Source organism: Anomaloglossus baeobatrachus, chromosome 6, assembly GCF_048569485.1.
Source record: "Anomaloglossus baeobatrachus isolate aAnoBae1 chromosome 6, aAnoBae1.hap1, whole genome shotgun sequence".
Taxonomy (NCBI): Eukaryota; Metazoa; Chordata; class Amphibia; order Anura; family Aromobatidae; genus Anomaloglossus; species Anomaloglossus baeobatrachus.
In genome coordinates, this window is record NC_134358.1 from 186,478,145 (window position 1) to 186,550,233 (window position 72,089).

At 44.0% G+C, this 72,089-nt stretch overlaps 1 protein-coding gene and 1 long non-coding RNA gene across 2 annotated transcripts; both read right to left on the reverse strand.

Moving 5' to 3' along the window:
* Positions 1-24,428: 24,428 nt before the first annotated feature.
* LOC142243857 (uncharacterized) lies at positions 24,429-29,372 on the reverse strand. Its single transcript, XM_075316062.1, has 6 exons — positions 29,123-29,372; positions 28,089-28,152; positions 27,105-27,362; positions 25,691-25,756; positions 24,762-24,800; positions 24,429-24,490 (listed from the first exon to the last, which is right to left on the reverse strand). Exons 1-6 carry the CDS (start codon positions 29,370-29,372, stop codon positions 24,442-24,444), a joined length of 726 nt encoding a protein of 241 aa, XP_075172177.1. The 3' UTR covers positions 24,429-24,441.
* An 11-nt stretch (positions 29,373-29,383) lies between these two features.
* LOC142244204 (uncharacterized) lies at positions 29,384-36,423 on the reverse strand. The gene is made up of 3 exons (XR_012724467.1): positions 36,385-36,423; positions 31,698-31,748; positions 29,384-29,459 (listed from the first exon to the last, which is right to left on the reverse strand). It is a non-coding gene; the product is annotated as an uncharacterized LOC142244204 (long non-coding RNA).
* Positions 36,424-72,089: the final 35,666 nt, after the last annotated feature.

Genomic DNA, 72,089 nt, shown 5'->3' on the forward strand with positions numbered 1-72,089 from the left:
AGAATCTGTCAAAAAGAAAACTGTTAGTCGTATGCTCCCAAAATCTGGCCTTTATGGAAGAGTGGCAAGAAGAAGACCATTTTTGAAAGCAAGCCATAAAAAATGTTATTTTCAGTTTGCTAAAAGCCATGTGGGGGACACAACTAGTATGTGGAAGATGGTGTTTTGGTCAGATAGGACCAAAGTAAAACCTTTTGAGCTAAATGCAAAACAATTATGTATGGCAGAAAACTAATACTGCACATCAACCTGAAAACACCATCCCCACCATCAAACATGGTTTAGCAGGGACACAAATGCTGGTTAGAGTTGATGGGAACAAGGGTGGAGCTAAATACTGTACAGGCCAGTTCTGGAGGAAAACCTGTCAAAGATTGCAAAAGACTTGAGATTGGGGTATAGGTTAACCTTCCAGCAGAACAACAACCCTAATTATACTATGGAATGGTTTAGATCAAAGCATATTCATGTGTTTGAATGGCCCAGTTGAGAATTTCTGGTAAGAATTGAAAATTTCTGTTCACAGATGCTCCTTATTCCATCTCACTGATGTAGGGCTGTTTTTTGCAAATAAGAACAATTTCAGTCTCTAGATGTGCAAAGCTGGTATAGATATACCTCAAAAAACTTGCAGTAATAATTTCAGCAAAAGGTGGTCTTTTAAAGTATGGACTTAAGGGGGCTGAATACAAATACACGTCCAATTTTTCAGATTTATATTTTAAAATATTTAGAAAACCATGTACCATTTCATTTACACTTCACAAATACTTGTAACTTAGTGTTGGCATCTCCCAGAAAATCCTAATAAAATACATTTAAGTTTGTGGTATAACATGAAAAAATGTTGAAAGGTTTAAGGTATATAAAGACTTTTAAAATACTACTGTATGTGTCAGTTGATCAAGAGTGTGACTAAAGTCCTGATTGTCTCTCCAGGAAGGAGACAAACTCTAGTGCCACCTATTGGAAGTAGCAATCCTAAAAGTCAAAAGTGGCCTTTAAAACAAGCCTTTTCATATGACTTAGGATTTAAACCAGATCAGAACCTCAATTTGCAGATACGGTATTTCGGGGTGATTGCCCCTCGTCAGTGCAAAGTATGGGAACTGATCTGGCTTATGAGAAGCTATAGTGGGGACCACAGGGAAGACTATTCTCCTTACGGAGACCTCACAAACCAGTCTGGCTGCCAGTGAGGGGTCTTATAGCTGCAAAACCCCTCTGGGAAATATTCAAATTGTCTCTCAAGGAAGGAGGCAAACTCTAGCGCTACTTATTGGAAGTAGCAATCCTAAATGTCAAAAGTGGCCTTTTAAACAAGCCTTTTCATATGACTTGGCATTTAAACCAGATCAGAACCTAATTTGCAGACACGGTGTTTCGGGGTGATTGCCCCTCGTCCTGAAACATTTTAGACTGCTGTTTGTTCACAACTCTGCCATATACAAGAGTGTTCGCTCTGCTTAGCGTTACCAAATATTCTCTATGAAGGAGTTTCTGCCAGTCATCTCTGGTGGAGACTCATCTGTTAGAAAGCAAAAGGATCTACAATCCAGACACATTAGACTGAAAGCCGAACCTGTCAATTTCAGCTGTTTAGGACAATTTTATCTAATGTGTCTTAAGTACTATGTAAAGGGTATGTGCACATGATTTCTTTAGACATCCGCAAAACAAATGAGTTAATTAGGCAGTAGACTCTTCAGGATACAATGGCGGCTTTTTATGCTTCTTTTAAGCCCCCGTCACATTTAACGACTTACCAGCGATCCCGAAAATGATGCGACCTGATAAAGATCGCTGGTAAGTCGCTGGGAGGTCGCTGGTGAGATGTCACACAATCAGATCTTACCAACGATGCAGTAACGATGAGCGACCTGTATAACGATGAGCGACCTGTATAGGAGGTCATTGTTAGGTGTCAAACACAGCGATGTGTCCTGCCCAGCAGGACATCACCTTTGAGGAAAATGGTTCGGACCCTTCAGCAACGACTAGCAATCTCACAGCAGGAGCGTGATCGCTGGTAGGGGTCACACATAACGAGATCGCTGCTACGTCAGAAACTGTGACGCAACAACAATCTCGTTAGCGATCTCGTTGTGTGTGACGGGGCCTTTAGATACAAGCCTAGAGCAGCAAATTGAAACTTTGCCTTTGATGAAAGAAAGTCATGGAACTGTTCTGCATTAATGTCTTGACAGATTTTATTTAAAGGGATTCTCCAAGAATAGAAAAAAATAAAGGAAATATCTGTACAAATATATTCCTTTAATTATAAAATCGCATTTATTTGGTCTAGGGAAGCAATCAGTCTAGAACTTTTAACCCCTTAATGACCGCGGGCCGTAAAATTACGTCCTAGCGGTCATAATGTTGCTGCCCGCGGTCTGCCGGCGGCAGCATGCCGCGATTGGCGCACATCTCAGCTGATTTTCACAGCTGAGATGTGTGCCTGCTAGGCACGAGCAGAATCGTTATCTGCTCATGCCATTTAACCCCTTAAATGGCGCTGTCAATATGTGACAGGGCCATTATAAACGCGATCGCGGTAAACTTTAACTTACCGCCCGATACCGGAAGTCACGTGACGCGATCACGTGACTTCCGATAGTTGTCATGGTAGCACAGGGTCATTTGATGACTCCTGTACTACACATGAACTTCTTTCACTTTCGCTGTGCCAGCGGCACAGCAAAAGAGAAAGAGAGCGTATCTGCTGTTTACAGCTGTATAGCTAAGATCAGCAGATAGTGCAGAGCGATCGGAATGCTGAACGCAATAGCCCCCTAGGGGGACTAGTAAAATAAAAAAAAAAAGTTAACATTTTTTTTTAAAAAATTAGAAAAAAAACAAAAAAAACTAAAAGTTCAAATCACCCCCCATTCGCCCCATTGAAAATTAAAGGGTTAAAAAAAAAACGCCCGATCTATCAAAATATAAGATCAATTAATCTGATCAGTATACGGCGTAGCGGCAAAAAAATTCCAAACGCCAAAACGACGTTTTTTTGTCGCCACAACTTTTGCGCAAAATGCTATAAGAGGCGATCAAAACGTAGCATCTGCGCAAAAATGGTACAGTTAAAAACGTCAGCTCAAGACACAAAAAATAAGCCATCACTGAGCCATAGATCCCGAAAAATGAGAACGCTATGGGTCACGGAATATGGCGTAAAACGTGCGCCACTTTTTTCGGTCAAACATCCGATTTTTTTTTAACCCCTTATATAAAAGTAAACCTATACATGTTTAGTGTCTATGAACTCGCACTGACCTGAGGCATCACAACCACAAATCTGTTTTACCATATAGTGAACACAGTGAATGAAATATCTCAAAAACAATAGTGCTATCGCACTTTTTTTGCAATTTTTCTGCATTTGGAATTTTTTTGCCGTTTTCCAGTACACTATATGGTAAAACTTATGGTTTCATTTAAAAGTACAGCTCATTCTGCAAAAAATGAGCCCTCACATGACCATATTGACTGAAAAATAAAAAAGTTACGTCTCTCAGAAAAAGAATGGCAAAAAAAACCTGGAAAGCGAAAAATCGGCCGGTCGTGAAGGGGTTAAACGATTGTCGTCTTTTTACTCTGACAGAATCTGGTCCTAGAATGTTAATTTGATTGTGATCAGCGGCAGTAGGAGACTAAGCTGCTGTCCACTGAAATAGATTGACAGGACGTGGTATACAGAAGTAGATCTTCCTACTGCACATGCTCACAAGCACTTGCCCTAGTATTAGCCTAGGTTTCTATCAGACTAAAAAGACAGCAACTATTTTGATGTAATATAGTAAATAGCTTCTTAGACAAATCAAGCTTTGCTATTTTAAGATATTTTGGAATTAATTATTTAGGCCATTTTTCTTTCCTTTTTGTTTCATATCACTGGAGAATTCCTTTATGTCATTCATTTCCTAATTTGTAAAGATTTGTGCTTAGTACCCGTGTATTTGCTGCACATAGTAAATATTTAGTCGATATAAGGCATTTGTAATCTAACAGACAGTAATAATAACTTTCATTTCGCATTAGCTAGTTGCTTGGAGAAAGGTAATATGAGAAGTTAATTATAGTGATGGTTAAATACAAAAATTAACATTTGTATATGGCATAGCAAGGCATTTCATAGGTTATGGCTTTAAAACGAATAACATAAGACAATATACAGTATAATTCTCTCTTTCAGTCCAATTCGTTTTGTAAAATTATACAAAGTAATACATTGTGATCTGATTTATATTCCTTAGACATTCACCAAGACAGAGGATATAGTTTCAAAATATGCTGCCAGTATACCAGGGACAATGAGAAAGCATTATTTATCTCTATCCGAATAGATGTCTCTTCTATGTTGACCATTAAGACATTCTCTAAATATTATTCCGTCTACTTTAAATCATGACATTTTGATGTGCTCACATTTATTAGCATTAAAAGATTTACAATGCCTGTTGTTGCTAGACAGACGTTGTCCAATGAAGATGAATGGACGCAATGCACAGAGCCAATTTCACCAAGAATCTTAAATGCATCTTTAAATCTAACCCAGACTAGGAATAATCACAGAATATCAAAACGCAAACAGCCCTGTAACCGCTTTGACCTAATAAATATTGCATGTATTGATGTTAAGTGCATATGTAGGAAACACAAGGTATCATTCATATCAATAATGCTATATTAGAAGCATTCAGACTGGTATTTATTTAAGGGGGTTGTATGGGAGTATAGTACAAGTTGATATTATTTTATGTTTATATAGCTGATTCTCCATCCAGAACAATTTGTTAAAATTTCAGACAGTTCACAGGACTGGGGAGCAATACAATGCTGTCCCAGTGTTGTCAGCACACTAACTTGAAAGATTTTGGCCAGGAGAGACCAAGCCAGTGGCTGGAAAATAGCACAGAACTGGAAGATCAGTATTTAATAATCATTAGAGCTGAGCAAACTTGTTTAATAAAGCTTTGCCAATTTAAAATTTGGTACGAACCTTGCTATGTTCGTTCGGGCTCGGTAATGAGAGCACTTTCCCCTACAGTCAGCAATGTTCGGTTTTGTTCAATAACTGATTGCGTTTTTCAAAAATGCTTTTCTAACAACATGTTATGCTTTTGGATATGATTGTGCTGCTGTATGATTAATGGGGAATTTGTTTAATCAGTGGAGGGGGTGGGGACTCAGGAGAAGCCAGAGGAGACAGTAGCATAAATTGCACCCCTCCCCATAGGGCTTTTAAAGAGCAGTGAGTCGGTCCATGCAACACACAGGCTGTGGACTGATATTTGAATTTGAAAAATGAAGACATGCTAGAGTGACCTGTGTCGGTCTTTTGATCCCAGAAGACTGGCACTAGAGACCAAAGCCAACTTGCAGACCCTACTTGGAGCCTCCACATTTCCAAAAATGAAGGTCAGGCAACAGAAAAAGTGGCAACAATTGGCACACAAATAACCCATCAAAGCAACATGGCAACATGGGACCGGCCCAGGTACAAAGCCTTAACCAGCATTTCTACTTTCACCAGAGACAGCAAGGTGAAACACAGGCATAGGCCTCTTGGTCCCAGAAGACTGAGACTACCCACAAGACAAAATTTGGAGACCCATCTTGGAGTCTCGACATTTAAATACCTTTCAGGCAGACAGTTGTACAATCAATTGCCCTCCTCCCCATAGGGTCTTAAAACAGCAGGGAGGTATGGTCCAAGCAACACACTAGATGTGACCTGGCATTTAGATTTTAAAATTTATGAGATACCTGAAAGACAGGCATAGGCCTCTTGCTCACAGAAGCCTGGAAGTACACCGTCATCTAATATGCACAGGCTGGGACTGGGGTGGCAAAGTCACTGGATATCCACGCATTGTTTACAATTATGAAAATTTGGTAGTCTACACTTTCAGGGAACAGCCGGATGCGCTTATCTGTCAATACTCTACCAGCAGCGCTGAAGACACGTTCTGAGAGAATGCTCGCTTCCAGGCAGGCCAAAACTTCCAAAACCCGACTGGTGAGCTCAGATCACTCTTTAATTTTTGAAGACCAAAATGGAAAAGGGTCCAATCCCCCATTATGGCACCGATGTTGAGCTCCAGATATTCATGCACCATCCTCTCCATTTGTTCACTATGTGTCAGACTTTTACTCTGTTCTGTGGGTGCATGTAATGGTGTAAAAAATGTGTGCTACAAATCACAGAAATATGTTCTGGTATTTGAACTTCTGCTGTTAACTTTTCTTCATTGATAGTGCGATGTTCCCATGGTTAAAATTCTAAAACTGCAATGCACACTGTGTGACTCACTGCTGTGTTATGGAAAACTACTGTTAAAATGGTCTACAAGCTTGTTTAAATACTCCAGCATCCACGCGTTCCTTTCCAGGGCTGGAAGCATCTTGCTAAATTGACTCTAGTACCATGGATCTAACAGAGTGGCAATCCAGTAATAAGCACTATTTCTAATACTAACGATACGGACATCATGCTGCAAATAGTGAAGCAAGAAGACGCTCATGTGTCGGATGCTACCATGTGGTATAAGTCCACGTTGCGTTGGTGGCTGGGTAATTCTGAAGATTGCCTCTTCCGTCCCCTCCCACCAACCATGAAAAAAAGGCACGGGAGCAATATCTTCTTTGTCTTCAGACTTTTAATGTGCCCATCACCGCTTCCTCCTCCATTTGTTTCTCAGCTTCTACACCTTCACTACCACTTTGTCTGTTACCATGAGCCCGAATCGATCAATGGACTCTACCCTCCCCTGACACCCGAGTGTGTGACAACTGTCCAGACCTTACAGGAAATGGTATCCCTTCCTCATCCTCCTTTGCTTCCTCCTCTTGCTCTGAGACCCCCACCTCCTCCCACAGACTATTCAAAGTGTGCTCCAACATGTAGATGAGCGGAACAGTGATGCTGATGATGGCATCGTAGCCATTTAAAAAATGTGCAGCGGTCTTTAATCTTTGGCTATTCTGCAATCATGATTTAACCAACACCTATACTGCTTTGTCCAAGGTTATGCGTCATGGCATAGTGCAACAGGGCTTGCTGCTGCTGCCACAATTGCTGCAACATGTGCATAGTGGAATTCCACCGTGTTGGCACATCGCATATCAATCGGTTAACCGGTAGGCCGAAAGTCTTTTGTAGCGTTGCAAGTTGATTAGTCGCGGATTGTAAACGGCGGAATGAGCAAACATTGATAGTGCTTTCTGCAGCAGCCCGGGATAGTAAGCTAGAAATTGCTGTACAATCAGGTTCAGGACATGAGTCATACAAGGCACATGTTGGATGTTGAACAGGCATAGGGCCGCTAACAGGTTTTCGCCATTGTAAGATATGGCCTTCCCTGGCTCCAGGTTCAATGGAGACAGCCATTGATAAAACTCGGCCCGGATAGCAGTCCACAACTCTGCTCATGGAAAATTACAGTTATTTTTTCTTCATTCCACTTGACATTTGTGAAGCCCCCGCTCACCTTCAGGTCGCCTCAGGGTCTTCACGTGCTGGGAATCTTCTGGCAACAGGTATGTCATGTTAACTTCAATAGGAATCGTGACTCCACTCTCGGTAATTGCGGACAGGGGGTGACTGCCACTGTAGGTTAGCGAGCATCTGGGGCTGATGGTAAATGCAGTCTGGTGTTATGGCCTCCCGAGAGTGAGGCTGGCCCCAGGGGCTCAGGTGTATGTGCATAGTACCACAGGTCGCAGAAGAACTCACACACAGTCCAGAAATGTCTTTCAGGGTTTTTTTTCACTTTTTGCTGGTAGAGTGAGACAACCCAGGCGATGCTATGATGAACCAAGTGGAACCGGGTATCCCGCAGGCTGATATAAGGGTGACTGCTGACTCGCCTTCCTAGCACCTTTGTTTCGGACCACCCCTGACTTGAAGTATATCGTGGGATGCGTCCAGGGAAGTCGCTACTGGCTTTCTCCCCTTTCTGACCCGTTTGCTGACAGCGTGGACCAAGGATAAGATAGCTCCAGGCTCGATCCTCCCTATAGGCCCCCTCGTTGCTGTTGATGCTGGGGGTTCTGTGTTGGTTGGCGTGAAACCTCTAGTCCCACCTCCTGCAGCATTTAGCAGACCAATAAATGGATATCTGTCTCTAGGGACCTGTACCCCGTGTGTGCATTCATTACCAGGAGTCCCCGTACTCGACTCCTTACTGCTCTCTTTGGGTGTCTTTCAGTCTGAGTTGGTGGTAATGTTCTCCCCCGCCAGCAGCCACTGCATGTGCAGGGTCTGACAGTGTTCTGCTCTTCAGCCCTACACTTCAGACACGTCTGCTCCACTCCTTCTCCTCTGACTGCCACTGCACAACTCTCTTTCCAGCTTCGCTACAGCACCACACTAACTGAGATGTGGAGGCTCCTTCCCCTCCTGGGTCTGCCCAGGGGTCTGCTCTAATGTGTGTGTGTGTCCTGGTCAAAGGGTGCCTGTATGTACACACCCTACTCAGGCCTTGGGATTACCTGTTTGTACTGATCCAGCATGGGTGCAGTATTCAGTGGTGCCTGACCAGGTCAGGGGTGCCACATTCCTCCTTAGTTATCAACAGCACGTCCTCGGGCTGTAAAGACAAGAACATTTTAAAGTGCAAACTTTTCACATAAAAAACATTTAAAACATCATAAAACATTCCAGGTACCGTTTTTTCACCACCCTCCAACCACAAGTCCATTACCCACCCAAAACCCTCTCATCTTCTTCTCCTGAGGTTGGTGGTAAAAAGGTAGGCCCCATAAACAGGCGTACCCGCTTCCGAATAGTGGAGAGCCAGGCCCCATAAACAGGCATGCTCCCTTGTCGTAGGCGAGCTAGGTCCCATAAACAGGCGTGCTCTTGGCTTTTTGGACAGCAAGCGCCATCACAGGCGTGCTTCCTGTTGATGCAGAGCCAGGCCCCATCAACAAGCATGCTCTGAGTTGGTACCGCTGGGGTAACTACATACACTGCGAGAGTTTGTGGCTATAGCCAATTCATACTTATGGTCCGTATTTTTCATAGTGCACAAAACCAGGTGATTAAAACAGTTTTTCAAAGGTTCTCACAACTGTACTTGTGGGCACATTATCTTGAACTTTTCAACATTGCTTCAACTGGTAACACTGTAACTTTTCTTTACTTTTCCTTACTCTGACTCTTCAGCTACATGGACCTCTTCTTCTGGTGCACCTGGATACAATGCTGCATCTGATGTGGTACCTTCTTTGGCACTTTGTACTGTGTCTTGGGCTGTATCTTGTTCTTTGTCTTGTAGGTCTTTAGCTTGTGCTGCTTTAGCTTGTGCTTCCTTAGCTTGTGCTTCCTCTGGTGGCTGTGTCTTTAGTGACCTGGTAACAGCAGTAGAGGTGGAGCTTGGTCTTGCTACGGCGCTCTTTGTGCACTGCATTACATCCAATGCATACCAGCCTCTCTCACCCTGGTGCCTGGTGTATTCCACGAGGTCTCCCATATACAGATCGCGACCAGGATGTCCTCTCTGCAGGTGGGCCTGGACATCTCTTCTGGACACAAATATGCCCTCTTTGACCCCAGGCTCCACTATAAAGCCATAGCCGGTACGTAGGTTGAACTCCTCGACTACTCCACGGTGGAGAGGACCTCTAACCTGGTGCTTGGCTCATCGTAGGGACTGCTTCTCCTCTAGATCTCGGGTCATCACCAGCTCCTTGTCAGGAGGGGTTTGTACTGGAGGTTGTCTTGCCCTTAGGCGGCGCCGTCCTTTGCTGGCTGGCCACCGCATCACCATCACTTCAATGTCTGCGGGCTCCCAGGTCACACTCATGCTGGGCATGAAGACTTTTAATTCTTCGTCTTCCTCTGGCTGCGCTGGCAGCGGCTCCAGGGATGAGGCCTAATCTGCTGGCCAGGGTGGTGGGCTCTTGTCTGCCACAGAGGTTGCTGGGACTGCTCCGGGTCTGGACGGCAGCCTGGTTACCAAGTACGTGTCCACCAGGTGCATGGAGAAGCGTGTGCGCAACTCCTCCTTGAGCCGCAGGAATACTGGGTCTTCTCCCGGTGGGAACGCAGGACCCGGTTTTTCAGTTGGCGGCTGGGGCGCTGTGGCTGCTTCTGCTCTGCAGGCAAGAGTAGAAGGCGTTGTGGCCTGGTCTGGTCTGGCCGGGCGTGGCGTTGCGGCCTGGTCTGGTCTGGCCAGACGGGGCGTGGTGGCCTGGTCTGGTCTGGCCGGACGCGGCGTGGCTGCGGCCTGGGACGTCACCGCATGGGTCGCCTCTGGGATTGCAGCGGGGATCGCCTCCGGTATCAGCACCAGCGGGGTCAGCACACCCAATTGGACAGGGGCAGCGTGGGACTCACCCAAAGGCATCAGCAAGGGGGTCTGGGTGGTCACTTCCCGGCATGGCACTTGTCGCGCGGTCCACCTCTCGTTGGCCCGAACCGCCACAGCCATCTCCCGTCGCTCCAAGCGACACTCCATCACTTGCTGGAGGATCCGTGCTTGCATCTGGTCACAGAACTGGGCGAGCTCCCAGTCCCACCAGGTGGCAGTGCCTGGTTCTGGCTCACGGCTTGCAGACGCCATCCTCTCTCTGTTGCTGCTCACCAGGTTCTCTTTCTGTATGCACACTCCAGCTCCGTTTATTGCAGACTGGTAACTTCCCGCTGTCCTGGGACAGATCCGCCTCCCATCGCTTGCGAGGTCAGAATGCTCCAGGGGTTCTCCGATAGCCACACCTCTTTGTGGGCGGTTACTTCTTTTTGTGCGGACTGCTGTTGTTTCTTGGTGCACTTTCTGCGGTGGCAATATGGCGGCGTTTCAAATTTTTCAAGCGGACCACCAAGTCGCATGGTCACCTGTCTTAACAGGTCTAGTCCTTATCCTGTTCGTGACGCCAGATGTGAAGCCCCCGCTCACCTTCAAGTCGCTTCAGGGTCTTCACGTGCTGGGAATCTTCCGGCAACAGGTATGTCAGGTTAAATTCAATAGGAATTGTGATGCCACTCTCGGTAATTGTGGTCAGGGGGTGACCGCCACTGCAGTTTAGCGAGCGTCTCGGGCTGATGGTAAATGCAGTCTGGTGTTATGGCCTCCCGAGAGTGAGGCTGGCCCCAGGGGCTCGGGTGTATGTGCGTAGTGCCACAGGTCGCAGAACTCACACACAGTCCAGAAATGTCTTTCAGGGTTTTTACTCACTTTTTGCTGGTAGAGTGAGACAACCCGGGCGATGCTATGATGAACCAGGTGGAACCGGGTATCCCGCAGGCTGATATAAGGGTGACTGCTGACTCGCCTTCCTAGCACCTTTGTTTCGGACCACCCCTGACTTGAAGTATATCGTGGGATGCGTCCAGGGAAGTCGCTACTGGCTTTCTCCCCTTTCTGACCCGTTTGCTGACAGCGTGGACCAAGGATAAGATAGCTCCAGGCTCGATCCTCCTTATGGGCCCCCTCGTTGCTGTTGATGCTGGGGGTTCTGTGTTGGTTGGCGTGGAACATCTAGTCCCACCGACTGCAGGATTTAGCAGACCAATAAATAGATATCTGGCTCTAGGGACCAGTACCCTGTGTGTGCTTTCATTACCAGGAGTCCCCGTACTCGACTCCTTACTGCTCTCCTTCTTCGGGTGTCTTTCACTTTGACTTGGTATTAATGGTCTCCCCCGCCAGCAGCCACTGCAGTGCAGGGTCTTACAGTGTTCTGCTCTTCAGCCCTACACTTCAGACACGGCTGCTCCACTCCTTCAACACTGAATGCCACTGCACAACTCTCTTTCCAGCTTCACTACAGCACCACACTATCTGAGATGTGGAGGCTCCTCCCCCTCCTGGGTCTGCCCAGGGGTCCGCTCTAATGTGTGTGTGTGTCCTGGTCAAAGGGTGCCTGTATGTACACACCCTACTCAGCCTTTGGGATTACCTGTTTGTACTGACTCAGCATGGGTGCAGTACTCAGTGGTGCCTGACCAGGTCAGGGGCGCCACACATTCATTTTTGTGTAGCACCTGAATGGTTAAAAAAATCTCCCTACAGTAGTTTTGAAGTATTTCAGTGGTGAGGTTTTTAAAAAAGGGTCACTTTTTGGGAGTTTCCACTCTATAGGCTCCACATCTAAATCTGAATTGGTCTTTAAAGAAACTAATTTTGTAAATTTATTGTGAACATGACACGTTGCTGATAAACTTTTAACCCTTTTATCAGCCTAACAAAATAAAATTACATTTGAAAAATGATGCAGATTTAAAGTAGACATGGGAAATGTTATTTAAGAATTATTTTGCTTAGTATGACTAACTGGTTAAGATTATAAAAACTAAAGTTTCACCAAAATTCCAATATTTTTACAAATAAATGCAAAAAATATCAATCCAAATTTACCACTAGTATAAAGTGCAATGTGTAATGAAGCAAGTATCTTAATATCACTTGGAATCATTGAAGTATTCCAGCGTTATTACCACATAAAGTGACACTGGTCAGATTTCCAAAATTTGGCCTTCATGAGGGTCATAATTGGCTCGGTCACTGAAGTTAAATGATTGTAGTTTGATACAGAAAATACAGAGATTTTGGTCCATTAAAAGCATGCACTGCTTAGGTGAAAATATGCTCAAATACAATAGGTCATGAAAAAAGAGTCTTTACTTTAAAAAGTAAAAGAATTTCAAAGTTAGTCAAATAAATTGATGCATGCCAGTTCTGAATTATGGGACTGCAACCTAATGACCTGAGTAGGCTGCATCATTTAAGGGTTCATTTATATAATAATGATATGATGGCCATGTACAACATTGTAGATCCTCATTTCCTTTACTAATTATACTCACTGCAATTATTCAGAAATAAATTTCTCTGGCCTAGATTCCACATATTATTTTTTGCAGTAGTCATTTACAATATGCTCTAGTTAAATTAATTCAACAAGTGCCTGTCTATACAAAGTTAGAGAAATTATATACAAATTACTGTTATTACTGTTCTTTGGTCCTTAGTAGCCATGTCATTATGTGCCACTGATGAGAAAAAGGCCATGAGGTATAACATGTTTAATATATAGCAAGGATAGAAACTTGTAATAAAAGATACAAGCCAGCAGTGTAATATATGACGCCAGGACCGAAACCAGCGGCCAGCTAATTAACCGATTGAGGGCAGGATTATAGGTCCTGTCCCAACCAAAGTCCCGAAAGAAGACAACCACCCTCAGATAGGGATAGGGCAACCGCCAGGGCCCATAGATCCCACGGGTCAGCGTCTGCAGGCACGACTCCCTAGGCACACAACAAGCCGTGAGCGGACTCCTGAGTTCCAAATCAGGCAGCCCACAATACACAAAAATAGTGCAGAGGAAAGGACAGTGACCACCAGCCCGGATGGGGGACCAGAGTACAAGCGGCTGCCGGCCACCAGCAGCTTGGTTTACCAAAAGACTCGTGTGATTCATTAAATAGTGAGTAACCAACTATCCCCTGGTCCATCTGGGCGTGCAATCCCCTGCCATCGCCATACCCTGCACAGAGACACTGGGCCCCGGGGCAACCATCCCTACCCATGGAGGGGGTTAACATCCGGCTGCCATTACATCTCCCCCGGGTCTCCCACAACAGCAGCGGTGGTGTCCCACTTCACCACACACCGTGGGTGGCGTCACAGACATTCTACAATCAATCCCGTACAAATATGTCCCCTTTTATTCAGAGTGACCGCGAGACCCCCGGGTCCGGGGAACCCCTCAAGCCATACTGTAGGCCCCGGATCCGAGCCGTACCGTAGGCCCCGGATCCGAGCAGCGTCGGCTGCTGGCACGGGGGCGGCACAGTTAAATGTATAATTTAATTTTACTGACTCAGATGATAAAAAAAAATCCAGCTCAGCGGTGCAGTCAGCGGTGCAGTCAGTGGTGCTCTAGACGTCTCTACAGGGCAAAGCATTGTGATTAAGAAATCATCTGTCAGTCAAAGCCCACCATCAAGATAGTTTTCACAAGTGACTAAGAAATGTGTTACCTGCTACTCCAGTTCTGCTGTGTGCAGGCGGTATTCTTGTAGGTGGGATGTACAGAGCGGAGTCACTTCTGGTTCTTGGTTGGTGGAACTTAGCATCACTTCCTGTGACCGGCCTGAAGACTTCAGCAACAGGGTAAAGTGCAAGAGGAAGCAGTGGGTGCACTGATGGTGAAAGCTGACATGCACTGTGCATTGATTTTTGTTGTCCATCCTCCAAGTCAGATTTGGTTGTAGAATTTATGGTGGCATCTGCTGCTATTGTGTTTAAAGTTGAATATTTGGTTAGAGGCGAAGCATATACCTCAATGGTCTAAATCCATTGCTTATTCTCTTTCCTGTTTTCAGTTCTGGAGATTTCAGGAGCTTGTGCCAGAGGACAACAGGTATGAGAAGGGAGCTGAGGGCAGCTCTGAGGCATGAACTAATCTTAAGGCCACTTTACACGCAGTGACATTGCTAGCAATTGCTAGCGATGTCGAGCACGATAGCACCCACCCCCGTCCAAGGGGCGGAGATGAGCGGGACAAACATGCCGCCCACCTCTTCCTTCCTCATTGCTGGCGGGACGCAGGTAAGGTGAGGTTCCTCGTTCCTGCGGTGTCACACATAGCAATGTGTGCTGCCGCAGAAACGAGGAACAACATCGTTACTGCAGTAGCAACGATAATTGGGAAGAGGGGGGCATGTCACCGATTAGCGATTTTGAACGTTTTTGCATGTGTGCCTACCAGGCACGAGTGGATTCACGATCCACCCACTTCTGTTAACCCCTTAGATTGCGCTGTGAAAATGTCACAGTGCGGTGTAATTGCCGGCCGCGGTAAGCGTTTGTTTACCATCGGAAGTCACATGACGTGGTCACGTGGAGCCAATGGTTGCCATGGTAGCACAGGGTCATGAGGTGACTCTTGTAGCTCTCATGAGTCACTTCCTCTTACACCCGGCAGAGCGCCATGTGTGAGAGGAGAGCTGCATTTTAGCAGATCTCAGCTGTGCAGCAGTAATCTACAGAAGTGAATAAGCTGGGGGGACTAGTAAAATGAAAAAAAAAATTCAAAAATGAAAATAAAAAAACCTAAAAGTTTAACTCATCCTCTCATTCACCCCATTGAAAAATGAAAGGATTAAAAAAATAAAAAAATATACATATATTTGGCATTGCCTCTTTCAGAAATGCCCGATCTACAGTCAAATGAAAACGTTTGTGCACCCCTATTAATGTTAACCTTTTTTCTTTCTAACAAATTGGGTTTTTGCAACAGCTGTTTCAGTTTCATATATCTAATAACTGATGGACTGAGTAATATTTATGGATTGAAATGAGGTTTATTGTACTAACAGAAAATGTACAATCCGCATTTAAACAAAATTTGACCAGAGCAAAAGTATGGGCACCCTTATTAATTTCTTGATTTGAACACTCCTTACTACTTTTTACTGACTTACTAAAGCACTAAATTGGTTTTGTAACCTCATTGAGCTTTGAACTTCATGGGCAGGTGTATCCAATCATGAGAAAAGGTTTTTAAGGTGGCCACTTGCAAGTTGTTCTCCTATTTGAATCTCCTATGAAGAGTGGCATCATGGGCTCCTCAAAACAACTCTCAAATGATCTGAAAACAAAGATTATTCAACATAGTTGTTCAGGGGAAGGATACAAAAAGTTGTCTCAGAGATTTAAACTGTCAGTTTCCACTGTGAGGAACATAGTAAGGAAATGGAAGAGCACAGGTACAGTTCTTGTTAAGCCCAGAAGTGGCAGGCCAAGAAAAATATCAGAAAGGCAGAGAAGAAGAATGGTGAGAACAGTCAAGGACAATCCACAAGAGAGATATTTAGTTTATGTATTGGCCAATGCATGTAAGCCCGGAGACCAACGGCAAGGTATGATAAGGATGTTTTTAACCTAGATAGTGGCATTTAAGTTAGGTTCCCGGATTACAGAGATATACCTTGCCGTTGGTCTCCGGGCTTACATGCATTGGCCAATACATAAACTAAATATCTCTCTTTTGCAGTAATACAGTTCCATATTTTCCCTGGTAAATGTTTGGCTTTTTTCAGTGTGCAACTGTTTGCATTTATAGTTACTATGTTTTTTCAGTTAGCACCTGTTCACATTTGTTGGATGTGCGGGTCAGTTTTTTGATATTTCTAGTGAGTCTTTTTCTGACTGAGAACTCCGCCCTTAGACCTGGCTGTGTTGATAACCATTGTAGCAGGAGCCTAGCTGCCCATACATGGAGGTTTGTAGTCCAAATAGAGGCATTTTGCCCAGCTAAGGATGTTTTTAACCTAGATAGTGGCATTTAAGTTAGGTTCCCGGATTACAGAGATATACCTTGCCGTTGGTCTCCGGGCTTACATGCATTGGCCAATACATAAACTAAATATCTCTCTTTTGCAGTAATACAGTTCCATATTTTCCCTGGTAAATGTTTGGCTTTTTTCAGTGTGCAACTGTTTGCATTTATAGTTACTATGTTTTTTCAGTTAGCACCTGTTCACATTTGTTGGATGTGCGGGTCAGTTTTTTGATATTTCTAGTGAGTCTTTTTCTGACTGAGCACTCCGCCCTTAGACCTGGCTGTGTTCATAACCATTGTAGCAGGAGCCTAGCTGCCCATACATGGAGGTTTGTAGTCCAAATAGAGGCATTTTGCCCAGCTAAGGATGTTTTTAACCTAGATAGTGGCATTTAAGTTAGGTTCCCGGATTACAGAGATATACCTTACCGTTGGTCTCCGGGCTTACATGCATTGGCCAATACATAAACTAAATATCTCTCTTTTGCAGTAATGCAGTGCCATATTTTCCCTGGTAAATGTTTGGCTTTTTTCAGTGTGCAACTGTTTGCATTTAAAGTTACTATGTTTTTTCAGTTAGCACCTGTTCACATTTGTTGGATGTGCGGGTCAGTTTTTTGATATTTCTAGTGAGTCTTTTTCTGACTGAGCACTCCGCCCTTAGACCGGGCTGTGTTCATAACCATTGTAGCAGGAGCCTAGCTGCCCATACATGGAGGTTTGTAGTCCAAATAGTGGCATTTTGCCCAGATAAGGATGTTTTTAACCTAGATAGTGGCATTTAAGTTAGGTTCCCGGATTACAGAGATATACCTTGCCGTTGGTCTCCGGGCTTACATGCATTGGCCAATACATAAACTAAATATCTCTCTTTTGCAGTAATGCAGTGCCATATTTTCCCTGGTAAATGTTTGGCTTTTTTCAGTGTGCAACTGTTTGCATTTATAGTTACTATGTTTTTTCAGTTAGCACCTGTTCACATTTGTTCGATGTGCGGGTCAGTTTTTTGATATTTTCAAGGACAATCCACAGACCACCTCCAAAGACCTGCAGCTTCATCTGGCTTCAGATGGTGTCAATGTGCATCGGTCAACAATACAGCGCACGTTGCACAAGGAGAAGCTGTATGGGAGAGTGATGCAAAAGAAGCCGTTTCTGCAAGCACGCCAGAAACAGAGTCACCCGACGTATGCAAAAGCACATTTGGACAAGCCACTTACATTTTGGAGGAAGGTCCTGTGGACTGATGAAACAAAGATTGAGTTGTTTGGTCATACAAAAAGGCGTTATGCATGGAGGCAAAAAAACACGGCATTCCAAGAAAAGCACTTGCTACCCACAGTAACATTTGGTGGAGGTTCCATCATGCTTTGGGACTTTGTATTCAATGCCGGCACCGGAAATCTTGTTAAAGTTCAGGGTCTCATGGATTCAACTCAGTATCAGCAGATTCTTGACAATAATGTGCAAGAATCAGTGACGAAGTTGGAGTTACGCAGGGGATGGATATTTCAGCAAGACAATGATCCAAAACACCGCTCCAAATCTACTCAGGCATTCATGCAGAGGAACAATTACAATGTTCTGGAATGGCCATCCCAATCCTCAGACCTGAATATCATTGAACATCTGTGGGATGATTTGAAGCGTGCTGTCCATGCTCGGCGACTATCAAACTTAACTGAACTGGAATTGTTTTGTAAACAGGAATGGTCAAATATACCTTCATCCAGGATCCAGGAACTCATTAAAAGCTACAGGAAGCGACTAGAGGCTGTTATTTTTGCAAAAGGAGGATCTACAAAATGTTAATGTCACTTTTATGTGGAGGTGCCCATCTTTTGCATCGGTCAAATTTTGTTTAAATGCAGATTGCCCATTTTCTGTTAGTACATTAAACCTCATTTCAATCCAGAAATATTACTCAGTCCATCAGTTATTTGGTACAGAGAAAAAAGGTTAACATTAATACGGGTGCCCAAACTTTTTCATATGACTGTATCAAAATATAAAATCAATTAATCTGATCGGTAAACGGCGTAGCTGCAAAAAATTCCAATCGCTAAAATAAAATTTCTTGGTCACCGCTAATTTTGTGCAAAATGCAATAACAGGTGATTAAACGCAGCATCTACGCAAAAATGGTACCGTTAAAAACGTCACCTCGACATGCAAAAAAAATGGGAACTCTATACGGGTTTCGAAAAATGGCGCAAACAGTGTCGCCACTTTTTTTTTTAGAAACTTGTGAACTTTTTTTAACACCTTAGATAAAAGTAAACCTATATATATATCTGGTGTCTTCAAACTCGAACCAACCTGAGGTATCACACCGACACATCAGTTTTACCATATAGTGAACACGGTGAATAAAATATCCCAAAAACAGATGTGCGATCACACTTTTTTTTGCAATTTATCCTCACTTACAATTTTTTTGCTTTTTTCCAGTACACTATATGGTAAAACTCATGGTTTCATTTAAACTCTTATATAAAATAAGCTCTTATATGGCAAAATTGACTGAAAAATAAAAACGTTACGGCTCTCGGAAGAAGGGGTGCAAAAAAAAAGCAAAACGGAAAATCGCCTCTGGGTGAAGGGCTTAAAGAGCATCTGGCATATTATTCTGTAATGAAAATTTATGCAGGTATTTAATTTTAATTTTTTTGTCATTAAACTAATAATAAAATGCTATATGAAAAGAAATAATTGTCCTGGCAGGAGAGGTCCAATCTTGCCTTATTAGTTGTTAAGTTTATATGAACATAATTGGTGAAAGTAAAGGGGTAAGGGGCACTTTACACACTACGATATCGCAGGTGCGATGTCGGTGGGGTCAAATCGAAAGTGATGCACATCCGACGTCGCTCTCGACATCGTAGTGTGTAAATCCTTTATGATACGATTAACGAGCGCAAAAGCGTCGTAATCGTATCATTGGTGTAGCGTCGGTCATTTCCATTAATTGGGAAATACCGATGTTACGATGTTGGTCCTCGTTCCTGCGGCAGCACACATCGCTGTGTGTGAAGCCGCAGGAACGAGGAACAACATCGTAACATCGGTATTTCCTACCTGCATCCTGCGGCTCACGCCGGCTATGCGGAAGGAAGGAGGTGGGTGGGATGTTTACGTCCCGCTCATCTCCGCCCCTCCGCTTCTATTGGCCGCCTGCTGTATGACGTCGCTATGATGCCACACGACCTGTGCCCTTAATAAGGAGGGGGTTCGCCGGCCAGAGCGACGTCGCAGGGCAGGTGAGTGCATGTGAAACTGCCGTAGCGATAATGTTCGCTACGGCAGCTTCGGCAGATTCGTTTGTGCACATGATAGCGCAGCTGCGAGGGGGGCGTGGACTATCGCGCACGGCATCGCAGCATCAGCTTGCGATGTCGTAGTGTGCAAAGGGCCACTAAGTCCAGTTCACCACATGTTACCTTCATTGGGTCTGGAGCACGTAAAGCGTCTCTGCCAAAGACGCCAATAAATGAGAGATAACAGGAAAAGATTCAGATGCACAGTTATAAAAATAACTTCATTTATTGATACAGAATAAATATTTTGATATTTTCTACAATAGGCTTATATTGTAAATCACCGAGGCGTTTCTGGAGGGTCAAATATAATTGTTGATCTTTTGCCTTGGAGTACATTTTCCTGTTTAAAGAAAAGAAAAAAGGAAATAGTTTTCCTGGTGGGAGAAGTCCAATCTTGACTTTTTGGTTGATGCATTCATGTTAAGTTAATTGGTGAGCTTTTGCCTGAGTGAATTCTTCTATTCAGTGAAGGATGTTCTTGATGTGTGATCAAGACGGTAGGACCATGTAGATGGGTGGTTGACAGTAACGCATCCTTGGTAAGTTGCTTTCTAGTTTCCTGGGTACCGGGCTGTCGGGTGGGTATCACTTATTGAGTTATAGTGATTTGTGCCCCTTGATAATGTTTCAATCAGAATGGTTCTTTCACAATATATAAAGAGTCTCGGGTTGATTGGTGAGAGATTCTCTTCACATTCTTTCCTTGTTGAAGCTGCAACAGTCGCCGGTGGGGATTGTTGGATTTCTTATCTTGTAAGGGCAGAATGGTAGATTGTCTTCCAAGCAGAATAACCTTTCCATCAGACAGGAGTTTTATGTTTGTCAATTATTTCCTTTTCTTATTTTTTTTCAGGTGTCATGGATTTTTGGCCATTCGTTTGTGCACTGGGCACTGAACAGAGCCTGCAAAAGATTGTACAGTGATAACCTTTCCTGGTCTCTGCATCCTTTAAGCATCTACTGGAAGGGCTTTAGAAGACTTTGGGGAAAGAGTGCTCTTCACTCCCTTCTTGAAATATGTAGTCTCTTTCCTGATCCAGATGCTATTATTTTTCATAGGGTTTGAAACGATGAGGGTAAGGCACCATTGTATGAGTCTTCTGAATTAAGAGACATCTTTTCTTGGTTCAGTTGGGAAAGCCAAGATCGTTTTGTGACTTTATAGTCATTGCTAACTGTATAACATTAAAAGGAACCCCAATTACAGATATTCTTTATTAGTTATAATTAAAATCAACAAAAAGTGATGTCCCAATATACATAAATCACCTAGTGGGTCATAGTGGACATTAATCTAAAGCGTAAACAAATGTATGGGGCTGATAGAATAAAGGGGTAAGGGGAAGATTCTTTCCCTAGTGTACCCTAAGGGTCCCTTGGCTCCAAGATTGACCCAATCACATTAATTTACACCTAAAAGACGGACATTCCCATGCCTTAATTGTCTACAGTGCAACAATGTCCTTAAAGGAAACAAGGTTTACCATCCCCAAACAGGGCAGAGCTATCCACTCAATGGGTTCTTTACTTGTGACTCCTCTTTTGTAGTGTATGTAATCAAATGTCCCTGCAGATTGTTGTATATAGGCGAGACCACGCAACAAGTAAGGGACAGGATCTCACAGCACAAGTCCACTGTTCATTGTGAGAAAATGTCTCTCCCACTATCATTCCACTTCCATCAGAAGGGACACAGACTTTCACAGCTTAAATTCCAAGTGCTAGAACAAATATCTCAACAGAGATGGGGTGGTAACAGGGTTACCCTTCTCAAGAAAAGGGAATCCTTTTTGGATCTTCACCCTACAAACTTTGGAACCTAAAGGCCAAAACAGAGATTTTGACATTTCTAGTTTTACTTAATATTTAATTCCATGTTCTCTGTCTGGTTTATTTTTACTTTACTTATAATTTTCTCTCTTATTTTTAGTACTGCACGTAACCTGTCATAAGCTGTGGGATCACGTCAATCAATTATTGGTAGAAGACATTCCTTTTTCCTTCCTTTTTCTCCTGTTATTTTTGTCTATATTGTATTTTTATTGTTATTTTTCTTTTCTTGTTTTCTTCTTGGTTTTCACTTTATTTATTTTTTTTATCTTTATTTTATTTTATTTCTTTTTATCTTTTTTATTTTATTTTTCTTCTTTTTTTATTTTATTTACATTTTATTTTTGTTTTGTTTTTATATTTTCTTTATTTTTTAAAATTTTTTTCTTATTCTATTCTTCTTTTGATTCATGTTTTCTTCTCCCTTTATCTACATGCAGTACATAGTGATACTTTCTTGTATTTTCTCTAACATTTCCTATACCCTTCATCCTTTCCTCCTACTTCCACTTCTTGGCATTTACATCTAATTATTTCTGCCTCTCTCCTAGACATGTGCAGTGATGCCACTCATGCAGTCTTCCATTTGTCATCCACTGCCATCCGATTACCTCACACCCACGTCATCACCAGATGTGATGTTGGAACACTATGTCCCCTGCCCTGCAAGACTCACTGACTTCCTCATTGAATGGCAGAAACGGGACAGTAATGTTCTAAGTGCAACAGACTGGACGAGCTCTGATCCCGAGGCACCACAACACAGTCACTCACAACCCAAACACTCAATTTTTTGTGGCGTGCCCAGACATGGAGAATGAAGCCTTCTCCCATGACTATCACCTTGGGCCATGTTACAGGAACCTTAACCTCTTCTGTAGGAAATTAAAATGGAACAAATTTTATAAGAGCCATGAGAGAGAACAGTATCAGCAATTGTGTGTCTCCTTGGAGGACATTAAGGTCCATCCATGCTCTCATCAACCTAATTACAGAGGGTGAAATGACATGAGGCCTTGACCATTTCACTAATCTCAAGGCTAAGTATACTAAAATGCCACCACATGGGGATTTAAACTCTGTGGCTACCTTTCTCAAAATCAAAGAGGGTAAAAATTAAAGATTAACAAAAATGGAGATCCTTCACTGTGTAATCCTCGCAGGGAAGAGGTCTGTATTTTGGATGATCTTGAGAATAACCAGGAGATTATCATTAAACTCTCTGATAAGGATGGTAATATGGTATTACTGGAGCCTCAAACTTCCATATATGTGTTACTAAATCCTGAGGGATGGGGAAACATACAAGATTTTATGTAATGACCCTACCCATGCCTACCCTGACTCATTGACATCTCTGCTCATCGATGTTACAGATAGTCACCTCATCTCTAAAGAAGAATTTCTTTTAATGGTACCCAACACCCCAATATTACCATCATTCTACGCACTTCCCAAAATCCACAAAGGAATATAGCCTCTAAAGGGATTCCCAATTGTCTAGGGGATCAATTATTTTATTGGGGTTCCTTTTAATGTTATACAGTTATCCCGGCTTTCCCAACTGAACCATTTTCTTCCTTTTATCATTAAACAATTATTAATCCTCTGGTATACTTGTTGTAGTTAGACTCCATGATAACTACAGCTGAAAGATCTGTGAAGAACACACATCAAAACCAATTAATAGTCAAAGTGCATATAGTAATGACTCATTAAACCAACAATACAAAAACTAAAAGTTATGTAGTACAGTAGTGTTTGTAATCGATTGTGTCAGTAATCCTAAGCATGAGAGATAATTATGGCTTAGCGAAACAAATAACTACAAAAGGCACAAAAAGGCAAAGTGCAAAATGTAATACAGTAAAAAAAAATTAAATGTAGTAGATCATAAAAGTTACACACCGCAGGATGCAACCACAATTCATAAATTATTGCACAGGGGTCCAATCTATAAGGGAACTCTAAAAAGTGCACATAAATATTACTGAAACATGAGGAAAGTGCAAATCAAAAGAGCTGAGTCTGTATAGTCAAGAAACTGGAAATAGAGTAAGATGGAAATACCAGGGAGTGATAGTCAGTTAAAGACCTGTAAACAATATATGTGTGTATGTGTGTGTGTGTGTGTGTGTGTAGGTGTGTATACACATAGGCAGAATTTTTTGAGGGCAATCTGGCTTCTGTGGGAAGCCCATGTCCAGAACGCCTTCATTATAATGCTTTCTCTGCTGCATTTGGGTGGTGCACATCTGCAGAAGGGGAGATTTCCTGGAACTCTGTTGACACCAATACAGAATGGCAGCGCAGTTTCAGGGGAACCCATCTCCTTTTCTGTGACATCATCGCATTGACACAAACATGTATGCACCAGCCACAAGAAGAAGAGGAACCCCGGGGACCAGAGCAGAGCGAGGTGATTAAGTGTTGTGTTTTCTTTTTATCAATTTGTGTATGGGATGTGTGATTATATATAGGGAGCTAAGCAGGGGCTTATACTGTATATAGGGGCATCTGTACGAGCTATGTGAGGGCATACACTATGTATAGGAGGCTATGTGGGGACTCAAGCTGTATATAGGGGGATATGTGAGAGCTCATACTGTGTAAAGTTAGCTATGTGTGGCTTATGATATATAGGGGACTATGTGAGGGCTCATACTGTGTATAGGAGGCTATGTGGGGACTTACGCTGTATATAGTGGGATATGTGAGGGTTCATACTGTGTATAGGGGGCTATGTGGGGTTTATGCTATATATAGGGGACTATGAAAGGGCTCATACTGTGTAAAGGAGCAATGGGCAGACTCATACTGATATCAGGGCTATGTGAGGGCTCATACTGTGTATAGGAGCTATGTGGGGACTCATGCTGTATACAGGAGGGGCTTATACTACATATTTATAAGATAATACTGAAAAGAACTCGTAAATCTTAAAATCTTTCAATAAAAAAATTAAAAAATACTTACTTTTTTTCTTTTTTCATTCTGTCACGCTTTTGCTGATGCAGCATGAAAATAATCTGAAGAGCCTAAAAGGAAGACAAACAATTGGTAAAAAGTGTTTAAAATGGAAAAGGAAGGACGGTAGAGATAGTGAGTTTAGAAGTCGGGAACTGAAAAGGGAAATACTTTTCTCTCACTATGGGGAGAATAGATAGACAGTGAAATATTGGTTTCTTCCGTTAAATATATACAATATAGAATAGAGAAATAATGGGAAGACACAAATATATCTAATTATATTATGAGCCTCAGTCTAACAAAATGTTATTTACAACAACAGGGGAAACTTTTCCTTACTTTTGTGGACGGCTCTCTGTCTCTTTGCTGTCCTTTTTGCTGCTGGAGAAATAAAAGAAATTATAACAAGTAAATAGCAAGCAAATTAATAATGAGGAACAAATCCTAGTCCTATAGCGACACAGACAATGAGCAGAATGTCTGACGTGTTTCATATACATCTCCACATGATATAGATCAGACCTGGGCAAAGTGCGGCCTGCACCATTCCCTCCACCGCCAACGTCCCAGTGTCACCGCTCTCTTCATCCCCAGGATGCAGATAGTGCTGAATACATTGGAGGACAAAGCCAATGGCTCCTCCTTCCACCAATCACCAAGTGCAATTGAGACAGCAGAGGCGATGACATCACATCATTGTGCCTGCTGTGCAGAGAGTCAGTGCACTGGAGACAAAAAGACAAAAGCAGAGCGCAGCAGCGGGGAAATGGGAGCAGGGTGAGTATGTGTTTTCTTTATATAGACTGTATATATATATATATATATATATATATATATATGACATGTGTAATTGTAGATTGAAGAGCTATGTGGGTGCTCATACTGTATATAGGAGGGCTATGTTGGGGCTATATTGGGGCTCCTACTCTATCTAGTAGAGGTATTTGGGGGCTCATACTGTATATAGCAGTCTATGTGGGGGGTTCATAATGTACACAGGACACTATGTGGGGGCTCATACTCTATAGATGAGCTATGTAGGGGCTCACATATTGTATTTAGGAGAACTACGGGAGGGCTCATACAGTATATAGTATGAAAATTATGGTAATAACTCATTGTATCAATAGCGCTTTCACATTCGCTGCATGAGGACAGATCTTCGGCCTTGTAACTACTGGGAAAAACCATTGTATAATTTTACATCTGGAAGAGAGCAGTTAGGACATAAGGACACATCCTTTGGGAGAACGGGTTAAAATACTTACATGTTTCTGACACTGCTCCTGCTTCTTCTCCTCAAGCATTTAGGTATCCACCATTTACATTTGTTTCTTAAAAAAATCCAGACAAATTGACATTTAGACACTTCACATTATCATTCTGATAAGTATATGACAATATATACAGTGATTTGAAACACAGATACTTAAAATATCAGAAAATATCATCTATATGGTGTGTCTCCTAAAAGGATGCAATGAGTTAAAGGAAAATTATCAGTTGAATCAACCCTCCTAAGTCAGCTACATGGGCATGTACATTATAGGAAGTTGAATAAAATGATACCTTGATATCTGCGATCCAATGTCTTATTTCAGAAAAGTCCACATTTTCTTAATATGTCAATAAGCTGGTAATAGTTATGGGCTGGACACAGATCTCTATCCAGAGCTTATTTTCAATAAAAGGAGGCGCTACCAGTGTGAGTCATGTATCTTAGGAGAGCAGACTGTCAGTCATTAGATGTTTCACACCAGTAACACCCATGTTATTTAAATTAAGCTCTCCAGGTAGATTCTCAGGGAGATCTGTGTCTGGCCAGATCTTAAGAGCTTATTTACATATTAAGCAAACGTGGCTTTCTCTGGAATAAGATTGAAATGTAAAGTGCTGTGGACTATGATGGCGCTATAGAAATAAAAATGATTATTATTGTTATAATAAGACATCAGACCGCAGATATTACGGTATAATTTTATTCAGTTTCCTATGACCTACTTGCTCGTATAGGTTTAGGCGAACATTCAGGCGCGGAATTCATGAAATCACATCCACTTTGCTTGGACATTTAGGCCGTGATCACATGTAGCATAAATGCTGCGTTTTTTCCCGCTTGTTTTTTTGCACAAAAATTCTGCTTTGTTTAACCATCCAAGAATAAGTGGATGTGATTCAATGAAAACCTCACACAGTGTCCGTCTAAAGACGCCACTGAACTGTGCGGTTTTGGTGCTTTTTTTCTCTAGAGGCTTCAATATGGAACCTAAAAGGCATGGAAAAAACTGCAGTTACTTTTTTACTGCAGAATCAAAGCTTTTTGTACTATAAAAACAGTTAAAAACGCGGCTTCACATCTGCAAAAAAAACGCATCAAATAAGGGGGGAAAGCATAAAAAATGCATCAATAAATGCAATGACCGTTCTAGTGACTTACCTGATGGACTCCGTGCTCAACCAGGCTTCCTTTACTTCTCTCGTTGGCCTACATGGAAATGTAGCTTTTGTTAGAGCCAGTGACCCTTACAGAAAGAGCCATGTATGTAGAGCGTTTCGTTAATAAATGCTATGACAATTAGTGTAACTAAAGGGGGCTCTTCACGCATAAAAAATGCAGTACATTACACATCCACAGCTGTATACACCCTATATATCTGTATATCTCACTATCTCTTTACTTACGGTCTGATGTTATCCTCCTTGATGTTATCCTCCCTGATGTTATCCTCCCTGATGTTATCCTCCTTGATGTTATCCTCCTTGATGTTATCCTCCTTGATATTTTCCTCCTTGATGTTATCCTCCTTGATGGTATCCTCCTTGATGTTTTCCTCCTTGATGTTAACCTCCCTTATGTTTTCCTCCTTGATGTTTTCCTCGCTAATATCTATGATGGTGGTCTTCTCTTGTGTTTCTTCTATCTCTTCTGTCTCCTCAGCACTAAAAAACATAATCCATTATAAGAGAGGGTTAGAACGTGTACACACATTGCAATGATAGTGCGTTTATTGTAATGGTCTTTGCTGTGATTTTGGAAAAACATAACGAGAAATATGCCTCAATTGAGTACCACCCCAGTGGAGATAAATCCACCATTCATGAGTAGGTGATATTTTTCTGATGAATTTAGAATTCTATAGGATAGCGCACAGTTCTGCACAGCTAAAGCAGGTGACGCTGCTGAGCCCAAGAACGCTGCCTCTTGTATAGTAAATAGTGGACAGATCAGCGCCGCTCTGCGTTTTTTTATTTTACCTGCTTTTTTTCAGGCTCCATCTAGAAGCTTATAGAGAAAATAAGCACCAAAACCGCACAGGCCATGTTCACATGTAGCATAAATGCAGCGTTTTTTTCAGCTTGTTTTTTTACAAAAAAATTATTTTCTACAAATAAATTGGATGTGATTTAGTGAAAACCTCACCCAGTGTCCGTCTAAAGTCACCGCTGAACTGTGCGGTTTTGGTGCTTTTTTCTCTAGAGGCTTCAATATGGAGGCTAAAACACATGCACATAACTACAGTTACTTTTTTAGTGCAGAATCAAAGCTTTTCTGTACTATAAAACACTTAAAAAAGCGGCTTCACCTCTGCACCAAAAAAAATCAAACAATGGGGAAAAATCATAAACAATGCATCAATAAATGCAGTGACAGTCCTAGTGACTTACCTGATGCACTCCGTGCTAGACCAGGCTTCCTTTACTTCTCTCGTTGGCCTATATGAAAATGTAGCTTTTGTTAGAGCCAGTGACACTTACAGAAAGCCCCATGTATATAGGGTGTCTCGTTAATAAATGCTATGACAATTAGTGTAACTCAGGGGCGCAGCTATAGGGAGTAATTAGGAAGAAACAACCGGCACCAGACTCCATAGTGTGTGGATGGAATAAGATGTAAATGTTATGGTGTCTGTGCTGTCATTTGTTTGGGTTTTGTAAATCAGGGATTGTACCAGTGCGCGGAGGCCGGGGAGAGACGACCATTTACACATAGCTATAGGGAGTGCAGGGGTCGCAGTCACATCGGGATCAGTATAACAGGTAGTGTGGGACCTCAGATGTTGAAGTTACTCCACTGTTTGTAGCTATGTCTTAAGGCCGCTTTACATGCTACGACATCGCTAAAGCGATGTCTTTGGGGTCACGGAATTTGTGACGCACATTCGGCTGCGTTAGCGATGTCGTTGCGTGTGACACCTATGAGCGATTTTGAATCGTTGCAAAAACATGCAAAATCGCTAATTGGTGACATGCCCCCCTATTCCCAATTATCGTTGCTGCTGCAGGTACGATGTTGTTCGTCGTTCCTGCGGCAGCACACATCGCTACATGTGACACCGCAGAAACAAGGAATCTCACCTTACCTGCGGCCGCGGCAATGAGAAAGGAAGGAGGTGGGCGAGATGTTACATCCCGCTCATCCCCGCCCCTCCGCTTCTATTGGGTGGTCGCTTAGTGACGTCGTGGTGACGGCGCGGTGACGCCGAACGCACCTCCCCCTTGAGGGAGAGATTGTTCGGCAGTCACAGTGACGTCGCTGAACAAGTATGTGCGTGTGACGCTGCCATAGCGATAATGTTTGCTACGGCAGCAATCACCACATATCGGCCGTACGACGGGGGCGAGTGCTATCGCGCTTGACATTGCTAGCAATTGCTAGCGATATCGCAGCGTGTAAAGTACCCCTTATAGTGAAAAATTACTGAGGACTTCAACCATTGAAGGTCGGGGATTACTTACGGCAGTCTCTCTCTTCTTTCCCACGCGATTTTCACAGCTCTTCCAAAGCGCCTGAAATAAGCAAATGCCGCTCTGGTTAGAAGAATTGATGCTTAGGAAGTCTCCGGAGAAAGTTACCTGACTGAACACAACTGCTATAGATGTGTCTCTAGGTAACTTTTTCCTGGAGTCTCCAGATGTTGAATGTTGGCGAGTACGTGATATTCTCACCATCTCTCTACTTACATTCTGGTCTTCTCCTTCCTGGCTGGTCTCAGGTGGATTGTTTCCACACCGTCATTTTCTCCTTCCACTTCCTCACTAATATACACATAACATAGACTCTATATAACGACTCTCAGAAACTACCATTCTTATAATTACTCATTTTATATGATACATTTTTCTGAAAAGTTCTGCATTTCTATCCGTCATCCCTGTTATCCTGCAGATACCAATAGCATAATAGAGGCTGCCATTCAGGGCCGGACTGGCCATCAGGTAATTCTGTCAAATACCAGATGGGCCAGTCCTGGCGTGTGCAGCATCAATTGCAACTCTATTAGCAGTACCATCATCTTCAGGATGACCCAAAGTATGACGGTCCTCCCACATTGTCCTCAACAGAGGAGTGTGGGAACATCATTCTGTATGGGGGGCATCATACTCTATGGGAACCATGGAAAATTGGCAAAATAACTGTGCAGGTGCTGCAATACTATAAGGAGGCACAGTAGGGGGGTTATAAGAAGACGCACTGGGGAAATATCATTATAGGAAGAACACAGGAGGAATTATTATTATTATTAATAAAACAATGCACAGGAGTCTTTGTATTTTTAGAAGTAGGTCTGTAATCATTATTATAAGGGGTCATGGGGAGAATTATTAAAGGCTGCACAAAGCAATTAGTATTATAAGGAGGCACAGGGTTCCACCCTACCCCCGTCTTATAGTCACCTTCCAACGTTTTAATACTTTACCGACGCCACACCAGTCCATGGTGCCATCTTGTGCCCGTAGCTTCTCACTAGCTGGAAGTCAGAAGCTACATTACAGGCATCTATGAGAGCCAGAACGAGGCCAGAAAGAGGCTCCCATAGAGATGCATTGAAGAGTGCCCTCCAGGTCACCGGCAAGTCACTTTTAAGAGTAGAACGACTGAAGCACCAGTGGAAAAGGATTAAGGCGACGGAAGGTGAGGATAAAACAGGGCCCAGGGGACTTAGATTGAAAGCACGCTCCACAAGATGGAGGAGGCACCGTACCGAGACCAGCGACACCCATTGAACAAGACTGCCCCCTAGGTGAGTATTATAAAGCTGTTTTTTACATTATACAGAGAGGCCTGGGCTCTTATATACAGTATTTTTGAGTGCTGTATAAAAGGGATCACTGATGGGGGTCATAACCCATAAGAGAAAAACCTGGTGACAGGTTCCCTTTAATAATGAATAGTTACTTATCTTAAAAAATGGGGTTCAGAAATTAGATACCCTGATTGGTGTATCTAGGGACTACCATTCAAGGTATCTAATTTCTGAACCCCGTTTTCCAGATAAGTAACTATTTATTATTAAGGGCATAAATTGTTTTGGTTATACTTGTCTGGGTGTAATTTTTGGTCCTGTATTATTGTTATTTCTAATAATTGTTGGCACACTTTACATTGGGGTGCAGGGTGAATTAGGGAATTCCTGACAGTGAATGGGGGCGCCACAAACCTAGGGCATCATACCCTCCATTGCTAGGTAGGAATACGTATAGGTCCTACTAGGGCCAGTGTATTCCCTTTCTATTGTATATTTAATTATTGCTGTGATTTTCAGCAGTCTTCGTCACCTGTCCTCACTACTAGGGTTTGTTGGTCATCTGACTTTCACAGACAATTATTAAAAGTTAATTTTTATTGGGGTTCTTTCTACTTTTGGTTTTCTTTTATAATTGTGCCCCTTTATTATCAGCTCTGGCTTTGTTTTTTCTTGTCTGTTATATTGCAATATTAAAATTATTAAATCTTATATAGCGGTATTATTGGAATAATAGGTAGTAGTAATCCTTGATTTCCCGCAGGCAGAGTAATTGAAGCATTAAAGACCCCAATCTGTGGAAGAGGACAGAGTCGGCATGGGCCTGTGTGCTTTTAAATGCCAGGGCTGAATTTTAACTCCAGTCTCTGCCATGTTTGGTGGACTGTGTGTGGAAGATATATATGATTTCATAAAACTCCCAGGCATGCTCCATAAAAAGTGCTCTAAGAAAAAGCGTCCATATTACTCACAGCAACCAATCAGATTAACTAATTTTAAAGGAATCTGGAATGCTGCAATCTGTATTCTGATTGGCTGTGATGGACCATAATGAGACTGTCTCCAGAGTAGAGTGTTTATACATGAGTGGCCCTGTGTTTGCTGATGGTGGCTCAGTGACATTGTGGTATGTGAAATCCTCATGAATTTCCTACTTATTACATCATTTTCCCTTATAGATACATTGATTTAGGAAATAGGTTATATTGGGGATCCTCTTACAATATTTCTGTTTATTACACCAACTTACGGTATTGTCTTCAGAGAAGGACGGCGGGACGATTTCCGAAATTTATAACGCCTATAATAGAACATACAGCTGTTGTTAGAATCACTAACACCTTGGCTCATATGAAGACTCTAGAAATATTCTCTATATAATCTGTCTGTCAGATAACAGCATCGACATAACCTCCAGAATCTATACAGCTCTACACTCACATAGATTGTACTGCACAGGATGATTGTCCTTTATTCTAGAACTCCAAGACAACAGTTGGTCGGGCAGAAATCCGGGTAAATTTACAGCATTACTGTATTTCACTCATGACCTCATTGTTATCTTATCACGTAAAGGGATGAGCAACAGTATGACGAATTCAACGTAGTCTCAATTCTCTATTACTTAAATTTCATCCTTCATATGGAAACCTTGTAAATGCTGATAAGTGATGGAGGCAATGTCATGATGCCATCACTATGTATTCTACCCCATATTGTTACAGAGAGCTGGGATTCAGCCGGTACTTACTGGTTGTTAAAATGACTGTCAGTTGCCTGAACCAGCAAAAAGCAGTGCACCAATCCAGTGCTGAAGACCGGGGACCCACCAGTTTCAACTGAATGTGCATTCTTGGACACATATTCAGTTGAAATGGATTTCAGTGCAAAAGAAGCACAAGCTTCATGCAATGCAATAGTTAAAATGGCCACTGGCTTATCAGAGGCTGGCAGCTGACGTTGGCGTGCACATCGCCAACACATGGCCTTGTCCACATTGCACATAGAGCAAAAAGGGGCACTGTGAATGAGGAGAAACGTAAGAAGAACCTTTATTTTTAATGTTGCCAAATAGGGGCCCAGGACTGAAGACAAAAAAAACAGGACTGAGGATATACAGGAGGAAAATGAGAGACATACGGGCCCCTAAAGCAGCATATATGGGGACCAGGATGGGACACATAAGAGTCCAGGATAAGGAACATATGGCGTAGGAATGGGGGACATTTGGATCCAGGATGGAAGACTTAAGGGCTAAAGATGGGTCACATAAAGGCCCAAGGTAAGGGACATATGGGTGTAAGATTGTGAAATACAGGCCCAGGATGGAGGATATAAGGGGCAAGAAGATGGGACCAGAATGGAGGACATGGGGGCCAAAATTGGGGACATAGGAGACAAGGATGGAGGACATTGGAGACCATGATAGGGGATATAAAGGGACAGGATAAGGGACATAGGGGATAAGGATGGAGAATATATGGGCCCAGGATGGGAGACATGGGGGCATAAGATGGGGAAATACGGGCCCAAAATGGGTGACATAAGGGCCTAGGATGGGGGACATATGGACTCAGGATGATGGACATACAGTTCCAGACTGGAGGACATAGGGGACTAGAAAGGGGGAAATAAGAGTCTAGGATGGGAAACATAAGGGCCCAGGATGAGAGACATAGGGGGCCACGATGGAAAACATAGGGGACCAGGAAAGAGGAAATAGGTTCCTAGAATGGGGGTCATAAGGACCCAGCATGAGGGACACAGGGGCAAAGGATGGAGGACATAGGGGACCAGGAAAGGGGACATAAGGGCCCAGAATGAGGGACATATTAGACCAGGGTAGAGAACATAGGGGTCCAGGAAGGGGGACATACAGACCCAGAATAAGTGACATACAGGGTCAGGATTGGGGACATAACAGACCAAAATGGAGCATATAAGGGACCAGGACGTGGGACATAAGGGACCAGGATGGAAGACATGGGGTACCAGAAGGGGGGACATGGAGGCCCAGGATAGGGGACATAATGTCCCATGATGAGGAACACCATAGTCCAGGATGGGGGGCATGTGGGACTAGGATGGAGTACATAGGGGACCAAGATAGATGACATAGGGGCTCAGGAAGGGGGAAATAAGGGCTTAGGATGGGGAACATAAGTGCCCAAAATGAGGGATATAAGGTACCAGGATGGAGGATATAGGAAATCAGGAAGGGGGGGCATAAGGGACTCGGATGGGGGTCATAAGGGCCCAGGATGAGGGACATAGGGGACCAGGATGGAGAACATATGGGCACAGGATGGGAGTCATACAGGCCTAGGATGGAGGTCATAAGGGCCCATGATGAGGAACATAGGGGTCAGGATGGAGGACATATGTGCCCAGGATGTGGATTTAGAGGACAAGGATGAAGGACATAATGGACCAGGAAAGGGACATAATGGCCAGGATGGAGAATATAAAGATCCTGGATGAGGACATTCGGGCCTAGGATGGGGAACATAATGGCCCAGGATGGAGGACATGGGAGCCTAGAATGAGGGGATATACAAGCCCAAGATGAGGGACATAAGGGTCCAAGATTGGGGACATGTATGCCCAGGATGGGGGACATAGTGGCCTAGGATGGGGGACACAAGGGTCCAGGATAGGCCACATGTGGGACTAGGATGGAGTAAATCGGGAACCAGGAAGGGGAACATAAGGACCCAGAATGGACAACATGGAAACTGAGAAGAGTGACATAACGGTACAGAAGGAGGGACATACAGGCCCAGGATGGGGGACATCTATTAGATACGTCAATTCTGGTGCTTTGCCCAGCTCTCCAGATTGCACTGGTGGAGTGGCAATACGGGCTAGCGTATGACCGCACGTTGCACTTTTGTTGTAACCATAAGAATGCACCCTGCGGGAAAAAACCTGCATCTTGTGGCAAAAAAAACGCATGCGGTTTTGGTATGCTTATGATGCATTTTTTATGTATTTTTCAATGGCTGAAAACGCAGGGAAAAACACAAAAAGAATTGACAAAAAGAATTGACATGCTGCATTTTTGTGGTCACCACAAAAATGCAATTAAGAAATAATGTCTGGAACACCATTCTAAAGGGGGCTTTATACGGTAACGATATCGCTAGCAATTTCTAGCGACAGCGACCGTGTAAGTACCCGCCCCCGTCGCGCATGCGATTGTTTGTGATCGCTGCCGTAGCAAACATTATCGCTACACAGCGTCACACATACTTACCTGGTCAGCGGCGTCGCTGTGACTGCCGAACAATCCCTCCTTCAAGGGGGAGGGACGTTCGGCATCACAGCGACGTCACCGCAACGTCACTAAGCGGCCGGCCAATCAAAGCAGAGGGGCAGAGATGAGCAGAACGTAACATTCCGCCCACCTCCTTCCTTCCTCATTGGGGCCGGCGGCAGGTAAGGAGACGTTCCTCGGTCATGCGGTGTCACACATAGTGTGTGGTGCCGCATGAGCGATGAACCACAGCGCTAAACAACCCTTACCGATTTTTTTACTTTGGGACGACCTCTCCATGGTGAATGATTTTCACCATTTTTGAGGTCGCCTAAGGTCGCTGGTAAGCATTACACGCTGCGATATCGTTAATGACGCCGGATGTGCGTCACTAACAACTTGACCCCGGCGACCAAACATTAACGATATTGTAGCGTGTAAAGCGCCCTTAAGTCTGAACTGGGTGCAAAAACCCTAAAAAACTTCCCTATATAGAGAGAAGACCTGCACACCAGTGACAGTGCAAGGGGAATAAATGTAAAGCAGAAACTGCTGTATGAATACTGGCATGAACAATAGCTAGATGTGAAAATGTAAGAGAATACTGTGACGAGGTGTTGGAGCTCTGTTGTATTGATCACTTCAATAGCTAAATTTCTCTTTATTGTTAAGTTCATGGCAGTTATGCAGATATCATTGTCATATTTTTATTTTCACATATAGCTATTGTATTTTTCATGCCAGTATTCATACAGCAGTTTTGGCTTTACATTTATTCCCCTTGCACTGTCACTGGTGTGCAGCCATTCTCTCTATACCACAAAAATGCAGGCAAAAAAAAAGCAATGTGCGCACAGCAAATCTGAAATCTCATAGACTTTGCTGGGGAAGGAAAAGCACGCAGTTTGTGAGGACTAAAAGATCACTACAAGCTGCACCAAAAACGTATCAAAAACTGCAGAGTGCGCATGGGGCTTAATACGTTTGGGGTGTGAATTTTGAGCTGTGATCGACTCCTAGTGTTAGTAGAGGAGAGGCGTCTATCAGACATCCCCATTACCAACCCGGCAGTAGTAGAGTTAAAAATAAACACAGAATAGACACAGGGAAAAAAAGATTATTTTAATAAACACTCCCCCACACTCCCTCGTTCACCAATTTATTAAAAAAATAAATCCTGGAAGTTCCGACGTAATCCAAAGAGTAATGTCCCACGACGCCCATCGATTCCTATGGAGCTTCGTTCTGAGAACTTTCTCAGAGGCCCCATAGATTACTGATGGTCAGAGGCAACCCGGAATTTCTTTAGTACTAATGTTGAAAATTTATAGAAAAACGTATTTAATACCATTCACCATAGTAAGAAGTGACTGATAGTTTGATGGGAACATCTTGTACTTGGCAGGAGGCAATGAGACTATACATGAGGATATCAGTGGGGTAAGAAGGGGAAAGCGCTGATACTTTTAGCTGCTATTACTTGAATTTTGTTGGTTGAGGAAAGTGTGTGAAAATGGGTGTGGCTAACAAGATGGGTGTGGCATCCAAATGGGCGTGTTTCTTATATGGGCGTGGCTTCATAACAAAAACAGGGAACCTGTTGTTAATAATATTAATCCCCCCCCCGGGTGCACATACTATCCAATATTAATGAGGTAAGAAGAACAAGAAAGATCAATACCGGTATCTCGGCTTCCTGTTTCTCACTCTCTCTATCCAGCTATTAAAGAAAAGGCAAAGAAAAAAACAATTAACAATATTACACATAAAAATGGAAGATACATTTTACTATTGAGCCTTAATGTAACCCATGCAGACATCTCCTGGGAGAATATAGGACACTCAATCCCAATTATATGATACATACATGTCATCAGGATAGTCCTCCTCTTCCTCCTCTGATATATTATTCATCCTAATAAGAAGTAAAGAAGACAATGAGAACTGATTGTATCTGCTCCATAGCTGATAAGAGAAGATCATCAATGGTGACTGGATGGTTCTATGATCAGTAGGGAGCAGTTATAGAATAGAGACCCCAATTGTAATGTGTATTAGGAGCTTTGCGTTACATAAAACTGCACATCTTTTATTTCCCAGGTTCTGGTGTATTGTAAGATGAAATCTCCCTTATGGCTGAATATTCCAAAATTTAAATGAGGCTCCAGCCACACATCTGTATCTGGGAGAGGAACAGCATCTAAGCGCTGTCTGCACTCATATCCCAGCATCCAACAACATGGATCCAGGACGTCCTCAGAGGTGACGGCAATGTAACAAACAGTAAGTAACTGCAGCGCTGCCCCCTCGTAACCTATTGTTCCAGGAGGGGGGTGACCGCAGCCCCAGCCTCCTGAGACGTCACGTTTCAGACTCTTCTTAAACGAAAAGTCACAGGAAGTGCCATAAAAACATTTTTAGGGCTTAGATAGAGAATAGTGTAGAGAATTGTGTAATAACGATAATTACAAAACTGGTTAGGGGGTAAGGATTGATAGTAAGAAAATACATTTGAGGTGCTGGACCACCCCTTAAAATGTTTCCCCTATGGGAAGGAACATTGCAGGAGATTATGGGTGATATAGAAGGTGACTCTCTACCAGAAAGTGGCCCCGGTCTATCAGAAAAATTGTACATTTGGGATACACATGCACTTACCTTTTTTCACTAATAACCATCTCTCTCGCTCACAATAAAAACCTAAAATTATCAAAAAAAGAATGAAAGAAGAAATTGTATTTATAGTTCAGGAAATCAAATTCCTATTTTGATATTTCTGAAGCGTGAAAGGGAAAAAAAGAGTCAGTTATAGAGAAGAAAGGAACAGAACATAAAGGATTTAAGAAGAGGCGAATATAAGGTTCAGTTATACTGAAATTGATGATACAGATTTATGGCGATTATTTCCATATTCCTAATTATACCTAATTTATACATAACATTGTTCTCATCAATGGATGGACACATTGCAAAAGAGTTGGGGGGATTGAAAGATAGATAGATAGATAGATAGATAGATAAATAGATATACAGATAGATAATAGATAGATAGATAATACATAGATAGACAATAGATAGATAGATAGATAGATAATAGATAGATAATAGATAGATAATAGATAGATAGATAATAGATATACCTAGATAATAGATAGATAATAGATAGATAGATAGTTAATAGATAGATAGATAATAGATATATAATATATAGATAGATAATAGATAGATTGTTAATAGATAGATAGATAGCTAGATAGATAATAGATAATAGATAGATAGATAATAGAAATATAGATAGATAATAGATATAGATAGATGATAAATAGATAGTTAATAGATAGAAAATAGATAGATAATAGATAGATAATAGATAGATAATAGATAGATATAGATAGATAGATAATAGATAGATAGATGATAGATAGTTGATAGATAGATAATAGATAGATAATAGATAGATAGATAGTTGATAGATAGATAGTTAATAGATAGATAGATAGATAATAGATAGATAATATATAGATAGATAATAGATAGATAGATTGTTAATAGCTAGATATCTAGATAGATAATAGATAGATAATTAGATAGATAGATAGATAGATAATAGATAGATGGGATAGATAGATAGATAAATAATAGATAGATAGATCGTGTCCCTCTAGAGTGAAAATTAAATTTGCTGCATTAGCCCAGTAGAGGCTTGTTGGTGCCCCCATAGGACATATCCCACCAGCCCTGTCTAACTGCCCTTTAGAATAGATGGATAGAAAGATAATAGATAAAAAATCACAGACACATATAGGGAAATGAGAAGCAACAGACACAAGAGATATAATAGGACATAAATCAGGAGCTAATATAAGTCATACTCGCTCTCCACTAACTTCAAACCCTCAAAGGAGTTCCGTGCGGCGGTTGCTGATATAATGTCATCGTGATGTCACAACATTCCGTCACCTCATAACCAGCAGTGGTCGCAGCAACTGACAACCAATCCAGTATACATAACATGGTCTATCAAACCATCATGGAAACAATTATTTGTGACCTTAAATATAGAGCATTTTTTTACCATTTCAGTCATAGTTACATAGAATAAAAAAAGAGATAGCTCCATCAAGATCAACCTTCCTCCACCAGTTATACATTTTCTTTCTCTAGATTACTTACAATGCCTTTTGTTGTCATAAAAACATCCGGCCCTTTTTAAATACTGATATAATATCTGACATTACTATGACTTGTGTTTGGGCTTTCCATAGTCTGACTGCTCTAACTGTAAAAAACCCATTCCTATTTAGCTTCTGAAATCACCTTTCCTCCACACATAAGGAATGCAAGGTCCTTGAAAAGAGTAAAGGCCGCTTTACACACTGCGATATCCGTCCCGATATCGCTAGCGTGGGTACCCGCCCCCATCTGTTGCGCGACACGGGCAAATCGCTGCCCGTGCCGCACAACATCGCCCAGACCTGTCACACATACTTACCTACCCGGCGACGTCGCTGTGACCGGCGAACCGCCTTCTTTCTAAGGGGGCGGTCCGTGCGGCATCACAGCGACGTCACGGAGCGGCCGCCCAATAGCAGCGGAGGGGCGGAGATGAGCGGGACGTAACATCCCGCCCACCTCCTTCCTTCCGCATAGCGGCCGGGAGGCAGGTAAGGAGAGCTTCCTCGTTCCTGCGGCGTCACACATGGCGATGTGTGCTACCGCAGGAGCGACGAACTACATCGTTACTGCTGCAGTAACGATAATCAAGAATGGACACCGATGAGCGATTTTGCATGTTTTTGCAACGATGCAAAATCGCTCATCGGTGTCACACGCAGCAACATCGCTAATGCGGCCGGATGTGCGTCACAAATTCCGTGACCCCAACGACTCCGCATTAGCGATGTCGCAGCGTGTAAAGCCCCCTTAAGTCATGTGTCAGTCCTATGTATTGACCATACATATAAATCACCTCTCCTCTGATACGTTTTTTCTAAGCTAAACAAGCCCAACTTTTCCAATATCTCACCTCATCCCGTGTCATAATCTAGTTGATGTCTTTGAATGGACCCTAGTTTCCCAATATCCTTTTTAAAATGTGGCTTCCAAAACTGTATCCCATATTCTAGATGTGGCCTTACATGGGATTTTTTTAGAGGTGTGATAATGCATTGTATACACTTTTTATGCACTCTAAAATCTTGTTTGCTTTTGCAGCTGCTGCCTGACATTGAGAGCTGCTGATCAGCTTACGAGTAACCAGCATAGCCTAGTCCTTCTCCTGCTCTGTAATCCCTATTATTTTTCCATTGAATGTATATGCCGCAGTAGGATTACTCCCATCTAGGTGCATGACTCTACATTTAGCAACATTGAACCTCGTCTGCCAGGTGTTTGCCCATGTAGATATAATATCCAGACACTTTTGTAATACACTGTTTTAATATTTTACATAGTTTTGTGTCATCAGCAAAGACTGACACTTTACTCTTAATCCCATCCACAAGGTCATTAATAAAAAGATTAACAATAATTGATTGTCCTAAACACAGATTCTTGTAATTCCCACTACTCCCGGTATAGGTCCTTGTAGTCCCCACTGCTCCCGATATAGATCCTTGTGGTCCCCACTGCTCCCGGTATAGATCCTTGTGGTCCCCACTGCTCCTGGTATAGATCCTTGTGGTCCCCACTGCTCCCGGTATAGATCCTTGTGGTCCCCACTGCTCCTGGTATAGATCCTTGTGGACCCCACTGCTCCCAGTATAGATCCTTGTGGTCCCCACTGGTCTCGGTATAGATCCTTGTGGTCCCCACTGCTCCCGGTATAGATCCTAGTGGTCCCCACTGCTCCCGGTATAGATCTTGGTGGTCCCCACTGCTCCCGGTATAGATCCTTGTGGTCCCCACTGCTCCCGGTATAGATCCTTGTGGTCCCCACTGCTCCCGGTATAGGTCCTTGTAGTCCCCACTGCTCCTGGTATAGATCCTTGTGGTCCCCACTGCTCCCGGTATAGATCCTTGTGGTCCCCACTGGTCTCGGTATAGATCCTTGTGGTCCCTACAGCTGACTATCCCATTTAGATAATGTACGTGTTCTGTCCATGCCTTTCACATATACAATACATTTCCATTTCAGTCTATGGGGCTGTCTGTATTTCTCCAGTGGCAATATAAGACAAGGGGTCAGAAAAAAACTCATACAGCACACAGATGGCGTCCATGTGCTATCTACGTACTGTCTGTATTTAACATTGAAAAGTATAGGAGAATCTTTATCATTTATTTTTTTTTATTTATTTTTTATTTATCCATCTGTGAAAAACAATGATGAAAACTGATGGTAAAAACAGACACCTGGACCGCACACTTGTAAGAGGGTGAGCTGAGCTCGTATGTTCCTGCCCCTGAACACACGAACCACACTGTAATAATATGATGTTGCAATTTAATGTAAAGTCAAGTTTTCATACATAGAGTAATGTAAGAATGTAAATGATAAAGTTTGTGGGAAATGCTGCCATCTAGTGGCTGGTTTAGCTAGTGCTTGTAGAGTCAGAGGAATAGGAAGGAGTTAAGCTGTGGAAATAGCCCACAAGCGGAGGAGCCAGTCTCTAGGAAAAGAGGATAGACTCTTTCAGGGCAGTGTAGTGTAGGACGAGTGACAGGTCTATATGTGCAGCTCCACAAAATACCTAGGCTGCAACTGGTGGGTAGTTTGTGGCAATTTCAGCCATTATCGCCTGACTGTGACTGGTGAGATTAGGGAATCCGGGAAGGACTCGAGGAGTGCAGACAAATAGAGAACCCCCTCTGTCACACTATACACTACTCCAGGCCCTGGGCCCTAAAGATACTTTACTGTTATCGGACGGACACACGGCAGGTCAGCGGGAGTGTCTTCCCTGGCCAATAGTGTACTGACTCCATTGCTACGAGTCCTCTAGGAGGATGTTTAGCATAGACCTGTGCAAAGAGGTCGGTACAATAACAGACATGAGACGAGGTGTCACGTCTGTGCACTCTGGTTGATGGTTGAATCGTTAGTGGACAACTCTCTATGCGTGGGAGAGCCACGAGCCAACGGGGACCTAATGACTCTAACATGCAGGATTGTGATGCTAGGCCAGATGGAGGAGCAAGGACCAGTATCATAAGAGAACCTAATGGATATGGAAGAGGTTAAGGTAGAAGTGTGCCTTAAAGTGAATTGTATTTAAGAATACGTGCTTAAGTGTTGTGCCCACCATATCATTTCTGCTGAAAGAACTTTTCCTAACGTTCAGTAAAAGACCATTGATGAAATGATTTGAGTCTTTGTCTCTATCTCCCCTGCAGACGGGTCCTGGTTTGACAGGCAGCCTAACCAAAGGCATGACTTGCACCTTAAAAGATCTCCAAAAAATGTCAGTGATGCTCGGTATTCATGAAATATTATTATTTCTATATACCAATGTATAATGACATAAGTCTTGCCCAAAACAACAATTTATATAAACATTTAGAAAAAATGCGCATGAAGACGAGCTGTGAGTTAAAATTAACTTTATTGAAATATGTTAAAACATGAAAGGGCATTTAAAAAGCAGTGGACAGCGGTGATATACAGCAGACTAACCAATAGATGGCACCTAAGCACAAACAGGCCAACGATAAATATATGAGCATGTATAAGAAGCTAAGGATGAACAGAGCAAACTTAAAGTATAGATAAAGCATAGAGTATTAAGTTACAGTATATAGGGTATTGCAATAGTTCAGGTACAAGAAGTAGTATTGGTGACTATATCATGATCAATCAGCAAATACACAAGCACAAAGTGAACTGTTCATAAAAAGTTTAAAAAACACTCAGGGTAAAATACCTGGGCTTGTGCAGCAGTGCAACCTCCGCAACGCGCGTTTCAATGTGCGTGCTTTCTTAAAACATGATTAGTATAGAAGCCTGGAAAAACGCATGCACACCAAAATGCCCATCAGGGAGGTGGCACCGTGATGTCGATGGAAGCAGGGAATGGTGCGCTGCCAGCTAGTGCGTGTTACATTACGCTGCCATAATTTAACAGCAGAGATCCATCCATGTCTGATAGTTGTACATGTCAACTGATCAGATGTACCGACATGAGTGGGGAAACATGTGGGCTCAGCACGTGAGCACGCATCAAAGTCAGGTAAATCTTCGGTTGCGAAGGGGTTAAATAACTTGAAACAAGGCAAATATTAACAATATGGGATGCAATAAAATGAATGGAAACAAGTAGAGATGAAATAAATGTTTGACATTCAAATTTGCCAAATTTTTTTCTAAAAAATTAGATTCCCTTTGAATTGATTTGACACAAATCGTAATACTGAAAAGACTTCAATTGTTTTAAAATGAGGTGTGTAACAGTCTGAGGTCTCCTCGGTCCTAGGACCTCCTCACCCCCTTAAACCTCTTTAACACAAGCACAGCCTTAGACGTCGTTCAGACTTCTGTCAGTCACATAAGTTTTCTATCTGGAATTTTCACTTGTAAATAATATACCTATTATAGTCTGTGGGCTGCTCACATGTCCACATGAAGCATATGCAGAAGTTAATGTTTCTCATACTATGTGTCATATGTACATCTAGTATAAGGCTATATAATGCTATACAGCATACTACTAATAATAATAATAATAATCTTTATTTCTATAGCGCCAACATATTCCGCAGCGCTTTACAATTCCGGAGGATCATATACAAACAAGTAACAGTTATAGAAATACAATATTTAGAGGAAAAAAAAAAGAAAAAACACAACCCTGCTCGTGAGAGCTTACAATCTACAATGAGATGGGGGGGAGCATACAGTGCCTACAAGTAGGATACATGAGGTCCAACAATACATTAGAGACACACAGCAGCCGCCCCTCACTTGGGATGCTGCATTGTGTGTCGGAGCTACTCACAGATAGAATTGAAAACAGGAGAAAAACGAGTAGAACTGCTTCACAATATATGTATTTTATTTTTGTTATTATCTTACTTTATAAAAATCGATAAGAAAAAATACACATATATAAATGTAAATTCAATAATAAAGAGAATGAGGCCAAGAGGAGGGATGTTAAAAAGGCACAGACAAAACCTTCAAGGATACTTGTAAAGGGTACTATCATAAGACTACAAAATTGTCATAGAGATTATATCAGATAGGGTGAACAATAATACTGACTAACCCCTTCCTGTGTGCTGTCATGTACAAATATCACACTTGTATATAATTACAACAGTACAGCAAACTCACATAGAGAAAGAATCAAACAGGAAGGCATAAAGGATCTATTTAAGCCAGTTATGTGTCAACCATAACCTTTTAACGCCCAGAGCAGAAAGCCGCACATGTGTACATTTATTTCATCAGGCCTGCAACCACACCATCAGCAGACACCATTGATAAATAACCCATTACACGTGTATAAGACAGGGGGTGTCAAAGGAGTCTGCCAGGCCGGCTACGTATCAACTACGGCATTTATCACCTAAAGTGAGAATCACATGTGCGTGCACTCAGCTTGAATAGGCATATGACAACTATATATAAAGTGGTTGTAAATGGAGTCCAGCCAATTGCAGTGTCCCTCACTACTAGTCGTGTATCAGTACACTAGATCAGCATTGATCAAGATTTACCTCATACTGCTGCGGCAGAGGGAACACAACATTGGCAGGAACCCCATACATACCACAATGTGCAGTCAGCAAATAAAAAATCCAACCAGGAAGGTTTGTCAGGTGTGGAAGGGTTAAATCCCCCAAGAAACTCCGACGTACGTTTCATAGATAACCTAGCTTGTGCGCGGTTGCTTCATCAGGGAGTGACTCCCTGATGAAGCAACCGCGCACAAGCTAGGTTATCTGTGAAACGTACGTCGGAGTTTCTTGGGGGATTTAACCCTTCCACACCTGACAAACCTTCCTGGTTGGATTTTTTATTTGCTGACTGCACATTGTGGTATGTATGGGGTTCCTGCCAATGTTGTGTTCCCTCTGCCGCAGCAGTATGAGGTAAATCTTGATCAATGCTGATCTAGTGTACTGATACATGACTAGTAGTGAGGGACACTGCAATTGGCTGGACTCCATTTACAACCACTTTATATATAGTTGTCATATGCCTATTCAAGCTGAGTGCACGCACATGTGATTCTCACTTTAGGTGATAAATGCCGTAGTTGATACGTAGCCGGCCTGGCAGACTCCTTTGACACCCCCTGTCTTATACACGTGTAATGGGTTATATATCAATGGTGTCTGCTGATGGTGTGGTTGCAGGCTTGATGAAATAAATGTACACATGTGCGGCTTTCTGCTCTGGGCGTTAAAAGGTTATGGTTGACACATAACTGGCTTAAATAGATCCTTTATGCCTTCCTGTTTGATTCTTTCTCTATGTGAGTTTGCTGTACTGTTGTAATTATATACAAGTGTGATATTTGTACATGACAGCACACAGGAAGGGGTTAGTCAGTATTATTGTTCACCCTATCTGATATAATCTCTATGACAATTTTGTGGTCTTATGATAGTACCCTTTACAAGTATCCTTGAAGGTTTTGTCTGTGCCTTTTTAACATCCCTCCTCTTGGCCTCATTCTCTTTATTATTGAATTTACATTTATATATGTGTATTTTTTCTTATCGATTTTTATAAAGTAAGATAATAACAAAAATAAAATACATATATTGTGAAGCAGTTCTACTCGTTTTTCTCCTGTTTTCAGTGCCTACAAGTAGTATTCAACCCCCTGCAGATTTAGCAGGTTTACACATTCGGAATTAACTTGGCATTGTGACATTTGGACTGTAGATCAGCCTGGAAGTGTGAAATGCACTGCAGAAAAAAAGAATGTTATTTCTTTTTTTTATTTTTTTTTTAAATTGTGAAAAGTTTATTCAGAGGGTCATTTATTATTCAACCTTTCAATCCACCAAAATTCTGTTTGGTTCCCCTAAAGTATTAAGAAGTATTTCAGGCACAAAGAACAATGAGCTTCACACGTTTGGATTAATTATCTCTTTTTCCAGCCTTTTCTGACTAATTAAGACCCTCCCCAAACTTGTGAACAGCACTCATACTTGGTCAACATGGGAAAGACAAATGAGCATTCCAAGGCCATCAGAGACAAGATCGTGGAGGGTCACAAGGCTGGCAAGGGGTACAAAACCATTTCCAAGGAGTTGGGCCTACCTGTCTCCACTGTTGGGAGCAGCATCCGGAAGTGAAAGGCTTATGGAACTACTGTTAGCCTTCCACGGCCTGGACAGCCTTTGAAAGTTTCCACCCGTGCCGAGGCCAGGCTTGTTGAGGCTAACTCAAGGGCAACAAAGAAGGAGCTCCGGGAAGATCTCATGGCAGTGGGGACATTGGTTTCAGTCAATACCATAAGTAACGTACTCCACTGCAATGGTCTCTGTTCCAGACGAGCCCATAAGGTACCTTTACTTTCAAAGCGTCATGTCAAGGCTCGTCTACAATTTGCTCATGATCACTTGGAGGACTCTGAGACAGACTGGTTCAAGGTTCTCTGGTCTGATGAGACCAAGATTGAGATCTTTGGTGCCAACCACACACGTGACGTTTGGAGACTGGATTGCACTGCATACGACCCCAAGAATACCATCCCTACAGTCAAGCATGGTGGTGGCAGCATCATGCTGTGGGGCTGTTTCTCAGCCAAGGGGCTGGCCATCTGGTCCGCATCCATGGGAAGATGGATAGCACGGCCTACCTGGAGATTTTGGCCAAGAACCTGCGCTCCTCCATCAAGGATCTTAAGATGGGTCGTCATTTCATCTTCCAACAAGACAACGACCCAAAGCACACAGCCAAGAAAACCAAGGCCTGGTTTAAGAGGGAAAAAATCAAGGTGTTGCAGTGGCCTAGTCAGTCTCCTGACCTTAACCCAATTGAAAACTTGTGGAAGGAGCTCAAGATTAAAGTCCACATGAGACACCCAAAAAACCTAGATAACTTGGACAAGATCTGCATGGAGAAGTGAGCCAAGATAACTCCAGAGACCTGTGCCGGCCTGATCAGGTCTTATAAAAGACGATTATTAGCTGTAATTGCAAGCAAGGGTTATTCCACAAAATATTAAACCTAGGGATTGAATAATAATTGACCCACACTTTTATGTTGAAAATTTATTAAAATTTAACTGAGCAACATAACTTGTTGGTTTGTAAGATTTATGCATCTGTTAATAAATTCTGCTCTTGTTTGAAGTTTGCAGGCTCTAACTTATTTGTATCTTATCAAACCTTCTAAATCTGCAGGGGGTTGAATACTACTTGTAGGCACTGTACATTTCATTGGAGGATACCTATAAATATGCTTCGTATATGTAATGTTATGCAAATAAAAATGTGTTCTGTAAGTCACTCAGACCGAAAGGTGCAAAGATAATATCTGTTCAATATATTTTCGTTGCCAAAAGATAAAGTCATTGGTAAGTAAGACAGAAAAAGTGCTTGTGTCACGATTCTGCCGGCCGCTCACTGTGTCCTGGTCTGAGCGAGTGACAGCTCTATAGAGTCAGGGGCAAGCTGAGCTGTCAGTATTGTGAGTGACAGCTCGGCCATCCTATCTGTGGCTGGGGTGTAAACCCACCAAGTAATAAGTAAACAGTAAGGGGTTAATTAATTAACCTTTGGGCCATTCTAGCTCTGCTGCTTTCAAGTTCACTAGAGACAATTTTGGAACACATCATCTCCAATGCCAACAAAAAAGTATGAAAAATATTACTATATCAAAGGGGAAGGGAGATCAGAGTATATACTGTGTATATATATATATATATATATATATATATATGTATACAGTGCCTACAAGTAGTATTCAACCCCCTGCAGATTTAGCAGGTTTACACATTCGGAATTAACTTGACATTGTGACATTTGGACTGAAGATCAGCCTGGAAGTGTGAAATGCACTGCAGCAAAAAAGAATGTTATTTCTTTTTATTATTTTTTTTTAAATTGTGAAAAGTTTATTCAGAGGGTCATTTATTATTCAACCCCTCAAACCACCAGAATTCTGTTTGGTTCCCCTAAAGTATTAAGAAGTATTTCAGGCACAAAGAACAATGAGCTTCACATGTTTGGATTAATTATCTCTTTTTCCAGCCTTTTCTGACTAATTAAGACCCTCCCCAAACTTGTGAACAGCACTCATACATGGTCAACATGGGAAAGACAAAGGAGCATTCCAAAGCCATCAGAGACAAGATCGTAGAGGGTCACAAGGCTGGCAAGGGGTACAAAACCCTTTCCAAGGAGTTGGGCCTACCTGTCTCCACTGTTGGGAGCATCATCCGGAAGTGGAAGGCTTATGGAACTACTGTTAGCCTTCCACGGCCTGGATAGCCTTTGAAAGTTTCCTCCCGTGCCGAGGCCAGGCTTGTCCGAAGAGTCAAGGCTAACCCAAGGACAACAAGGAAGGAGCTCCGGGAAGATCTCATGGCAGTGGGGACATTGGTTTCAGTCAATACCATAAGTAACGTACTCCACCGCAATGGTATTCGTTCCAGACGAGCCCGTAAGGTACCTTTACTTTCAAAGCGTCATGTCAAGGCTCGTATACAGTTTGCTCATGATCACTTGGAGGACTCTGAGACAGACTCGTTCAAGGTTCTCTGGTCTGATGAGACCAAGATCGAGATCTTTGGTGCCAACCACACACGTGACGTTTGGAGACTGGATGGCACTGCATACGACCCCAAGAATACCATCCCTACAGTCAAGCATGGTGGTGGCAGCATCATGCTGTGGGGCTGTTTCTCAGCCAAGGGGCCTGGCAATCTGGTCCGCATCCATGGGAAGATGGATAGCATGGCCTACCTGGAGATTTTGGCCAAGAACCTCCGCTCCTCCATCAAGGATCTTAAGATGGGTCGTCATTTCATCTTCCAACAAGACAGCGACCCAAAGCACACAGCCAAGAAAACCAAGGCCTGGTTTAAGAGGGAAAAAATCAAGGTGTTGCAGTGGTCTAGTCAGTCTCCTGACCTTAACCCAATTGAAAACTTGTGGAAGGAGCTCAAGATTAAAGTCCACATGAGACACCCAAGGAACCTAGATAACTTGGAGAAGATCTGCATGGAGGAGTGGGCCAAGATAACTCCAGAGACCTGTGCCGGCCTGATCAGGTCTTATAAAAGACGATTATTAGCTGTTTAATGCAAACAAGGGTTATTCCACAAAATATTAAACCTAGGGGTTGAATAATAACTGACCCACACTTTTATGTTGAAAATTTATTAAAATTTAACTGAGCAACGTAACTTGTTGGTTTGTAAGATTTATGCATCTGTTAATAAATCCTGCTCTTGTTTGAAGTTTGCAGGCTCTAACTTATTTGCATCTTATCAAACCTGCTAAATCTGCAGGGGGTTGAATACTACTTGTAGGCACTGTATATATATAGTACAGACCAAAAGGATTGACACACCTCATCTCTAGAACAACTGTTAAGAGGGGACTTTGTGCAGCAGGCCTTCATGGTAAAATAGCTGCTAGGAAACCACTGCTAAGGACAGGCAAAAAGCAGAGGAGACTTGTTTGGGCTAAAGAACACAAGGAATGGACATTAGACCAGTGGAAATCTGTGCTTTGGTCTGATGAGTCCAAATTTGAGATCTTTGGATCCAACCACCATGTCTTTGTAGAAAAGTTGAACGGATGGACTCTGCATGGCTGGTTCCCACCGTGAAGCATGGAGGAGGAGGTGTGATGGTGTGGGGGTGCTTTGATGGTGACACTGTTATTATTATTATTTATTATAGCGACATTTATTCCATGGTGCTTTACAAGTGAAAGAGGGTATACGTACAACAATCATTAACAGTACAAAACAGACTGGTATAGGAGGAGAGAGGACCTAGAGAACAGTTTCTCCCTTTATGTGCTTAGCAATTGCAGCTGCAAAGTTTTCTATACATTTAATAAATATATACGATACTATGCTGTAGTTTCAGGCTTTTAAGACCATATGGCACAACAGAAGTATGAATAACACTTATTAAAGTTTATTTCTAGATAAAGATGACAGAAGATTAGAAGAAAATGACACTGAAACAAATTGGTGCAATAATAAAATTGGCGTATTTAAATAGCCAATGTCATTTCAGCCATCTTTGTAGAAATCGATAGTGCAAAAAAAATAAAAGAAACATTATATTATATCAGAAAAATATGCTTCATTCTCTCCCTCTTCTCTGCACCTGTGCACCGATCATAGGATTGGATCACAGTAAATGACACATGGATCAAACTCACAGCAGAGCCTGAGCTAAGGGTCATTACAATATCGCATCCAATACTCCTGCATCAGATGCCATACGATAATGAGAGCGAGGCCTCAAACTAAAAGTCTCCAGTCACTCTGTGTCATTCTACGTGACTGCAGACTTGTGAATCCTCACAATGTGCACAATGTGCACTAGGGAGGAGTCTCCTGTGCCGGCACTGGGAGTAGGTAGTCATGTGACCGCAAGTATGTGTGTAGCCTAAGGGATACTGATCCAGCTTCAGGGACACCACAGAGTCTTCTTCTGTATATATGGCAACAGGCATCTCCGTTTTGTATATATGTGCCGTGACGCCACTCACGGCTTGCGGTCAGGGATATGGGTGACCGCCACTGCAAATTTAACGGGCGTCTGGGGCTGATAGGGTCTGCAGTCGGATGGTGTAGCCTCCCGTGAGTGAGGCTGGCCCCAGGGGCTCGGGGGTGTAAGGTAGCGGGTCAGGAATAACTCACGCTAAGTCCAGAAAGTCTTTCAACTCGTTTTTACTCACTTTTTGATGTTTCTGTGAGCTGACCCGGGCGATGCTTCAATAAACCAGGTGAAACCAGGTATCCTTCAAGCCAGTCTGAGGATAACCATTATCTCGTCTTCCTAGCACTATTTTTTCGGATAACCCTTGACTTGAAGTACCGTGGGGTCTATCCAGGGGAGTCGCTACTGCCTTTCTCCCCTTTTTGGACCGTTTGCCAGCAGCATGGACCAGGTGAGATGGCTTCTGGCTCTGTCTCCTTATGGGTCCCTGCATTGCTGCTGAGGCTCGGACTCTGTGTGGTTGGTGAGGTACTTGTTGTACCCTCACCGGCAGGTTTAGCAGATCAATAAATTGAAGTCTACTCAAGGGACGTGTACCCCATACATGCCTAGTCACTGGCAGTCCCCGCACTCGACTGACTCTCTCTGTCTATCTGACTGACTGGTAACCGTTCTCCCCCGCTAACTGTCACTACACCGTGCAGGGTCTGACCAGTGTGAGCGCGCGTATCCCATAGCAACCGCAGCTCACCACTACCAGACTGGCTCGCTCCACTCCTTTCCTTTCAACCTCTGCACTTTATCTCCCAGCCTCTCCACTACACCCCTTGAAAAGAATTGAAGGCTAGCCCCCCTCTGGAGACTACCCAAGGGTCCCCTCTATAGGCGTGGGAGACCTGGTTGCTATCTGTCTGTGCGTACACACCTCATTCTGGCCTTTAGGATTACATGAAAGTACTGTCCCAGCATGGGTGCAGTACTCAGTGGTGCCTGACTGGGTCAGGGGCGCCACATATGCAACTTGCACACTTCCAGCCACTTTCCAACTAGACTATATCCAGCCTTTCTCAATACAATTGCATTGTGCGAGGCAAGATACAATGTAGTTGGCTTGTGACCACATATATGCCAATCACATACTTGCTGTCACGTGACCGCCATTCTCGGCGTCGGTGTGGCGCCTCTGAGGCTTCCGTTGCCACAGAGACATTGCACCTCAGCCAGAGGTGTGATGTCCCATTCTGGGTAAGGAAAGGAGTAAACGCCGGTCCACAGGCAAATTCACACAACACCCATTGTTAGGCATATTTTGGGACCGGGGATAGTGGTATCTTCCCCCCATGCTGCATGCTGGGGGGCCGTAAGACCCATCTCTTCTCCCATAGGGTTGGGCCTAGCAACTGGGTAGGTAGGAGGAGCCAACAGCAAGGGTAGAGCAGATTCAGGAAGTTCAAGTTTAGTTAGTGAGTTGCAGTAAGACAGAGGAGTCTGGAGTTGGAGTTGAAGAGAGGAGTTGGAAGGAGAGAGAGAGGTTGATACCTCAGAAGAGCAACAGAAAGTGAAGCTTCCTGGTGGAGACCCTGGGGCCCAGCTAGGCCCTGGTGACACCACAGCAGTGAATTACAGAAAGGATTCCAGGGCCACTGAAAGGCTTTCAAGCTTGTGGCCTGTTCCACTAAGTCATCGGGTGGAGGGATCAGGCTGCATACAGGGGACGGTCCCTAGCAACTGGAGGAAGAGAAGTCATTTTCCAAAAGTGAACACCGAGGCCCAGGGTGGTTGCAAGCGCCCCGGGCCACAACCCACTGTAGAACCCCTGGGAAGAGGGCAAAGTTCCATCCAGGCAAGCCTTCTTGTCCAGAACCTATAGTGGAGGCCAAGACAGGTTTATTCAGAAAAGTCAAGGCTTTGAAGACAGCCGAGGGAAGAGACACAACAAGAGGGTGCACCAGCATTTACTCCCCAAATTACCCGGGATGGGCGGAGGTCCCTGACAGGGGATTCCAGCACACCAGTGGGCGACCAGTTCGAGACTTCTATGAACCAGTGAGTAAAACCTTGAAACTGCACCCCCTGGTGTTGCTTCCATAATTTCGCCTGCACTGCACCATCTACAACACCACCATAGACTTTAATAAGCACCAATAATTGCCCCGGGGTACCGCTCCACCTGTGGGGAGCAGAACCATCCCAGCTGCTAGTCCATCAGCCCCGGAGGTCCCATTCAGCAGCGGCGGCTCCATAGCCGCAATCCACAGGTGGCGTCACGAATAACCTTCAAACTTTAGTATTAATTACCACCCCCATCATTGCCATATTAGTTGACCCCGCCAGGGTCACGGAGTCGGGCCCCGCCACCATTGACTACCCTCCCAGACTAGTCCGGCCCGACACCGGGTGTCCCATAGCCCTGGGGTGGGCGAGTCATCGGCTCTGGTGAATCCTCACAGCGCGTAGTGCTTGTGATTGATGTTAAGATTTACAAGTCTGCAGTCCCATATAGAGACTGCAGACTTGTTGCGTAAGAATGGACAACCCCTTTAAGATAGAGCCTTCAAAGAGAAAAACTGAAAGGCAGGATTAGTGCAGTAGTGATAAATAGTGTTCGAGTTAGTACACACTACTTTCTGGAGTGGTTTGATGGCTTCCATCCAGAACTTTATCATCCTGAAAATCAGTAATGAAATGTGCCCCTGATAGTTACTTACTACAATAAGACAAATATTACAAATAGATTCCATTTGCTCTTCTTTTTGGAGGTGTTTGTCCTTTCAATCGGATACAAGAATGCAGTTGTCTACTGACAACTAGATGTCCATCTGAAAAGACAAAGGAGTATAAATGCACTCAGTTTGTCTCCAAAACAATGAAAGGCTCAAACTCCAGAAAGAAGTCATCATGAAACCACTGTTGAATGCAATCTGTACTATCTGTGAGTGTGGTGTGCTGCTGTCCTTATTTCTCCTGAACACACATGAAAACGTATCCTTAAAAAGTCCCATGAATAAGGGGGTGCTTTAATCCTTGAAGGTAAACAGAAAATAGGGAGCCACTTGGAATCTGTTGAAATGATACTGTCACAGTTGTTGTTATGTAATCTTAGAGCAGCATGATATAAGGGCTTAGACCCTGATTCTTGTAATGTTTTATGTACTTGGCTGTGTGTTGCTGTGTGAATAAATTAGTGTTTTATCAGCAGGAGATTATCACTAGAGGACTTGGTTTCTCTTGTGCCCTAGTTCAATGACACTCCCACCACTGATTAGCAGCTTACTGTCAACATACAGGTAACACAGAAAACTGCCAGCAATATGGTTGGTGGATATACGGGCTCAGCCTACTAAGCTCTGCTAGTTTAAACAGTGATTGTTTCAAGATTACAGAATGCAGACCAATAAGTAACACATCGCTAGATCAGGGTCTCAGCACGTACATCATGCTGCCCTCAAATTCACTAGCAAAATCTGGTGATAGATTCTCTTTAAAAATAGGCTCATTGATAATATTAAACTACGTAACTAGAGATGAGACTGGAAACCAACTTCCAAAAACAAAGTTCAAGTGTGTACACAAACAAAAAAAAAGAAAATTTGAAAAACCTCACCCACCCTCTCCCGTAAGTGTTCTTCTTATGGCTGGCAGGTAGAGCCATGAAATACTCAATTACTGACTTCCATTGAGGCTTGCATCAAGTAAGGGTCAAAAACCGAAATTTTTTAAGGTTTGCATATACTTGTGAATCGAACTTTTAAAGATTCTCTATACGTAGCATTCCCACCACCCTGCATTCCTATATAGCCAATTATATATGAGTAGATATCCAAGTTAAGATGTTAATGAGCTAAGCAGCCCCACTTCTCATTTTAAAGACTTCACAATTTTATTGAAGTACTAAATATAGACACTTAGTATGATTAACAGGTCAGACAATTACATCATGTTGGCAGTCTTAACATTGAATTCAATTAAGCTCTTGACAGGTATCATGGTAGCTAGCTACAAGTAAATTGCACAAAGGTAATTAAAGAAGCGCAGTAATTAAAGGCAAGCTTTACTTTCATTATAGATTGATTAAATAATAACAAGTATTTATAGAATAATTCTTCCATTGCTGCCTTTATTTTTCACTCTAGATTTTATGATACATATCCATTATTATCTCCATATACAAAGAGAAAAAAAATGGTTTATTTTGGCAGAGGTGCCAGCAATTTGGCTGCATGTTCTTCATAGATAAAATAATAATATTTGTAATTACTAATTAGTAGAAAAGTTATTAGTTCCATCCTGTTATTAGATGCAGTTTGACTGGGTAGAGTTGCCTTTACTCTGGCTCGTTCTACAGAAATTTGTGCTGGAACCTGATTTTCAAAACTGAAGAAGAATCCTACATAGATAGCCTAAAGTAAATATTAGGATAAACGGGCAAGAATAAACAGACAGGGGTTGCCATCCTCCCTATCATCAGTGCCCTCTTTATTTAACACCTGGGAACAAAACTTCACTGTATACAGAGGATGTCCAGTTATTTCTAGAGGAAGACAAATTGCTGTAAAAATCGATGGGGGGTGTGTACAAATTTGGGGAGCTATCTGAAATAGAAATTAATTAGAAAATAATGATTCTAATGACAGTAACACTAGAAGTCCCAGAGAGGGGTTATTTAACATTTCTACCTTTGGAACCAAGAGAGCTCGAAATTTCTGGGACTTCTAGTTAGAGAGGAGCGAACTGGCCGTGGTTTGGCTCGAGTTCGGTTTATTGAACGGGTGTCCAGTTCGAGTTCGGTTCGGCGAACGTTCGACGAACCGAACTCGAACCGCATAGGAAACAATGGCAGGCAATCACAAACACATAAAAACACCTAGAAAACACCCTCAAAGGTGTCCAAAAGGTGACAAACAACTCACAACACAACACAAACATATGGGAAAATGACAAGGACATATACTTATGCGAAAACAAAGGAGCTGGACAAGGAAAAGAGGAGGAGACACAGATATAGGCATGGCACGCCCTTCTAAAATCATGTAAAACACCACAAGGTGACTCCAAGCGGAGTTCTCCCTTTTTTCCAAAAATTGGGCCACACACACACCCACCCCTTCAGTGGCAGCACTTGTGCCCCAGTTGTACACTTCACAGCTAGATTTGCATCAAGCACATTCAAAAATACGCCATACTTTTCCGTCCTCAGGATTGCACCGGGGTAGGTAGCAAAGTCTTTGCTGAACCGTGACTTGTTCATCTTGGCTCCTTTTAAAATACACAGCAAGCAAGGGTTACTCCAAGCTGAGTCTCCCTTTTTTCAAAAAATTGGGTCACACAGACACTTACATCTTCAGTGGCAGCACTTGTGACCCAGTTGTACACTTCACAGCTAGATTTGCATCAAGCACAATCAAAAATACGCCATACTTAACCGTTTCCAGGATGACCCCGGGGTAGGTAGCAAAGTCTTTCCTGATCCCAGATCTGTTCATCTTGGATAATTTTTAAAAAAAATGTAAGCAAGGGTTACTCCAAGCTGAGTCTCCCTTTTTTCCAAAAATTGGGCCACACAGACACCCACCCATTCAGTGGCAGCACTTGTGCCCTAGTTGTACACTTCACAGGTAGATTTGCATCAAGCACAATCAAAAATACGCCATACTTAACCATTCCCAGGAGGACACCGGGGTAGGTAGCAAAGTCTTTGCTGAACCATGACTTGTTCATCTTGGCTCCTGTTAAAAAACACAGCAAGCAAGGGTTACTCCAAGCGGAGTCTCCCTTTTTTCCAAAAATTGGGCCACACAGACACTCACCCCTTCAGTGGCAGCACTTGTGCCCCAGTTGTACACTTCATAGGTAGATTTGCATCAAGCACATTCAAAAATACGCCATACTTAACCGTCCCCAGGAGGACACCGGGGTAGGTAGCAAAGTCTTTCCTGATCACAGATCTGTTCATCTTGGATCATTTTTAAAAACAATGTAAGCAAGGGTTACTCCAAGCGGAGTCTCCCTTTTTTTCCAAAAATTGGGCCACGCAGACACCCACCCCTTCAGTGGCAGCACTTGTGCCCTAGTTGTACACTTCACAGGTAGATTTGCATCAAGCACATTCAAAATCCACAAGCATTTACTCTCCCCAGGATGACACAGGGGTAGTAAATTCCTTGTGGATCCATGACTTGTTCATTTTGATGAACGTTAGTCTGTCCACATTGTCACTGGACAGACGCGTGCGCTTATCTGTCAGCACACACCCAGCAGCACTGAAGACACGTTCAGAGACAACGCTGGCAGCTGGACACGACAAAATCTCCAAGGCGTAAGTTGAGAGCTCTGGCCATTTTTCAAGATTTGAAGCCCAAAATGAGCAAGGCTCCATTTGCAAAGTCATGGTATCGATGTTCATTTGGAGATACTCCTGTATCATCCTCTCCAGCCATTGACTATGTGTCAGACTTGTTGTCTCTGGTGGCCTTGCAAAGGAAGGTCTAAAAAAATTATGAAAAGATTCCATAAAATTGCTGTTACCAGCACCAGATACGGTGCTACTGGTACGGGTAGACTGTTGAAGATGACGAGACCGTCCCATGTTTGTCAAGTTACAACTGGGAGAATCACTGCCTGCACCTGAACAGTTGTTTGGTGGAAAAGCCGAGCTAAGATCGAGTAACAACTTCTGCTGATACTCCTGCATACGTGCTTCCCTTTCTATGGCTGGAATTATGTCACAAAATTTGGACTTGTACCGGGGATCTAATAGTGTGGCAAGCCAGTAGTTATCATCGCTTCTAATTTTGACAATACGAGGGTCATGTTGGAGGTAGTGCAGCAAGAAGGCGCTCATGTGTCTTGCGCAGCCATGCGGACCAAGTCCACGCTGTGTTTGTGGCAGAGAGGTGCTAACCGTTCTTTCTTCCTCTGACATCTCCCCCCAACCTCTTTGAACTGAAATTTGACCAAGGTCTCCCTCATCCGCTGGATCTTCCATGTCCATGGACAGTTCGTCCTCCATTTCTTCATGTTCTCTTGCACCTTCCTCAACATTTCGCCTGCTACCATGCGCCCTTGTTGATCCCTGTCCCCCATGGTCCCATGCCTGCCGCGTTGGTGATGATGAACGTCTGGACCTTGGTGATGTTGTTGTGTCTTGCGCATATGAATCCTCCTGTAGTTCCTCCCCTTCCTGTTGTCCCACCCCCTGACTCCGAATAGTGTTTAGCGTGTGCTCCAGCATGTAAATGACTGGAATTGTCATGCTGATAATGGCATTGTCAGCGCTAAACATATTCGTCGCCATGTCGAAACTGTGCAGAAGGGCGCATAGGTCCTTGATCTGAGACCACTCCATCAGGGTGATCTGCCCCACCTCTGCATCTCGTTGGCCCAGGCTATACATCATGACGCATTGCACCAGGGCTTGGCGGTGCAGCCACAGTCGCTGTAACATGTGGAGAGTCGAATTCCAGCGTGTCGCCACATCGCATTTCAGGCAATGAACCGGCAGGCCGAAAGACCTCTGGAGCAATGCAAGTCGCTCAGCTGCGGCGGTTGAACGGCGGAAGTGAGCAGAAAGTTTTCGTGGCCTGGTCAGAAGGCCATCTAGGCCGGGATAGTGTGTTAAAAATTGCTGGACAACAAGGTTCAACACGTGAGCCATACAAGGCACGTGTGTCACCTTGCCCAGGCGAAGGGCCACACCCAGGTTTGCAGCATTGTCGCACACGGCCTTACCAGGCTGCAGGTTGAGTGGAGACAACCATTTATTAAACTCGGACTGCAGAGCTGACCACAACTCCTCAGCTGTGTGACTCCTATTCCCAAGACATGTCAAGCTAAAGACCGCCTGATGCCGTTGCGCTCTGCTGCCAGCATAGTAATGAGTGGTGCGTGATTCCTTCTGCACAGTGCGAACGCTGGTGGCCTGACCAGGCAGGCTTGGGGCGGAGGTGGAGGACCCAGATGAGGTGAAGGAGGCAGAAGCAGTGGCGGAACTTGGACAGACAGAGGATTGACACACAAGTCGTGGGGACGGCAAGACTTGTGCAGCAGACCCTAAACCATCTATCACCATAGTTACCCAGTGCCCAGTCAGCGACATGTAACGTCCCTGTCCATGCTTACTGGTCCAGGTATCGGTGGTGAAATGCACCCGTTCACACACAGAGTTTCTCAAGGAAGCGGTGATGTTGTGTGAGACATGCTGGTGTAGCGCGGGCACACCTTTCTTAGAGAAGTAGTGGCGACTGGGCATCTGGTACTGGGGCACAGCGACAGACATAAGGTCTCTAAAATCCTGTGTGTCCACCAGGCGGAAAGGCAGCATTTCATTAGCCAAGAGCTTACAGAGGGATAAAGTCAACCTCTTAGCTTTGTCATGGGTCGCAGGAAATGGCCTTTTATTTGTCCACATCTGAGGGACAGAGATCTTGTTGCTGTGTGTAGACAGTGTTGAGTAGGGTGTCCCTGGAAAAATGCAGGTTTGTGAGGAAAGTGCAGGTGTAGACATGATGTTGCCTTCATCCAACGTTGGTGCTATCGATGTCTGAGAGAGCTGTACACACGCACTTGTTTCCCCTTCCAAACCAACTGATGACCTACCAAGCAAACTACCTGTTGCGGTTACAGTGGTGGAAGTTGTGCGTGGAAAACCAGGTGTGACAGCTGTCCCCACAGTCCTAGAAGATGAAGAGCGCGCGGATGCACTGAAAGGGGCAGGCGGTGGATGGTTCGCTCCGCTAGGCCGCATTGCAGCACGACGGTGAGCTTCCCACTGGGACGTATGATATTTATTCATGTGACGATTCATGGAAGAAGTTGTCAAACTGCTGAGGTTTTGCCCTCTACTAACAGAATCACGACAAATTTTACAGATCACATAATTTGGCCGATCTTTAGCTATGTCAAAAAAGGACCAGGCTAGGCAAGGCTTAGAGGGCATGCGACCTGCTGATCCACCCCGACTAGTGCTCAGAGGCAGAGTGGTGGCTGAGGATGCAGTTGTAGACGTGCTACCAGTGCTCCGACTCTGTCCAGGAAGGCGCAAGGTAACTTCGTCGTCGGTTGCATCCTCCTCCACCGCCTCTGTTGACCTCCTCGAGTGCCTGACTGTGGGTTGACAGTAGGTGGGATCTAGAACTTCCTCATCAATTGTTGTGTTTGCACTCCCCTCACCCTCAGACCGAGCCTCTTCTTGCCCTGACCGAATATTTAAGTTGTCATCCCAATCTGGTATCTGCGTCTCATCGTCATCAGTATGTTCCTCATTGTCTATAACAACAGGTGTTACAGTTTGTGAAAAAGGGTCAACATTATGCTCAGAAACTTGGTCCTCACGGCCTGAATCAGAGTCACAAAGGTTCTTGGCATCACTGCAGACCATTTCCTGGTCTGTACTCACTGTAGCTTGGGAGCAGACTTCCGATTCCCAGGCTATAGTGTGACTGAACAGCTCTGCAGACTCAGCCATCTCAGTTCCACCATACTGTGCAGGGCGGATGGAGACTTCAGAGCTGGGAGAATGCAAGTGTGATTGGGCTGACAACTCAGAGGACTGGTGTTTTTTGGATGTGGTAGTTGAGGTGGCGGAGAGAGCACTTGTTGGACCACTTGAGATCCATTCAAGCATTTTCCTTTTTTGGCCATCATCTACCTTTGTTCCAGTTGTTCATGTCCGTAAAAAAGGGAGCACATCGGATTGTCCACGGTAAGTAGTAGACATCTTACTTTTGCTGGAAGATGTTAATGGAGCTTTGCCAACTTCCCCACGGACAAACCCTTTTTTTCCTTTACCAACACGCCTCTTCCCCTTTCCACCAGCATCTGTCATTTTGCCACTCATTTTGATTGCGACAAGATTGTGCACTTAAAATGTGGTAGTAAAAATTGAGAGGTGGTGTAGATTGCAGCGGTGGTCTAGCTTTATTAACAGCAGAATAAACAACAATAATTATCCCTGACAATGCAACTACGGCCCTTAAACTGGCAGCATAGTTTACTAGTATAATGGCTTAGTAACAATGAGTTTGAGTGTGCAATAAAGAGGTTCTGCAAATAGATTTGCACTAGTGGGACACCAATGGAAGTCCAACTGCCACTTTAAGGATGCCACTAAGTTTACTCAGTGTTTGCTAGTATAATGGTTTGGTAACAATGAGTTTGAGTGTGCAATGCAGGTAGAAGTGCTGCAAATATCTTTGCACTAGTGGGACAATACAGAAGTCCAACAGCCACTTTTAGGATGCCACGAAGTTCACTATGTGTTTACTAGTATAATGGCTTAGTAACAATGACTTTGAGTGTGCAATGCAGGCAGACGTGCTGCAAATATCTTTACACTAGTGGGACAATACAGAAGTCCAACAGCCACGTTTAGGATGCCACTAAGTTCACTCAGTGTTTGCTAGTATAATGGCTTAGTAACAATGAGTTTGAGTGTGCAATGCAGGCAGTAGTGCTGCAAATATCTTTGCACTAGTGGGACAATACAGAAGTCCAACAGCCACGTTTAGGATGCCACCAAGTTCACTCAGTGTTTGCTAGTATAATGGCTTAGTAACAATGAGTTTGAGTGTGCAATGCAGGCCGAGGTGCTGCAAATATCTTTGCACTTGTGGGACGATACAGAAGTCCAACAGCCACGTTTGGGATGCCACGAAGTTCACTCAGTGTTTGCTAGTATAATGGCTTAGTAACAATGAGTTTGAGTGTGCAATGGGCAGGAGGGTACAGTGGCAGGGTTGTGGGTCTCTGAGTAGAGGAAAGGAAGCCTGCCTTTCTATCCCTCCTAATGGGGAAATGCAGCGAGGAAATCCCTGACCTTAGCTACACAGACGCTGTCATCTTGTGTAGCTGTTAAACTCTGTTTTCACGGACCTGTCACCTATGGCTCTGACCCTGCCAGTATGAGCCCTTAAAAGGACTGATAGAAAGTGCTATCCCTATGCTGTACAGCGCTGTGTATGGAGCGTACACAGCAATATCGGCGATAGGAGCTGCGCCAGTGAAGACTGACACCAAGGACGCAGAAGGCAGATAATGGCGTGCTGGAGGAAAATGTCTGGTTTTATAATGCAGGGACATGTGACATGGACATCCTATCACACATGCCGTTGCTTCTCTGGCTAAAAGTCCACTTAGCTGTGTGTGTGTCTGGGATTGGCTGATATGCTGGCCCGCCCCACTACACGCGCGCGCTTAGGGAAGGAAGACAAGGAAAAAAAAAAAAAATGGCGATCGTCATTATCCATACAGCAGTGATCTGAATGCGCTGTTCCCGCACACTATACACTGAAATGTCATAATAGTGTGAGTCACAGAGTGACTTTCACTATTACAGCGGAAAGCCAGCTAGTAATTAGCTGGTCTTTTTGCTGCTAGAACCGTTCTCGAACATATCTAGAACTATCGAGCTTTAGCAAAAAGTTCGAGTTCTAGTTCTATCTAGAACAGCCCCCAAAATCACTCGAGCCACGAACTGGAGAACCTCGAACCGCGAACCGCAGTCAACTCTAGTGCTAACCGTTCTTTCTTCCTCTGACATCTTCCCCCAACCTCTTTCAACTGAAATTTGACCGAGGTCTCCCTCATCCTCTGAGTCTTCCATGTCCATGGACAGTTCGTCCTCCATTTCTTCATGTTCTCCTGCACCTTCCTCAACATTTCGCCTGCTACCATGTGCCCTTGTTGATCCCTGTGCCCCATGGTCCAATGCCTGCCGCGTTGGTGATGATGAACGTCTGGACCTTGGTGATGTTGTTGTGTCTTGCGCATATGAATCCTCCTGTAGTTCCTCCCCTTCCTGTTGTCCCACCCCGATTCCGAATAGTGTTTAGCGTGTGCTCCAGCATGTAAATGACTGGAATTGTCATGCTGATAATGGCATTGTCAGCGCTAAACATATTCGTCGCCATGTCGAAACTGTGCAGAAGGGTTCATAGGTCCTTGATCTGAGACCACTCCATCAGAGTGATCTGCCCCACCTCTGCTTCTCGATGGCCCAGGCTATACGTCATGACGTATTGCACCAGGGCTCGGTGGTGCTGCCACAGTCGCTGTAACATGTGGAGAGTTGAATTCCAGCGTGTCGCTACATCGCATTTCAGGCGATGAACTGGCAGGCTGAAAGACTTCTGGAGCGATGCAAGTCGCTCAGCTGCGGCGGTTGAACGGCGGAAGTGAGCAGACAGTTTTCATGCCCTGGTCAGAAGGCCATCTAGGCTGGCATAGTGTGTTAAAAATTGCTGGACAACAAAGTTCAACACGTGAGCCATACAAGGCACGTGTGCCACCTTGCCCAGGCGAAGGGCCGCATCCAGGTTTGCAGCATTGTCGCACACGGCCTTACCAGGCTGCAGGTTGAGTGGAGACAACCATTTATTAAACTCAGTCTCCAGAGCTGCCCACAACTCAGCCGCTGTGTGATTCCTATTTCCAAGACATGTCAAGCTAAAGACCGCCTGATGCCGTTGCGCTCTGCTGCCAGCATAGTAATGAGGGGTGCGTGATTCCTTCTGCGCAGTGAGAACGCTGGTGGCCTGACCAGGCAGGCTTGGGGCGGAGGTGGAGGACCCAGATGAGGTGGAGGAGGCAGAAGCAGTGGCGGAACTTGGACAGACAGAGGACTGACACACAAGTCGTGGGGACAGCAAGACTTGTGCAGCAGACCCTTCACCATCTATCACCATAGTTACCCAGTGCCCAGTCAGCGACATGTAACGTCCCTGTCCATGCTTACTGGTCCAGGTATCGGTGGTGAAATGCACCCGTTCACACACAGAGTTTCTCAAGGAAGCGGTGATGTTGTGTGCGACATGCTGGTGAAGCGCGGGCACACCTTTCTTAGAGAAGTAGTGGCGACTGGGCATCTGGTACTGGGGCACAGCGACAGACATAAGGTCTCTAAAATCCTGTGTGTCCACCAGGCGGAAAGGCAGCATTTCGTTAGCCAAGAGCTTACAGAGGGATAAAGTCAACCTCTTAGCTTTGTCATGGGTCGCAGGAAATGGCCTTTTATTTGTCCACATCTGAGGGACAGAGATCTGGTTGCTGTGTGTAGACAGTGTTGAGTAGGGTGTCCCTGGAAAAATGCAGGTTTGTGAGGAAAGTGCAGGTGTAGACATGATGTTGCCTTCATCCAACGTTGGTGCTATCGATGTCTGAGAGAGCTGTACACACGCACTTGTTTCCCCTTCCAAACCAACTGACGACCTACCAAGCAAACTACCTGTTGCGGTTACAGTGGTGGAAGTTGTGCGTGGAAAACCAGGTGTGACAGCTGTCCCCACAGTCCTAGAAGATGAAGAGCGCGCGGATGCACTGGAAGGGGCAGGCGTTGGATGGTTCGCTCCGCTAGGCCGCATTGCAGCACAGTGAGCTTATCACTGGGACGTATGATATTTATTCATGTGACGATTCATGGAAGAAGTTGTCAAACTGCTGAGGTTTTGCCCTCTACTAACAGAATCACGACAAATTTTACAGATCACATAATTTGGCCGATCTTTAGCTATGTTAAAAAAGGACCAGGCTAGGCAAGGCTTAGAGGGCATGCGACCTGCTGATCCACCCCGACTAGTGCTCAGAGGCAGAGTGGTGGCTGAGGATGCAGTTGTAGACGTGCTACCAGTGCTCCGACTCTGTCCAGGAAGGCGCAAGGTAACTTCGTCGTCGGTTGCATCCTCCTCCACCGCCTCTGTTGACCTCCTCGAGTGCCTGACTGTGGGTTGACAGTAGGTGGGATCTAGAACTTCCTCATCAATTGTTGTGTTTGCACTCCCCTCACCCTCAGACCGAGCCTCTTCTTGCCCTGACCGAATATTTAAGTTGTCATCCCAATCTGGTATCTGCGTCTCATCGTCATCAGTATGTTCCTCATTGTCTATAACAACAGGTGTTACAGTTTGTGAAAAAGGGTCAACATTATGCTCAGAAACTTGGTCCTCACGGCCTGAATCAGAGTCACAAAGGTTCTGGGCATCACTGCAGACCATTTCCTGGTCTGTACTCACTGTAGCTTGGGAGCAGACTTCCGATTCCCAGGCTATAGTGTGACTGAACAGCTCTGAAGACTCAGCCATCTCAGTTCCACCATAATGTGCAGGGCGGATGGAGACTTCAGAGCTGGGAGAATGCAAGTGTGATTGGGCTGACAACTCAGAGGACTGGTGTTTTTTGGATGCGGTAGTTGAGGTGGCGGAGAGGGCACTTGTTGGACCACTTGAGATCCATTCAAGCATTTTCCTTTTTTGGCCATCATCTACCTTTGTTCCAGTTGTTCGTGTCCGTAAAAAAGGGAGCACATCGGATTGTCCACGGTAAGTAGTAGACATCTTACTTTTGCTGGAAGATGTTAATGGAGCTTTGCCAACTTCCACACGGACAAACCCTTTTTTTTCTTTTCCAACACGCCTCTTCCCCTTTCCACCAGCATCTGTCATTTTGCCACTCATTTTGATTGCGACAAGATTGTGCACTTAAAATGTGGTAGTAAAAATTGAGAGGTGGTGTAGATTGCAGCGGTGGTCAAGCTTTATTAACAGCAGAATAAGCAACAATAATTATCCCTGACAATGTACCTATGGCCCTTAAACTGGCAGCATAGTTTACTAGTATAATGGCTTAGCAACAATGAGTTTGAGTGTGCAATAAAGAGGTTTGGCAAATAGATTTGCACTAGTGGGACACTAATGGAAGTCCAACTGCCACTTTTAGGATGCCACTAAGCCTCCTCAGTGTTTGCTAGTATAATGGCTTAGTAACAATGAGTTTGAGTGTGCAATGCAGGCAGACGTGCTGCAAATATCTTTGCACTAGTGGGACAATACAGAAGTCCAACAGCCACTTTTATGATGCCACTAAGTTCATTCAGTGTTTGCTAGTATAATGGCTTAGTAACAATGACTTTGAGTTTGCAATGCAGGCAGACGTGCTGCAAATATCTTTACACTAGTGGGACAATACAGAAGTCCAACAGCCACGTTTTGGATGCCACTAAGTTCACTCAGTGTTTGCTAGTATAATGGCTTAGTAACAATGAGTTTGAGTGTGCAATGCAGGCAGTAGTGCTGCAAATATCTTTGCACTAGTGGGACAATACAGAAGTCCAACAGCCACGTTTAGGATGCCACCAAGTTCACTCAGTGTTTGCTAGTATAATGGCTTAGTAACAATGAGTTTGAGTGTGCAATGCAGGCAGACGTGCTGCAAATATCTTTGCACTAGTGGGACAATAATGAAGTCCAACAGCCACTTTTAGGATGCAACTAAGTTTCCTCAGTGTTTGCTAGTATAATGGCTTAGTAACATTGAGTTTGAGTGTGCAATGCAGGCAGACGTGCTGCAAATATCTTTGCACTAGTGGGACAATAATGAAGTCCAACAGCCACTTTTAGGATGCCACTAAGTTTCCTCAGTATTTGCTAGTATAATGGCTTAGTAGCAATGAGTTTGAGTGTGCAATGCAGGCAGACGTGCTGCAAATATCTTTGCACTAGTGGGACAATACAGAAGTCCAACAGCCACTTTTAGGATGCCACTAAGTTTCCTCAGTGTTTGCTAGTATAATGGCTTAGTAACAATGAGTTTGAGTGTGCAATGCAGGCAGACGTGCTGCAAATATCTTTGCACTAGTGGGACAATACAGAAGTCCAACAGCCACGTTTAGGATGCCACTAATTTTCCTCAGTGTTTGCTACTATAATGGCTTGGTAACAATGAGTTTGAGTGTGCAATGCAGGCAGACGTGCTGCAAATATCTTTGCACTAGTGGGACAATAATGAAGTCCAACAGCCACTTTTAGGATGCCACTAAGTTTCTTCAGTGTTTGCTAGTATAATGGCTTAGTAACAATGAGTTTGAGTGTGCAATGCACGCAGACGTGCTGCAAATATCTTTGCACTAGTGGGACAATAATGAAGTCCAACAGCCACTTTTAGGATGCCACTAAGTTCACTCAGTGTTTGCTAGTATAATGGTTTAGTAACAATAAGTTTGAGTGTGCAATGCAGGCAGACGTGCAGCAAATATCTTTGCACTAGTGGGACAATACAGAAGTCCAACAGCCACGTTTAGGATGCTACTAAGTTCCCGCAGTAATTGCTAGTATAATGGCTTAGTAACAATGAGTTTGAGTGTGCAATGCAGGCAGACGTGCTGCAAATATCTTTTCACCAGTGGGACAATACAGAATTCCAACAGCCACGTTTAGGATGCCACTAAGTTCTCTCAGTGTTTGCTAGTATAATGGCTTAGTAACAATAAGTTTGAGTGTGCAATGCAGGCAGACGTGCTGCAAATATCTTTGCACTAGTGGAACAATACAGAAGTCCAACAGCCACTTTTAGGATGCCACTAAGTTCACTCAGTGTTTGCTAGTATAATGGCTTAGTAACAATGAGTTTGAGTGTGCGATGCAGGTAGACGTGCTGCATATATCTTTGCACTAGTGGGACAATACAGAAGTCCAACAGCCACTTTTATGATGCCACTAAGTTAAATCAGTGTTTGCTAGTATAATAGCTTAGTAACAATGAGTTTGAGTGTGCAATGCAGGCAGACGTGCTGCAAATATCTTTGCACTAGTGGGACAATACAGAAGTCCAACAGCCACATTTAGGATGCCATTCAGTTCACTCAGTGTTTGCTAGTATAAAGGCTTAGAAACAATGAGTTTGAGTGTGCAATGCAGGCAGACGTGCTGCAAATATCTTTGCACTAGTGGGACAATACAGAAGTCCAACAGCCACGTTTAGGATGCCACTAAGTTCACTCAGTGTTTGCTAGTATAATGGTTTAGTAACAATGAGTTTGAGTGTGCAATGCAGGCAGACGTGCTGCAAATATCTTTGCACTAGTGGGACAATACAGAAGTCCAACAGCCACGTTTAGGATGCTACTAAGTTCCCTCAGTAATTGCTAGTATAATGGCTTAGTAACAATGAGTTTGAGTGTGCAATGCAGGCAGACGTGCTGCAAATATCTTTGCACTAGTGGGACAATACAGAAGTCCAACAGCCACTTTTAGGATGCCATAAAGTTCACTCAGTGTTTGCTAGTATAATGGCTTAGTAACAATGATTTTGAGTGTGCAATGCAGGCTGTAGTGCTGGAAATATCTTTGCACTAGTGGGACAATACAGAAGTCCAACAGCCACATTTAGGATGCCACCAAGTTCACTCAGTGTTTCCTAGTATAATGGCTTAGTAACAATTAGTTTGAGTGTGCAATGCAGGCAGACGTGCTGCAAATATCTTTGCACTAGTGGGACAATACAGAAGTCCAACAGCCACGTTTAGGATGCCACCAAGTTCACTCAGTGTTTGCTAGTATAATGGTTTAGTAATAATGAGTTTGAGTGTGCAAAGGGCAGGAGGGTACAGTGACAGGGTTGTGGGTCTCTGGGTAGAGGAAAGGAAGCCTGCTTTTCTATCCCTTCTAATGGGAAAATGCAGCGAGGAAATCCCTGACCTTAGCTACACAGACGCTGTCATCTTGTGTAGCTGTTAAACTCTGTTTTCACGGACCTGTCACCTATGGCTTTGACCCTGCCGGTATTAGCCCTTAAAAGGACTGATAGAAAGTGCTATCCCTATTCTGTACAGCGCTGTGTATAGAGCGTACACAGCAGTATTGGAGATAGGCGATGCGCCAGCGGTGACTGACACCAAGGACGCAGATAATGGCGTCCGGATGGGCAGATACTCGTTTTTATAATGCAGGGACATGTGACATGGACATCCTATCACACATGCCGTTGCTTCTCTGGCTAAAAGTCCACTTAGCTGTGTGTGTGTCTGGGATTGGCTGACATGCTGGCCCGCCACAATACACGCGCGCTCTTAGGGAAGGAAGACAAGGAAAAATAAAAAATGGCGATCGCCATTATCCATACAGCAGTGATCTGAATGCGCTGTTCCTGCACACTATACACTGAAATTTCATAATAGTGTGAGTCACAGAGTGACTTTCACTATTACAGCGGAAAGCCAGCTAGTAATTAGCTGGTCTTTTTCCTGCTAGAACGGTTCTCGAACGTATCTAGAACTATCGAGCTTTAGCAAAAAGCTCGAGTTCTAGTTCTATCTAGAACAGCCACCAAAATCACTCGAGCCGCGAACTGGAGAACCTCGAACCGCGAACCGCGCTCAACTCTAGTGCTAACCGTTCTTTCTTCCTCTGACATCTTCCCCCAACCTCTTTCAACTAAAATTTGACCGAGGTCTCCCTCATCCGCTGAGTCTTCCATGTCCATGGACAGTTCATCCTCCATTTCTTCATGTTCTCCTGCACCTTCCTCAACATTTCGCCTGCTACCATGTGCCCTTGTTGATCCCTGTGCCCCATGGTCCAATGCCTGCTGCGTTGGTGATGATGAACGTCTGGACCTTGGTGATGTTGTTGTGTCTTGCGCATATGAATCCTCCTGTAGTTCCTCCCCTTCCTGTTGTCCCACCCCCTGACTCCGAATAGTGTTTAGCGTGTGCTCCAGCATGTAAATGACTGGAATTGTCATGCTGATAATGGCATTGTCAGCGCTAAACATATTCGTCGCCATGTCGAAACTGTGCAGAAGGGTGAATAGGTCCTTGATCTGAGATCACTCCATCAGGGTGATCTGCCCCACCTCTGCTTCTCGTTGGCCTAGGCTATACGTCATGATGTATTGCACCAGGGCTCGGCGGTGCTGCCACAGTCGCTGTAACATGTGGAGAGTTGAATTCCAGCGTGTCGCCACATCGCATTTCAGGCGATGAACTGGCAGGCTGAAAGACTTCTGGAGCGATGCAAGTCGCTCAGCTGCGGCGGTTGAACGGCGGAAGTGATCAGACAGTTTTCGTGCCCTGGTCAGAAGGCCATCTAGGCTGGGATAGTGTGTGAAAAATTGCTGGACAACAAGGTTCAACACGTGAGCCATACAAGGCACGTGTGCCACCTTGCCCAAGCGACGGGCCGCACCCAGGTTTGCAGCATTGTCGCACACGGCCTTACCAGGCTGCAGGTTGAGTGGATACAACCATTTATTAAACTCAGTCTCCAGAGCTGCCCACAACTCAGCCGCTGTGTGACTCCTATTTCCAAGACATGTCAAGCTAAAGACCGCCTGATGCCGTTGCGCTCTGCTGCCAGCATAGTAATGAGGGGTGCGTGATTCCTTCTGCGCAGTGAGAACGCTGGTGGCCTGACCAGGCAGGCTTGGGGCGGAGGTGGAGGACCCAGATGAGGTGGAGGAGGCAGAAGCAGTGGCGGAACTTGGACAGACAGAGGATTGACACACAAGTCATGGGGACGGCAAGACTTGTGCAGCAGACCCTTCACCATCTATCACCATAGTTACCCAGTGCCCAGTCAGCGACATGTAACGTCCCTGTCCATGCTTACTGGTCCAAGTATCGGTGGTGAAATGCACCCGTTCACACACAGAGTTTCTCAAGGAAGCGGTGATGTTGTGTGCGACATGCTGGTGTAGTGCGGGCACACCTTTCTTAGAGAAGTAGTGGCGACTGGGCATCTGGTACTGGGGCTCAGCGACAGACATAAGGTCTCTAAAATCCTGTGTGTCCACCAGGCGGAAAGGCAGCATTTCGTTAGCCAAGAGCTTACAGAGGGATAAAGTCAACCTCTTAGCTTTGTCATGGGTCGCAGGAAATGGCCTTTTATTTGTCCACATCTGAGGGACAGAGATCTGGTTGCTGTGTGTAGACAGTGTTGAGTAGGGTGTCCCTGGAAAAATGCAGGTTTGTGAGGAAAGTGCAGGTGTAGACATGATGTTGCCTTCATCCAACGTTGGTGCTATCGATGTCTGAGAGAGCTGTACACACGCACTTGTTTCCCCTTCCAAACCAACTGACGACCTACCAAGCAAACTACCTGTTGCGGTTACAGTGGTGGAAGTTGTGCGTGGAAAACCAGGTGTGACAGCTGTCCCCACAGTCCTAGAAGATGAAGAGCGCGCGGATGCACTGGAAGGAGCAGGCGGTGGATGGTTCGCTCCGCTAGGCCGCGTTGCAGCACGGTGAGCTTCCCACTGGGACGTATGATATTTATTCATGTGACGATTCATGGAAGAAGTTGTCAAACTGCTGAGGTTTTGCCCTCTACTAACAGAATCACGACAAATTTTACAGATCACATAATTTGGCCGATCTTTTGCTATGTCAAAAAAGGACCAGGCTAGGCAAGGCTTAGAGGGCATGCGACCTGCTGATCCACGTGACTAGTGCTCAGAGGCAGAGTGGTGGCTGAGGATGCAGTTGTAGATGTGCTACCAGTGCTCCGACTCTGTTCAGGAAGGCGCAAAGTAACTTCGTCATCGGTTGCATCCTCCTCCACCGCCTCTGTTGACCTCCTCGAGTGCCTGACTGTGGGTTGACAGTAGGTGGGATCTAGAACTTCCTCATCAATTGTTGTGTTTGCACTCCCCTCACCCTCAGACCGAGCCTCTTCTTGCCCTGACCGAATATTTAAGTTGTCATCCCAATCTGGTATCTGCGTCTCATCGTCATCAGTATGTTCCTCATTGTCTATAACAACAGGTGTTACAGTTTGTGAAAAAGGGTCAACATTATGCTCAGAAACTTGGTCCTCACGGCCTGAATCAGAGTCACAAAGGTTCTGGGCATCACTGCAGACCATTTCCTGGTCTGTACTCACTGTAGCGTGGGAGCAGACATCTGATTCCTAGGCTATAGTGTGACTGAACAGCTCTGAAGACTCAGCCATCTCAGTTCCACCATACTGTGCAGGGCGGATGGAGACTTCAGAGCTGGGAGAATGCAAGTGTGATTGGGCTGACAACTCAGAGCACTGGTGTTTTTTGGATGCGGTAGTTGAGGTGGCGGAGAGGGCACTTGTTGGACCACTTGAGATCCATTCAAGCATTTTCCTTTTTTGGCCATCATCTACCTTTGTTCCAGTTGTTCGTGTCCGTAAAAAAGGGAGCACATCGGATTGTCCACGGTAAGTAGTAGACATCTTACTTTTGCTGGAAGATGTTAATGGAGCTTTGCCAACTTCCCCACGGACAAACCCTTTTTTTTCTTTTCCAACACGCCTCTTCCCCTTTCCACCAGCATCTGTCATTTTGCCACTCATTTTGATTGCGACAAGATTGTGCACTTAAAATGTGGTAGTAAAAATTGAGAGGTGGTGTAGATTGCAGCAGTGGTCTAGCTTTATTAACAGCAGAATAAACAACAATAATTATCCCTGACAATGCAACTACGGCCCTTAAACTGGCAGCATAGTTTACTAGTATAATGGCTTAGTAACAATGAGTTTGAGTGTGCAATAAAGAGGTTCTGCAAATAGATTTGCACTAGTGGGACACTAATGGAAGTCCAACTGCCACTTTTAGGATGCCACTAAGTTTCCTCAGTGTTTGCTAGTATAATGGTTTAGTAACAATGAGTTTGAGTGTGCAATGCAGGCAGACGTGCTGCAAATATCTTTGCACTAGTGGGACAATAATGAAGTCCAACAACCACTTTTAGGATGCTACTAAGTTTCCTCAGTGTTTGCTAGTATAATGGCTTAGTAACAATGAGTTTGAGTGTGCAATGCAGGCAGACGTGCTGCAAATATCTTTGCACTAGTGGGACAATAATGAAGTCCAACAGCCACTTTTAGGATGCCACTAACTTTCCTCAGTGTTTGCTAGTATAATGGCTTAGTAATAGTGATGAGCGAGCATGCTTGTCACTACTCGGTACTCGCACGAGTATCACTGTACTCGGGCTGCTCGGCGGGGACCGAGTAATCTCGCGATACTCGTGCTTTACTCGTGGTCTTCATTTCTGCATGTTGGC

What these genes read in the sequence shown, in the direction of transcription:
- LOC142243857 (XM_075316062.1), bottom strand. Translation starts at nt 29,372, where the DNA reads ATGGTGAGAATATCACGTACTCGCCAACATTCAACATCTGGAGACTCC. An exon ending in TCTAGCACGGAGTGCATCAG is followed by an intron (nt 27,363 to 28,088) that starts GTAAGTCACTAG and finishes TATGTTTTTTAG; the next exon opens with TGCTGAGGAGACAGAAGAGA. An exon ending in ACAGAGAGCCGTCCACAAAA is followed by an intron (nt 24,491 to 24,761) that starts GTAAGGAAAAGT and finishes TCTTCCTTTTAG; the next exon opens with GCTCTTCAGATTATTTTCAT.